This window comes from Leiobunum rupestre, chromosome 5, assembly GCF_980474605.1.
Source record: "Leiobunum rupestre chromosome 5, qqLeiRupe1.1.hap1, whole genome shotgun sequence".
NCBI classification, from domain to species: Eukaryota; Metazoa; Arthropoda; class Arachnida; order Opiliones; family Sclerosomatidae; genus Leiobunum; species Leiobunum rupestre.
This window is the reverse complement of record NC_143388.1, coordinates 26,554,084-26,624,604: the sequence shown is the minus strand read 5'-3', so window position 1 is coordinate 26,624,604 and position 70,521 is coordinate 26,554,084. Positions and strand designations below refer to the sequence as shown.

General features: G+C 36.2%; 8 protein-coding genes and 1 long non-coding RNA gene across 14 annotated transcripts in view; 5 read left to right on the top strand and 4 right to left on the bottom strand.

The window, feature by feature from the left end:
• Positions 1-5,624: 5,624 nt before the first annotated feature.
• Positions 5,625-6,915, top strand: LOC149944010 (uncharacterized). The gene is made up of 3 exons (XR_016481021.1): positions 5,625-5,680; positions 6,331-6,435; positions 6,522-6,915. It is a non-coding gene; the product is annotated as an uncharacterized LOC149944010 (long non-coding RNA).
• A 1,044-nt stretch (positions 6,916-7,959) lies between these two features.
• On the bottom strand, positions 7,960-8,763 carry LOC149944009 (F-box only protein 7-like). The gene has a single exon (XM_090176266.1). The coding sequence runs from the start codon at positions 8,761-8,763 to the stop codon at positions 7,960-7,962; it is 804 nt and encodes a 267-aa protein (XP_090032392.1).
• An 11,279-nt stretch (positions 8,764-20,042) lies between these two features.
• On the top strand, positions 20,043-22,651 carry LOC149944008 (uncharacterized). The gene is made up of 7 exons (XM_090175180.1): positions 20,043-20,388; positions 20,453-20,605; positions 20,670-20,747; positions 20,803-20,982; positions 21,056-22,154; positions 22,244-22,350; positions 22,442-22,651. The coding sequence occupies exons 1-5, from the start codon at positions 20,125-20,127 to the stop codon at positions 21,677-21,679; spliced, it is 1,299 nt and encodes a 432-aa protein (XP_090031306.1). The 5' UTR covers positions 20,043-20,124; the 3' UTR covers positions 21,680-22,154; positions 22,244-22,350; positions 22,442-22,651.
• A 1,434-nt stretch (positions 22,652-24,085) lies between these two features.
• Smug (Single-strand-selective monofunctional uracil-DNA glycosylase) lies at positions 24,086-26,437 on the top strand. Of its 2 annotated transcripts, none has more exons than XM_090174770.1 (3): positions 24,086-24,558; positions 24,622-24,741; positions 26,226-26,437. In XM_090174770.1, exons 1-3 carry the CDS (start codon positions 24,325-24,327, stop codon positions 26,247-26,249), a joined length of 378 nt encoding a protein of 125 aa, XP_090030896.1. In that variant the 5' UTR covers positions 24,086-24,324; the 3' UTR covers positions 26,250-26,437. The 2 variants fall into 2 exon arrangements, with proteins under 2 accessions (XP_090030896.1, XP_090030895.1); XM_090174769.1 differs by lacking the exon at positions 26,226-26,437 and adding an exon at positions 25,331-25,946.
• Vps36 (vacuolar protein sorting 36) lies at positions 25,866-30,370 on the bottom strand. Of its 2 annotated transcripts, none has more exons than XM_090174766.1 (11): positions 30,152-30,370; positions 29,923-29,997; positions 29,780-29,868; positions 29,593-29,704; positions 29,478-29,528; positions 29,299-29,415; positions 29,157-29,234; positions 28,896-29,096; positions 28,686-28,835; positions 27,690-27,766; positions 25,866-26,872 (listed from the first exon to the last, which is right to left on the bottom strand). In XM_090174766.1, exons 1-11 carry the CDS (start codon positions 30,245-30,247, stop codon positions 26,773-26,775), a joined length of 1,146 nt encoding a protein of 381 aa, XP_090030892.1. In that variant the 5' UTR covers positions 30,248-30,370; the 3' UTR covers positions 25,866-26,772. The 2 variants fall into 2 exon arrangements, with proteins under 2 accessions (XP_090030892.1, XP_090030893.1); XM_090174767.1 differs by having other exon boundaries at positions 29,780-29,850.
• Positions 30,247-31,523, top strand: LOC149944005 (BRISC complex subunit abraxas 2-like). Its single transcript, XM_090174768.1, has one exon. The coding sequence runs from the start codon at positions 30,514-30,516 to the stop codon at positions 31,402-31,404; it is 891 nt and encodes a 296-aa protein (XP_090030894.1). The 5' UTR covers positions 30,247-30,513; the 3' UTR covers positions 31,405-31,523.
• Positions 31,524-32,486: 963 nt separating this feature from the next.
• RpL31 (ribosomal protein L31) lies at positions 32,487-33,355 on the bottom strand. Its single transcript, XM_090174715.1, has 5 exons — positions 33,276-33,355; positions 33,002-33,110; positions 32,808-32,933; positions 32,634-32,746; positions 32,487-32,574 (listed from the first exon to the last, which is right to left on the bottom strand). The coding sequence occupies exons 2-5, from the start codon at positions 33,097-33,099 to the stop codon at positions 32,537-32,539; spliced, it is 375 nt and encodes a 124-aa protein (XP_090030841.1). The 5' UTR covers positions 33,100-33,110; positions 33,276-33,355; the 3' UTR covers positions 32,487-32,536.
• Positions 33,356-34,937: 1,582 nt separating this feature from the next.
• On the top strand, positions 34,938-61,759 carry Rcd6 (Reduction in Cnn dots 6). Its single transcript, XM_090175680.1, has 7 exons — positions 34,938-35,305; positions 50,037-50,091; positions 57,415-57,503; positions 58,677-58,772; positions 59,665-59,727; positions 60,532-60,618; positions 60,991-61,759. The coding sequence occupies exons 1-7, from the start codon at positions 35,243-35,245 to the stop codon at positions 61,690-61,692; spliced, it is 1,155 nt and encodes a 384-aa protein (XP_090031806.1). The 5' UTR covers positions 34,938-35,242; the 3' UTR covers positions 61,693-61,759.
• Positions 61,760-69,533: 7,774 nt separating this feature from the next.
• The window catches only part of dia (diaphanous related formin 1), a 10,274-nt gene continuing 9,286 nt past the window's right edge, over positions 69,534-70,521 (bottom strand). For all 4 annotated transcript variants that reach the window (XM_090174356.1, XM_090174357.1, XM_090174359.1 and 1 more), the window contains exon 21: positions 69,534-70,521. This exon is cut by the window's right edge and continues 509 nt beyond it. The gene's annotated coding sequence lies outside the window, so the exon portion shown is untranslated.

The following is a 70,521-nucleotide window of genomic DNA, read 5'->3' as shown; positions in this document are numbered from 1 at the left end:
TATTTGTAAAAAAAAAGTAATTGAAATCACTGTTCGTTTTACTTAAATAGTAAAATATTAAACCAAATACAGTATAGCCTAGAACAAAGTTCCCTGGGTGTCTCAGGCTGCAGGTGGGCCCAGAATTTTATATTACGCCACTGTGGTAAACTCTAACTTACCATTCAAATTAATTCTAATTGTTGTACAAAATGTCTTTATTTTCAACCTTCCTTCGAACAATTTTTTCGATTTGATCAAAATGAGTTAATCGTAACCTACAAAAATATATAGCATATCAACTTATCAATTATCATATATATTTTAATTGGGTACCATGGCAAAATAATAATAATAATAATTAACTAGGCTAATACCCAAGGTACCACTCCAGGACCCAGTCTTCTAGCGACTTTTAACCTTTAGTAACTACTAACTACAATTAAAATCAAAGGACATGCTACATACTTCATAGTTTACAAACACTTATATTTAAAAACTTGAATTTTAATTATGTAAAACGCGAGGGAGCAGATCTTTTGTTACAAATTAAAAATTGCATTTATTTAATTTTAAATCAATAATTATTAATTTAGTTAACTCAAAAATTCTAAACAGAAAAATCCATAAAGTTACTTACTTCAACTTTCCTCCCGGTTTTTAATTTTGTTTTGGACTTGGTTAACGTTTTAGACTCTGTTTACGTTTTAGACTCAATTTTAGTTTTACTTTGCTATTCTAGAAAATTCCATAACAAAAGAGAACACGCGAGTAATCTAGCCAATAGGCGCTAGAATACACAGCTTCTGCCTTTCGCTAAGAAGTTTTAATACAAACTATATGAATAACGGACGTGCAAGCTACTCTTTATATGGTCCTTGGCGCTGCGGCCTAAAGAGAGGTGCCAGAAATAAGGACTAATTCGGAAATTTCACTACGCTCTCCTGGGATGGCCTTGAACTTCAACAAATTAGAAAAACACCCGCGGTTATTCGACCAGTTTGCAAAGTATTTGAAAATACCAAATACTTTTTCCCTATCTTTTCGAATATTCGACTATTTGATCCAAAAATTCGATTATTCGCGAACTTTTCCAAGCGCTATTCGATTCGACGAATCGAATATTCGATTTGGTATTCGATCGAATTATTTGTTGTGACCAAATATTTTGCACACCCCTACAATTAAGTCAAAAACTTGATCACAGACAAGACTGGGTTTATCATTCACTTCTGTTAACCGAAATGTGGTTTTAAAATTCCTTCCGAGGTCATTATCCAGGGCTAACCTAGCAATAACCTTTTGGGTTAATTCTTCACTCGCTTCATTTATTTTCGATAAACTAAAACTAATTTCACGCGCAACTTTCGCGTTTTTTTACACATAATTGTTCTTATTATCAAACGGACTCAAAATATTTATGGACGCGAAATTTTAGGCAGACGACTGTATCCGGTGACGCTACTGTGGGCGGGGTTTAAAAGCTCAGCCTTTTTTTGAACGTGATGGCGCCAGTATCATAGGAGATCTATATTCATGGTTGAATATGAATAAATTCAGGCCTTAACGTATTCTTTATGGAAGAGCCCGAACAATTTGAGCAAGAATTCACTAACTAGAGCCATATAATGTAGCGGCCAATATTGGAAGTGTTGGTGTTCCATACCAAATAACAGAGGTTCTATTTTTAATATAAATATAAATTATATTACCTTTAAGGAAGACTCGAAAATATTTTGTGATTACCTCCACAAGAAACCCCTAACAATTTGTAAGAAAAGCCGAAAATGTCAAAAGCCGTGGGAAGGAGTTGACCACTTTGGAACCCTTTTGGGATGACAGAAGAACTGGTTTAAACTAACCAGCTACACAGAATGCGAAAACGTTTGCTGAAATAGCAGGTGGGTTCTTTAAAAAAAAAATAATAATTCAACGGAATAGACGCTTCAATAAAACATCTGCAAGGAAATCGCCAAGAAGTAATATTTCCGTGAGCCAGGACCTGCAAGCAGACCTCAGCCGACGTGATGCGGGTGCAAAGGGTGCAGCCGCACTCGGCCCCACACTAACGCAGTGCTGCCAATGTTCGAAAGTTGAAATTCCCATGAACCCCCTATTTAGCCTCGCCCCAAGAGAAAGCATACCATACTTTTAAAAAAAATTTATAATTAACTTTTTAAAAATAAATTTTATTGAAATTACAATTTTTAAACATTTTGATAGAAGTATTAGGAGGCGCCTCTTTTAGATTATTTCTAAAATCCTAAGATTCACGAAAATACACAGCTCTAGATAATTTTAGCTTTCTATTGACAGTCAAATTTAAAAAACCCAGGATAAATACCCGCAAACATTAAAATTCCCACAAAATCTACGTTTTTGTTTTCCCTACAGATTCAAAATGGACCCCAAAAATTATCACAATCTGGCAACACTGCGCCAGCGAAGAACTTTAGGGGCCCCGCAAAATCGAATTTTTTTGAAATATTTTCCCGATTCAAAAATGAAACAGTTAAAGGCCCATTTTCTGGAAATTGTATGTGCGCTGTGGGAAAAAACATTCAACCCCCTTTTTCGCTTTCCCCATTTAACCCCTCTATAGAGCTCTTTCACTTAATTCTTTTTTTAAAGTTATGCGACGTAACACTTTTTTTAATGCTTTTGCACCGTTCACAGCGCCATCTCGCGCTGGCTAATTTTTAAAAATAAATAGTTTTTGGCGCCATTTTAGTTATTGGTTTGAAATGGATCCCCTAACTTCCCTAAGCTGTACCCAAAATGTAAAAAGAACGAGAAAGGTTTGGTTGGGCTTAGAATATTTTGAAAGTTTAAAACCGCAATATTTAGATAAGATCATAAGTAACATAATAACAATAATTATGACACTTCCTATTGTTTTAATGCTAATTTTCTAACCGAACCGTTTTTCGGCCCTGATAATCTCTTCAAGCTGTGACTTGAACTGGCGACTTACCGTTTTGGAAGGCTACTTTTTGAAAAAAATTTAAGCCTAATATCTGAGAGCACGTTCTGGAGTCGCGAGGGGCTTTGGCTTTGTTTTGAAGCCCACGTGCGAATCATACGTGATAAGAAAGCATGAGCTCGTGGCGCCGAGATAAACTTTTTTAATTTTTACCACTTTAGCCCAATGAGCTCGTAACTTTTATTTTTAATACGAGATGGCGATGTAATAGGACTGAAAACAAGCTGGTCTAAGATCATTAGAAAATGACGCCGAAGGCCGCTGGCTTATAAGATAATATAACTACGTACCCTGGATTCTAAATCACGGCGTTTCTCGATAGCGCGTTTTCTCGTGAGGCTTTTACCACGGCCAACTTTGATATCTCGCGCTACAGCGGCCATCTCATTCGTTGAGCAAAAGATGTGTATGATGTCAGCGCCCCTAGCGGATTATTATTTTTAGTTTAGTTTTTACATTGAGGACAATATAACAACCGAGCGTGGCGCTGACCTCCTACACATTATAATACAGTTTATAGGGGGAAAATCCTTGCTCGCGGAATTTCGACGAATGTGTTGGCCGCTGTAGCGCGAACACAGGGGCGTACCGAAGAGAGTACGTTTGGGGGGGGGGGGGGAGGTAAGTGAAATTTGCCAAGTAAAAAACAAAGTTTGTCAAGTCGTCTAAGTTTGGATTGTTACGGTAGATTTCAATTTCAATGTTTCATTAAAATTTTAATCGGTGGCGCCATCCGCTGTTATCGGCGGGAACTATATACTATACAATTGAATTAATAGTACTAATGTACTTTGGAAGTTATAGATGGCGCCACCCGTATAATGATAGAGTGCGCCGACTGGATTTTTCAGAATTTGTTTCGCGAAACCACGACTACCGAACGCGCCTATGTCATTCTAGCGGTACTATTCCCAATTCAATATTATATTGAGTGAAGCATTTGCGTACTCTCTTTATATATAAAGTGAGATACACGAAGAAGAAAACAGAGATTGAACGATGCTACAGCAATTTAAAAATCCCATCAAACCCTCTTACTATTTTCTCGTCGTGTATCCCGCTGTAGTAAAAAAAGATACATTTAATCCTGACGAATACTAGTTGTAGTTTAACTGAACTGCTTTGAATAACTGGAATTATTCATACCCAAATATAACATAAACAATTCAAACACTTATTACTGAAATATTAACGTAAGAACAACCGACACTGTATCACACCATATGATCACACGTTATCTTTATTCAAAATTTGGGGGGTCACTGGTCACCGTGTCCAGTTTATTAATTCGAAATAATAACAAAAAAACAGAAGTTGACCAGTTTAATAATTCCAAATAATAGGAGATGACCTATTAATTCAAGGTTTATATCAATTTTGATTTCCCTATTCACTGGATTTCTATGTACAGCGATTCCGCTTACTACCGCCGCGGCCGCACGTCGATGTTTTATGTAGAGTCCCTTCGCTCGCATCCCTCGAACGAGTCGAACTGTCTAACCCCCCTCTGGCCTCAAACCCTCAATCCTCTAGTCTCGCTTTCCCCCGAGTACGATAGGCTATCAACGTTTCTTATTGTTGTTTCTGTATTACCATTATGTACCTGCGCGCCTTTGCTCCTCCCTGATTTAAAAGGGATCTTATGGGTAAATAAAATTCATTCAAATTCATTCATTCATTCATACCTACGTGGCTACGCGGTAAGGGACCGGGGACTCTGGAATTACGGGGCCTATTGAGAAAGAGATAATACGGTAAATTACGAGGGTCTTAGTCTTAGGTGAGATAGTACTATATTGTACTATTCTTGTGGTACTCATAAAATAACGTTAACTATTTTGAATACGTGTAAAGTTAATGTTACCAACATAATCTAACTTCTAAACATGAAGTATAGGTTTTTTAGGCTTATAAATGACATTAGAACATTTTATATGAGACCAGTTTAATAATTCATAAGCTAGGGGGTCACTGGTCATAAGGATCAGTTTAAGAAAAAACCTTATTTCCAAGGCTGCAGACTTGGAATTAGCGGGAGTCTTGGGGCCAATGGCTCTTAATAAAAATCAGTGGGCTCTTAAAATAAATCATTCGAACGGGGGTTGCGGGCCACCATGGCTCTCAATTTATTTATTAAACATTTTACGAAAATTTCTGGAACATGATTTGTACGCCGTTTATGTAAGTGACGTAACCAATTTTTATTTTTGTATTTTCCCTACCTAATTTTAAAATTTCCCCCCCAGTGGCTCTCAATAAAAATAAACTTAAGGGGGGTCTGGGGCCCGCAGGGCTCCCGTAAAAAATATCACTATTTCCAAGTCTGCAAGGCTTAGGCTGCATTTGGGAGCAGAACTCAGCCACGGCCAACTTTGATTTCGCGCTGCCGCGCTATAGCGGCCATAACAATCGCCGTGTTTTTGCAAAATAAGATTTTTCCCGCCAGGGAGAAGTAGCGCTAGAACTCCTCACATATTTTCTCTTTTTATTGCCGCCTTCCAGTGCAATCAGCTGTTATTCTTCAAAGAAAAAGTCGTTTTTTCCCAGGTTTTATATTTTTATTTTATTAACGAAAAAGTAAATTAATATTTTAGTTATATTTAAATTATAATTTAGCTTTGAAATATTTTTAATACTCTATTTATATTCTACGACAATAAAATAAAAAATGTGTATCTCCGGCTCTGCTCCGGCAGATGTGGTCAACACCTTATCACGGTAATGCGTAATTACAGAAGAAAATAGGGGAAGTACGTATCTGTAGCTTTGAGCCATAGAAGTCGTCGTGTGACCCACGAAAATGCCTTTTTACGCATAATAAACCAAACTGAAAAAGTAGTTCCACTTTTGTTTTGATTCAACTCGGCTATAAACGACGAAAGCAAATACGCCTTAGCTCAATTAGCAGAGAATGAGAAGGACATTATGTTACAATTGTTCTATTTAAGAAAAATTGATTTTTTAAACGATGTATTCATCCGCGATTTCCCGCCAAACCGTTTTGGCGCGAAAATTCGTGAAAAGTGACGCCTTTCCAAAGCTGACTAGAAGCGTACTTCCCCCTATTTTCTTCTGGTAATTATGAATAGTATTTTTTATAAAACCAATAATTCAAATATTTTAAATTAGGTAATTATTTACCTACATCTTTAAAATAATGTTGTTGATAATTATTCTTGATATTAAATAGATATATTTTTAGTATAGTTGTAAAGTGAATCTTTGAATAACAAAGTAAATGTTACTGAAGTTTGTATTCTTTTCTAGATATTGGCTTTTTTCATGCTTAGCAGAAATTGTGCGCGTTATGTTATCCATAACCGGAGGGACTATTTTCTGACAGACTATTCCTGCAATTAATTTGGCAGGTTCTGGATCACAACTATAAAATAGTGGACAGAGTTCGTGCTTTGGCAAAATGCATTTCTCAAGTTCATCGTAAACACCTTGAGACCCGCAAATGTTGCACAAAGGTGACTATTCTTGATACAATTAATATGAATGGAAGACTTGGATATTTAAGATTTCCTCTATCTTGGTTTTTAATCAAATCCAATAGTGGAGAGCTGTGACATGGCTGGGAAATGTTTACAACGCAGCAGCCACAAAATTCCTTCTTTTGTAATTCCCTCAAAAGTCAAAACATACCCAGCTAAGTATGCTTCACAGGCTAATTTTAAAGTAGAACATTGAGTTTCAGGAGTGATCAAAAGGGCATCTAAAATATTTTTATAGTCTTCAGGAATTTGATTGTCGGACAATTTAGAAGGTCTTGTATCACACCAAGGAGATGGCTTTTGTAACTCCCGTTTCACCATTAATTTTTCCAACGTATCTATTCAGTGTCATCTTTGATGGGAGCTTGAGGAAACCATTTTTCCTTGAAAATTCGTAACCTTTAATTAACCTGTAATTTTAGGTTTTGACGCCAAATTTTGATTGCAAGTTATTTATGGTGACTTTTATTGAGTTTTTTTATTTCTACAATTTCTTTTTCGATTTCATCTTCAGCCACCTCAGAAATATTTTTTCCTGAAGAACTTGCACTAGCACTTTCAACATGACTGATAAATATTTTTTTAAATAAAGATACAAACCTGAAATATAATCGTCGTCCTTGAAATGTAGACTACATCTTTACCATTTTCACTCATTTGAAAATCTTTTCATTTAATGATTTTTAACCATAATAACCGAAGATTTTCATTGCTTGGGAACTCGTGAAAAGACAAATCTGTTATATTTTTTGTATTTGAGGTACAAGACGGTATGGTTTCATATTTATATACGTTTTATTATTAATAACAATAAATCAAAAATTACCGAGACGTTTCTAAGCCCGATTTTCAAAAATGGCGCCTTGTATCAATTACGCGTCTCTTTATATGAAATTCTCCCCTCTTTGACTAAAAAACATTTCCTTTAATTAGTTTAGTTTATCTGGCAATTTTACCCGAACATAATTCTAAAACGTGTTATTTTCATTTCATTTATGCCAACGTGTTTTTTCCGAAAAAATTATGTTATTACGAGAGAAAACGTTTTTTCCGGATTTAATTCGAGTCCCCCGCCTTTGCCTGTAATAAAATTTACATATTTTGTGAGGAGACGTAGCGCTCTAGCGGGACAATTTTCTTTCGCTTATTTACATGGTTTTTGAAAATTTTGTTATGGCCGCTATAGCGCGGCAGCGCGAAATCAAAGTTGGCCGTGACTCAGCAGACGGCAGCATTCTTATTTTTTTTAAACTTGTTTCGCGAAATACTGAAATCCGACGTTTTGATTGGACCTCTAGATTAATATTCCCAACTCAATGGTTCCGACTCAGACCAATTGTCACTTCCTGAACAATTTTAAACTGTGGATGTATAAATTTCTTTGGTTCTTATTTATTTATACATAAAATAATAATATTTTACATAAAAAATTTTATCATTCAAAATATGTCGATTTTTACTAATAAAAAAGTATTGATGTACACCACAAATATTTATCATTTATATAAAACGATTGAAATCATCCATATATCTAATTCTGGGAATAGCATGGTGACCTCCGCAATAATGGAGTAATGCACTGGCACGTCTGGCTTCTCTGATACGTCTTAATTTTGCAAATTCCTCTTCCACCTTATTTTTAAAAGCTATTTTCCAATCAGTAATTTCCTTTTTCGGTTTTCCATAATGTTTGATATAAAATTTACGCCAGAATAACTGCGAATCCATAACTACGTTAAACGTTTTGTTTACCTTTGCCCACGATGAAATGTCTGTAGGATTAATGTATAACAGAACCTGCTGTAAGGATTCGTATGGAAGTTTTGTTATCCCAAATGACTGAGGAACCTCTAGAATATATTGTGCTTCAGCTAACATTTTCAAAATACATTCATCAAGAATAGTCCTTTTTAATTCCGGAAGATGTTGGTAAACAGTTTGTAAGTTTCCAAAATCAGCATTCTTCTTGATAAAATGAAAGATGTTAATTGATGAACAGTTGATGTAGGCATCGTCAACAAAAATGTGCATCATAAGGTTAGAGTTGAAGACCACAGATTTAACACGGCAAACAATACTGTCACAAGTCGGATGAGTGTATCTGATAACGTAAGGCTCTTCAGCATTAGCTCTATTTTTGATTAATATATAATTAAGTTGACAGTCTATCTTGTCAAACTCGCTTAAACTAAAACCAACTTCACTCGCAAATGAATGGAAAGCCACTATTATTGCTTCCTGAGAGTTTATAATTTCTATTTCTGGTAATGTTATTGAAATATCATCTGATTTTATTCCACTCATAATGAAAAATACTTCAAATAAGAATAAATTTTTCACTGAGGGTTCATTACGTTTAAAAAAAACTATTTAAGCAGACGACAGTCATGGACTGATGGCTCGAGTAGTCTGCTACTCGTTTTTCTTAGGATTGCCAGAAAATAATTTTAATCCCTAAGAGTAAGAGGCTGTAAAAGTATTTGTTTAATACATTGGTCCTCAAGACCACGAACCTCTGACGTATCCAATAGACGGTTAAATAAAAAATCTTAAAGGAAATCGCTAAGAAGTAATATATCCGAGAGCCAGGACCTGCAAGTTACTGCTTGTGGAAATAATGGAAACTTTTTATTTGTAAAAAACTTAATACGTCAAAAAAAAAACCAAACTACCGGGTTAAAATTAAACACTTGTAGCATAAGGGACAGGTTGAAAGTTTCCATTATTTCCACAAGCACTATATAAACAGTAATTTACAGGTCCTGGCTTTCGGAAATATTACTTCCAGGTGATTTCCTTGAAGATGTTTTATTGAAGCAAGGATCCTATATGTTAGAAGGATAGGTTGCCCTCCGGCCAGCCCGTGTTTTCAAAACGCCGGCAGCGCCGCCGATATTAAGAGAGCCTCTAAAAGTGGGACGTCTTCTTTCTATTCCCTCAAGGACAAATTTTGGCGGTGCTTCCTCCGTGTTTTGTCCTTGACGGAATCTAAAGAGGGATTCTCTATCGCGCATGACCCACCGACGGCGCTGCCATTTTTCGTCCCTCGCCTCATATCCTTCTAACATATAGGATCCTTGATTGAAGCGTCTATTGACGAACATCTGCTTGTCTCCTAAAACCCAGCATTGTTCAAGTCAAATGGCAAGTTATTTTAGAATTACTGTATTTTTTAGATATTTGTATTAGACTAAGAAAATGAAATACTATTTTTTATTTGATTTGATTTGATAATCGGCAATATTTTAAATGCGATTTAAGTAATTAAATCGCGTTTGAATAAGACTAGGTTGACTAGGGGATTAAAATAATTCGCTAATATTATCATCCAAAATAATATTTTATTTGTTTTATTTTATTTTATTTATATAATAAAGAAATGGGTCACTAAGCTAGTGTTAGCTCAAGGTTGGTAAAAATACTGTCCCGTACAGTACATCAAAATAGTTACAGGTTATTAATTAAACAACAAAAACTTACAAAATAGAAATAAAAGGGGTGCATACGGTACAACGAGCTAAAAGCGATTAAAAGGGTCATTTGAAACTAGAGTAAAACAGAAGTCACAGATAATAGTATAAATGGTATAGTTGGGGAAAACGTAAAAGGGGAGTAAAATAAAAGTTAAGCTAGTTGGTCAAGTTTAGGACGCACAATCTCGCGAACAGAGCGTCGGAGAGCAGAACGAGTGCCACAAGAGAGAACATCAGCTGGTAGAGAATTCCATAGATCAATTGTTCGGTGGGAGAAATGCCATTGGCGCAGGGATGTTCTAGTTCTAGGTTTAAAGATTTTTGCGTCGTGTCCCCGGGTTCGATGTAGAGAGTCAAATCGGAAGAATGAGTTTGGGTCGACTGATGAGGCACCATGCCACAGACTCCAAAGTTGTACAATATCGTTCACGACATGTCTGAGTTTGGGGGAGTCAAGATGGAGCGCAGCGTCACGGTCATCAGGTGATAAATGTTCTAGACCGCGAGTCAGTTTGGTACATCGATTGTGCGCTTTCCTAAGGCTATCTTGGTCACCAAGTAGAGAGGGCCTCCACACTTCTGAGGCGAAGTTTATATGAGGAAGAACCAGCGATGTATATATAGTGCGAAAAAGTCGTGGGGACCGAAAGAAGAAGTTCCGTCTGGTGAGGCCCGTGAGGGAATTGATCTTTTTTACAACCTTGGAAGTATGATAGCTATAGTTCAGGCTAGGTCCCGAACAGGAGAGTCAGCCTTAGGAAGCGCAGTACCATTTAGTGTAAAGGTGGTAGAGGGATTGTATTTACCGAGATAGAGCACACAACTCTTCTGGATGTTAAATAGAATGTGATGGTCATCAGCCCAGTTGGAAATGGCATTTAGGTCTTCTTGGAGGAGAAGGTCATCTTGGGCGGTATGGGTTACTTTGGAGTCATCCGCAAAGAGAGTGCGCAACAGCACCGGGTAAGGAATTGATAAAAATTGAGAAAAGAATTGGTCCCAGGACACTCCCTTGAGGGACTCCACTCATGGGAGTTAAGGGGTGAGACACGTGCCCTTGGAGAGCCACAGAATGTTGCTTGTTAGTTATGAACTTAGAGATCCACATTAGTGCCTTGTCTGTAATTCCAGCTGCTGATAGTGCATTTATGAGCTCTTGGTGGGGAATGGTGTCGAAAGCTTTACAAATATCTAGGTAAACGACATTGACTGATTTCCCCTCATCGAGCCACGATGTCCAATCATTGGTAGCCAAGAGTAGGTTTGTTGTGCACGAGTGTTTTGGTCTAAATCCATGCTGCGAAGGGTGAAGGTAGTCAGTCACATTCAAGAATTGACGTGACTAGTATTAGCAATGGGTCTGTAGTTAGAAGGGTTGGTACGAATTCCGGCTTTGTGAATAGGTGTAATAGGGGCTTGTTTCCAGGAGCCTGGCACAATTCCCGTGTTATAGCTTAAGTTGATTATTGTGGCGAGCGGGTGGGAAAGATAAGGGGCTAATCGTTTTAACAGGTAGGGGTGTAAGCCATCAGGCCCAGCCGCTTGGTTGTGGTTTAGCAATAGGAGTTGGCGAAGAACGGAACCAGTATCACAACGGAATTCGGAAAGTACTTGTGTTTGCTCGCTGGTAAGCGGAAGTGTCGTTGGTGACGAAGAGGCTAGGTTAGAGGATACTGCGATAAAGTGGTCGTTGAGGATATCAGCTATACGGACGGGATCAGTAGCTGTGGTTCCATCCTGAGTTTTCATTTCAGTCATGGTAAACTTTGTTTTTCGGAGGCTACTGACGTTTCTAAAAAAAGCTTTGGGATTGGAGGCGATTTGTTTAGTGAGGTTGTTTTCAAACTTTATTTTAGCTTTACGTGACGCATTGGTGTCGGCATTACGGGCATTCCTATATTCATCGTGGGCAGACTCAAGCTGGGGGGTTGCGTATTTTCGGGTCTTAGCACGAGTATATTTTTCCAGACAGCAGTTTTGAATTTATGAGATTTGGCGTACCTAGCGTTAACTTGAGGTGGACGGGGTTGTTTCAGGCGGCGGAAGGGAACATAGAGAATGATACCGTGATATAATACGTCTATGAAAGCAGTCCAACTGGTTTCAACATCATTCTGGTCTAGTTCTTCGTTCCAATTGAGGGATGAAAGGTAGCTCGCAAAATTGTCATAATTACCTTTGAAGAAGTCTCGGCAGATGCGTGTAGGTTGAAGGGTTGATTGATTGGGGGAAGCCAATTTAAACGTTATTACATTGTGGTCACTTTTATCTAGTGGTGGATGTTGGAGGACATTGTAAACCAAATGGGGATCAATTGTGAAGACCAAGTCAAGGATACTAGGTCTCTGGAAGAGATGATCTGTGCGGGTAATTTCATGAACGGATGGGATCAGATTTTGGTTGTGGATTTCCTCCAGAAATTGTTTGGTGGCATTATCGGCTGAGGGTAGAGGAATCCCCAAGGGCCAAGAGATATTGCGGTAGTTAAAGTCTCCCAGGAGCAGTATAGCGCAGTTATGAGAGGAGCAGTACTGGGAGATAGCGCAAATGATATCGGTTACGTCGCCATGATTGTCGTAGGAAGGGGAGCGGTAAACGAGACAGAGCAGAACGTCAGTAGTCGGAAGAGTGCACAGCACTGTCAGAAAATCAAGCCCGGAGAACTCAGAGAGGTTATTAGAGACGGATGAGGAGATGCCCTCAACTGGTTGGGCGGACAGGTTGGCTGGAACCACCTTTGGATAGACCATGGCGGTCTCGCCGGAATATGTGGAATTGTGGGAAATTGAGTTCACAGTCCATGACCTCTGGTTTGAGCGCAGTTTCAGTAATTGCCAGAATGTTGGAATTTGTAGATTTAACTACTGCAGCTAATTCCATGCGCTTATAGGTAGTGAGGGTGTTTGCGTTTGTCATTAGGACTGTTATGCCATCCGAATGGTTAGGCGTCGTATTAGTGTAAGAAATGGCACCAAAATATTGAATAGGGACATACGGTTTAACCAACGGGTCAAGTGGATAGGTTGGTTCGTGAGAGTTAGTGGCAATAGAAGAGGAGGTAGTATTATTAGTATTTACAATATTTACAGGTATTGAACGTGGGTCAGGTAGCGTTAGCTCCTGACGGTCTAATGGTTTTTTGTGTTTTGAGCTGCAGGAGAATCCCCAAGGTCCGTACGAGACAACACCTTGCCGTTTCTGATGCAGAGGTCTTTCTCACCATTATCAAGGCGTTTTTTCAATTCAGTTAGCGCAACCCTATGGGCTAAACGCTGGGCTGGTGAGCGGTCGAAAGCGCACGATAATTTAATGGTAGCATCCTTGGCTTTAAGGGCTTTCACACCCTTTAGGAAAGTGTGTTTTAGTTCGAGTGATGGAAATTCAATCTTAATGGGGCGGCAGCGAGGTGCAGTGGTAGCCGCAGCTTGGGACGATCGCAATCGGGAGAACTTAACCAGTGGTACACTGTTCTCGTTAATACCGACATCCAGTAGCAAAGCCAAGATAGCTTGCTTGTCCGCAGCATCATCATTGGGGTTAGCGAAGTTGAACATCATAGCATTAAAAGGTCTACTTTGGCACCCAGGATCATTGGAGATAGGCAATACTGAATCCAGGACTTTTTTGGTTATTGTGAGGTCTAGGTCTTGGTTTGCTTTATCCAGTGCGTCTTGGATGCGTTGGTTAATGTCATTAGATAAAGTAGTCTTTTGGAGCTTGATCCTTAGATCACTCATATTGGTTTCAAGGGTAGTTAATTGCGCTGACATGTCAGTGTTGCGTTGTATCATGTCAGAGTTGAAGGCTGACATTTCAGCGTTATACATTTTCATCGTGGTAGAAGTGTATTAAGTGCACTTCGAATTTTGGCTCGTCGATTATGGAATCGAGTTGCTTATCTATTTTGAAATTTACCAGCATTCAAAAGTTCACGCGAAAAAAAACCAGCAAAGAATATACTATAAATTAAAAAAAATAGTCTTTGTCGGTAAGCAATTGGGCTGACGGATAGATGGCGCTAGGGTACAAAGTGTTAACATGTTTTTTACACTATCACCATATGTAACATAATTACTCATAAGTATGCCACTAGCTCTATTTCTTCACTAACGGTTTGTTTCACAGATATTGCGTCATCCGTACCCTACGTAATATTTGACGTCATATTTGATGTCATATTTGATGTCATATTTGACGTCATCGAATCTCAAATGCCGATAATGCCGTCGTATAATTAGCTCTACGTCTGATAACGCTGGTGGAATATTCCACTTCGACGACTTGTTTCATTTTCGGAAAGCGATCACTTATTGGTCATTTTCCCCAACGTTTATTTTTCTAAATTACTCATAATTTAACTTGATCCGCACAAACCGAGCGAGTTTATAAATTTCAATAAAGCTACATTGGGCCATGATGGGCTGACTAAAATTCCAACACCAAAAATTCCTTATCAATTTCGAGGTTTTCCATTGGCTTAAATAAATATGTTACTTGCCAATAGTGTGACTCCCAAAATTACTAGGATGAATAAAAAGGTTAAAATCTAACGTAGTCCACCTTTTTACTGGTTCGTGGTGAAACAAACCGTTAGTGAAGATTTTTGAATGAAATAAAGGTACAGTGGCATACTTATGATTAATTATGTTACATATGCTATCACGTCTGTCTAGACACAGCCAACTTTGATCTCTCTTCAACGAATGTGTTGTCCGCTGTAGCGCGAACAGCGCGTGATCAAAGTCGGCCGTGGTGCAGTCACGCACAGTCGCATTAATTTTTCTCGCGCTCTTTTTCAAATTCGTTCATATTTATCAATTTATAAAAGTTAGGCTTAGCAAAAATAAATATTATATATTATCTTCTCTGAATCGCTTGCAATTCTACGCCGAAGCCCAAGACCTGGAATTCTTTTTCGTTTTGTTGAAAACGTTAAAATAAGCAATGCCTGGGAACTCAAGCCAAAAGACCGCTAAATGCGGCAAGTTACACAGAGATGATTCGAACGTCTGCCGTGTGTGTGGTTCTGTGGACTGTGCTGCAAATAAGGGTAAAAATCTAGACAACAGTTGGATTCGATGTATTTCGTGTCAATGGTGGTATCATGCTGAATGCGTCCTAATTGAACTCTCGGAAACTAGGAAAATCCCGCGTAAAATTGTCAACTCTTTCAGCTGTCCCTCTTGTAGAAGTGGGCCTACCGAGAAGCCGGTGGCTTCTCTTGAACTTGTGGGGGTGAAGGATACCTCTTTGGAGGTGGAAACTAAGCGTGGTCTCCCAACAGATCTAACTTTTGACAGTCTTATGACAGCCTTAGATTTGGTCGTTGCCCGACAGATCTGCACTCAACAGTCTAAGATCATGGAAAGACTGGATTTATTGGACGAAGCTAATCGTTTATCATCTCAGAATATGCAGAGCTTTGTAGCTAATATGCGGGATGGCATTATTCGAGACCTGGAGGCCAGAGATGTGGCATTTGATAAGCGTTTTAAAGATATTGAAAAAGAACATAACCTATGTAAAGTAGAGGCCGTAGGCCAGAAACAGAACGCTCGACTTCTGGCTAGTAAGCTGGATTCCCTTCAGCTAAAGGTTGAAGAACAAAATAAACTAATTGCTACTCTGCAACACAAGTCAAGTCTGGAGATTGCTGGCCAAAAACTAAATGAGGCCCCAGTAGAAAACTTAGTGGCCTTCGGAGTGGATTTTGACGACATGGACACGCCAGAAGGGGCAGAAAACTGGCTAAGAAAGAATCTGGAACTAGAGGAGACTTTCTCTTTTACCGTCAAAACCAGCACGCGCTTTGGCAGAGGCACAGAAAGAAAGGAGAAACCGGTACTTATTTGTTTGGATAGCCACGAATCTCGACAGGTCATACTACAAGCAGCTCCTAAGTTGAAGACTAATCAAGTCTTAGAATTCAGTAAAGTTCAGCTGGCCCCCGATCGATCCTTGGAGCAGAGGATGTTTTCTCGAATGCTTATGTGGAAAAAGCGGAGGGCTTTACCAAAATCTACTGCTAAGGGTTCCAATGCTAAAAAAACTTGAAGGTGGGCCTGAATTCTGGGAATCAGGCCCTTCCGGTGATGTCACCCACGGACACGGAAAAGACTCTTCCCAGCAACCAATGAGAGTGCAGGAGGATGCCCTAGACGATATATCTTTCAACACGAAGATAAGTCGCGCACAAGTTTTGAACTTTAGGGCAAGGGAAACAATGTGTAAATATGTAAATAGCTCTTTCGGAAATGTTAATATGTCTGTGAATGACCCTGTGGACCGAGATCATAGTGCTGAAGTTCCTGTAGCAAAAAAAATTGTTCAGAGAAAAATTAGGAAGAGAGGGAAAAGGCGCAGCCAGAAAACAAAAACATTCCTTTTCTTCCGTTTTGGCTATCTGAATATACAGGGTGGGGCATCGGAACAAAAGATGCAGGAGCTATCATCTATTATATCAGGAGATAAGCTGACTTTCTTTGCGCTAGCAGAAACACATCTACGGGACGGAGCCAATCCTAACTTACCCAAAGGTGTGCAATGGCTAGGAAATAACCGCCAGGACCGTGAGAAGAAAGGTGGATGGATTGGCGTTATGGCCCCTGTTTCTGTGCCCCTTACGCTACACAAAACTTGCACAGACCACATGTGGTTCTACTTTGAAAATTTGCCAAATATTCTTTTTGCTCTAGTGTATTTTGCTGTGGGAATTTCTACAGCAGCCAAAACGTTGAACAGTCTTATCTATGAATGCCTCAGTAGGGACGTCACAGAAGCAGTCATGAACGGTTACAAAGTCTGTATAATGGGCGATTTCAATGCCCATATTGCGGAGTGTGGGAAGGAAGATTCAAAGGGCCGGCAGGTGAAGCTGTTTGCTGAAAGTTTCGGCCTAATAATGGGTAACTTGGCTCCAATTTGTAGTGGAATGTATACATGGCACAATGAGGCATATCGTACAACAGTAGACTACTTTCTCTATAGCGAAGAATTAGTAAATTTCTTTACGAAAATGGAAATCGATGAGCTTGGTGTAAAGAGTGTTGGTAGCGACCATAACAGTCTATTTTTGGAGGCAATTTGTGAGTCACCACAAGTTGAAGTTACAAAACCCAATTGCCTCGCCCTGGAACCCAACCCAAGGACTTTTTGGGAATTGGATAATGAAGAAAATATGAAACTATTCCAGTTGGCCATGGAAGAGGCTATGGGAACGAGTGATCAGTCGTATGAAAATTTCGTTCAATTAATGCTAAAGTCAATGGAAGGCACGTTAAAAAAGAGACAGCCAGCCCCGCTCATTAAGAATAAGATACTGCCAAAGAAGTGGTGGAACAAGTCAGTTGGGGAAGCAATAAAACTTAGAAAAAGGGCAGCAAAGACCCACAGACTAGCTGTTGCTAGAGGAGCAGATACTAACTCTGTACGAGACCTCTGGTTTGCCTATAAAGCCGCAAAAGCCAACGCGAAATACGTAGTATCACGTGAAATTAGACTGGTGAACTTAAAAATGGAACGGGATATCGAAAAGGCGGCCAAAGACAAAGGAAAGAAGTTCTGGCGTTACGTGAAAAAATTGAGGAAGCAGGGGGTGGTGGTAGAAAAGGCTTTTAAAGGAGTTAGAGCGAAGAATGGGTCCCTCTTGTGGGAAAAGAAGGCGGTGGCTCTGAGAATCACAGAGTATATCAAAGATCTAGAGAATGAACTACTCAGCCCCACAGTCGGTCCCACCACTCCATCCCTCTCAACTAGCTGCTCGGGCACTGAAGCGAAAGATCCCCTTTGTGACGATGAATTCTCAGTTATGGAATTAAATAAGGTGCTTGGTACTTTAAAAACGGGGAAGGCAGCAGGCCCGGACGGAGTCTACTCTGAAAGTCTGAAAGCTCTTGGTCCTAACGCTCGCCTGTCTCTGTGTAGTATATTGAATTCTATTAAGAGAAGTAAAGTGGCACCACTATCCTGGCTTTGTGCACGAGCGACTCTAATCTATAAAGGGAAAGGCAAAAATGCTCTGGAGCTCGACTCCTACCGCCCCATTGCTGTCACCTCAGTAATGTATAAGGTGTATGCAATGTTACTGAAGAATCGCCTTAATAACTTTCTGGAGGAAAATAATTTAATTTGTGAGCCCCAAGGAGGTTTTCGAAAGGACCGACGAATAGGCGATCATTTGTTTGTCATCATGCAATTAATTGAATTGACCATGAAAATGGCTCTACGCCTGGAAATTGCTTTCCTGGATCTGAGGAAAGCTTATGACAGCGTCGATAGGTCTAAACTGTGGGAATGTCTTTCCTCCAAGGCTATTCCTATTACCCTGAGATCAGAAATTGAGAGTCTGTACAAGGAATGTAACTACACATACTATCTGGAGGGGATTGCGACGACTGAATTATCGAGTAGGGTTGGTATACGCCAAGGCTGCCCGTTATCTCCCACCCTGTTCACAGTATACCTTGATGACCTAGCCCAGTCACTACAAGTTTCTGGGTATGGAGCTAAACTTCCTGGGTATCCTCCAAAAAATAAGGACCTCTGTGTGTCTTGCCTTTTTTATGCGGACGACATTGTACTCTTCGCAAATCACCCTGACGACCTGCAGAAGCTACTTGACATTTGTTCGGCCTTTGCCAAGTGTAGGAACTTACTATTTAGCATGGATAAGTCAAATACAATGTCCTTTTCTACACAGCCTGTTGATGAGTGGTCGTACCTTCTCGACGGGAAGCCAATGGAGAAGGTGAACAAGTACAAATACCTGGGCATTACCATTGATAGTAATGGTCCTTTTTTGAGTACCATGGAAAAGATAGTGGCTGGAAAGGGAAACGCGATGTGGTGGGTAGTTCGTAACCTAGCCGAGCAGTCCTACAACAAATACTCGGTCAGCCGTACACTTTGGAAGAGTGTAGCCGTACCAACAATGACGTATGCAAACGAGGTCATTTGTTATTCAGCCATGACTAGGGAGAGGCTGGAGAGATGCCAGAGAGCGGTAGGCAGAACGGCTCTAAATGCAGGCCCATTTGCGGCTAATGCCGCTATAGATGGTGAGATGGGATGGAGTACAATGACAACCAGAGAAGCTCGCAGCAAATTGAAATTTCTGGGACGCCTCAAATTTATGGATGCTAGAAGGATAGCTAAGAAAGTATACACATACATTCGAGACAATGGCTCTAAAACGGACTGGTCTCGAGCAATAGAAAGAGTGGACCGGCAATTATGTCTGAGCTCAAAGAGAGACAAGGCTACCTCTTATAAGGAATGGGTAACATGTGTGGAGAAAGAGGTACAGGAAGCCGCACTGATATCATGGAAGTCCCAACTACGTCAGAAAACAAGCCTCGGCTATTACAAAGCTAAAGAAAAACCGATGAAAGAGGCATGTTATACTGGGTCGTGGGGCAGCGGTTTACTCTTTCAAGCTCGAACGGGTGCCCTACTAACCAGGGAACGTCAAGTGGAATTATTGGGTTCCGAAGCCTTATCCCCGCTTTGTAAGCTATGTGGTCAAGTGAATGAGGATGTTTACCATGTTCTCCTAGAATGCACAGAAACGGAAATTGACCAAGCGTGTAACAGCTGGCGGGCAGAGCATTTTGGGTGCCCCTTGGAAAATATTCTTGGTCTTGCAGGGGATGTTTGGGACTTCGAGGTGATAAAAAAGGTGTTAGAGACTTGGCAGAAGAAGAAAAATTAACTTATTTGACTACCCTAACTTCTCTGTTTCCCGGTCTACATAGTACTTCCCCCTAAAATTTATTACATAACGTTGTATATTACTTTTTCCTGTTTACGTTTTCCTGGTTAATTTTCCATTACCATTACCTTTTATTTTTATTACTAGTGTATTATTGTATAATTAATGCTGAGCTCCCATTGGAGCCGCCCTGTTACAAAAGGGTGTACTTTGTACGAGCGAATAAAAAACCTTTGAACCTTTAACAAAGCGTTATATAGTCTTTGCAAAGAATATATTCTTTGGTCTTTGCCCCAAATATTTTGAACTCATTGAACTTTGCCGATTTGATCATTTGATTTATTTTCCGTTGGTGCATTGTAAGATCTAAGTAGTTTTTCATTGCCGTAAGCTAGATAAAATATTATAATTGTTGTTATAAGTATTATTATAATTAAGTATTATTAATTATAAGTATTATTATTAATAAATAATTTGTAAAAAATGAGAACTAAAATATGTGTTTATAAAAAATGCAACAGTGATTCACGCTATTTAGACAAAGATCACATGCGGGGAGTTTTTTTCTTACCATTCCCTAAAGCGAAAACAAACTTAGAGAAGTGTAAAAAGTGGCTTAAATGGTTGCAAAGAGATGACTATCCAATTGAGCGGGTAAATGCTAATACATATTTATGCTCTAAGCATTTTGTGGGTGGCCAAGGTCCAACTATGCATTTCCCTGATCCTATTCACCAGGGGCCTTCTGTAAGTATCAATTTGTTAATAGTTGATTTTATTGGTCTAAAATTTAATGTTTTCCCAATGCTAGGAATATGTGTCTATACTTAAGCCCGTCAATAAATTGAATTCAACTCAAAAGATTACCATTTGCTTGCCAAACAACAGTAAAACGCTGAATGTTGATAAACAACGACAAATAAGCAGTTGTAACACTGTTGGTTTTATAACTACCAAGAAAGTGGTAATTACAGTGTTGTTTATTTATAAAATAATTCAATTCATTAAGAGAATTAAAATTATTGAAGGTTGATGAGAGTGAAGTTCCGTTGAAACCATGCAGTAACAAACGTTTAGAGGAAATTAATACATCTGCCATTCTTGAGGTATAGTTTAAGAATTATTATTTTTTTTCTTCTTATTTAAATGTTTTTCTTAAAGAACCAATCCATTTTAATTATGGATGACGCAGTCAGTGATGTACCTAGCCCATCTAATGAAACCAGAAACCCAGTTTGCTGGTCTAACAACACTAGTGACCCAGTTTGCCTGTTCAACGAAACTAGCTGTGACATATCCAGTAAAAGTATTTGTGAACAAAATTTTGGGAAAATTTTTGAAGTATGTAATATTTTATAGGATATTCTATTCTACTAGTGATTAGTGCTCACAAATAAATCATCTTTGGATATAGGAATTAAAGGATCTACGATTGGCTTTTCAAAATCTAACTTATCCATTGGGCTGGAGTGTTACATTCTTTTTGGAGCATGTTAAAGTAATGAAGATAAATGAAAGAACTAGCAGTCCAATATGCTCAATAAATATTGGGAAAGATTTTATGGCTCACTATGAAGTTGCGGGGAAAAAATTGTTGTCCGAGGATGTTATCAAAGACTTACCAATAAGAATTAACTCTGTTGATCAGTTGAGGAAAGCTATTCTCTCTCTGTCAATTTGGAAACTTTGCAACGGTAGTCCTGAACCTAAATTTGTCGCTTTATTTGATAATCGTACTCATCAAGCTGGATTTAAAAGTACTTTGTCAGGGGCAATCCACAGTGAAAAGTGTTGCTTATTATTGAAAACTACTAGTAGAAAGAGATGTTTTTACTGCACCAAGCAAAGGTCCAGTTTTAGAGTGGCTATATCAAAAAAAAATAAAAAACCAAACGCGCTAAAACGGTTTCACAATTTGAGCAAGACCGAATTGGTTAATGAATTGAGGGAATCCAAAGTGATAGGAACACAACTCAATGCTAAGCTTAAACGTTTAGAAGCAAAAATTGAGAAGAAAATCTCGCTTGGAATACTATAAAAATGATTTATTACAAATATATGGAGAAAGGTGGTGTGTTGAGGAAATAATACAAACTAACGGCAGACCATAAAAGTATGGAAAACAAAATAGAAGTAAACTAGCTAATCAATTAATTAGCCAAAAGTGTCACTAACTGTACCACGGCCAACTTTGATCACGAGCTATAGCGCGAACAAAAGCATTCATTGAAAATTTTCAGAAATTGCAGTCTCTGGATATTCATCAGGAAATTCCAGCTTTATACAGTCACAGCCAACTTTGATCACGAGCTGTTCGCGCTATAGCTCGTGATCAAAGTTGGCTGTGACTGTATAAAGCTGGAATTTCCTGATGAATATCCAGAGACTGCAATTTCTGAAAATTTTCAATGAATGCTTTTGATCTAATGAATGTTGGACATTTACTAAAATGCATCCATTCCAAAAGTCCAAACCTTCAGCCATTTCAAAGGGTTAATGATTCACTAATTGAGGTATGTCCATTTAAATTTTAAACCATGTCCTACAGTATGTATAATAAAACTAATACACTATTTTCAATGGCTTAAAAATGAATTCTTAGTTTATTTGGCTGAATGGGAACAATCAGTTGAGAATCAAGCCAAATCAAGATCAGCCAAAAATAAATGATGCTCACCCGAGAAATTTCATCTGGATTGAGACAAACAAGTAATTAGAAATCCTTATAATCCTCTAGAAAGGAAATTTTAAATACCTTTTTTAAAGAAATATTTCTCTAACAATTTATAATTTTATGAAGTGATTCCATTTCATCCAGGACCTATTGGAACAATATTTTAACCCTGACTCTAATATTGGTCAAACATATTACAAAATATTCGAGAAGAGAGTTACAATGAAATAAGTTACAAGATTAAACACTGTAGAATGCCAAAGGCTAAGAAGGCTGCTGTAGGTATTTTTATCATAGAAATACCATATGTGAAATAAAATTTTTACGAAAACTGAATATTATGTTATATTAAATGAAATTGTGTTTCATCATTTTTGCATGTATCAAGAAATGGTTGAATAGCACCATGAAAACTTTCTTGTATTTAAGTATATTTTATCTTCTGGACTGTTCTCAAAAACGGCCATCTAGTAAGGAGCCGTAATTGTTATGTTTGGGGAAAATTCAAATGCAAAGATACATTTTCATATTTGTACTTTTTCATATTGTAACAGCTTCAATAAAACAGGCACTTGCTGTTTTAATTTCAGGGGCCCATTTTATTCCTACTATTTGTTCATCTACACCACCAATTTCAATAAGTTCTGCTTGGCTTGATTGAAATTGTTCATCTTAGTTTGAATCAAATTAATGAGTTAATTGAAGTTTAGAATGGATGTAAAACATATTTGTTATGATTTCAAAGGTTTTTGACTTTATTTATTTTGTGGAGAATGAATGGGAGAAAGTATGTGGTTTTATAGAGGGTTTTGAATATATGATTCCAACTATAGAGATAAAAATAAAATAAGAAATAGACTAAAACCAAGCCTTGTTGAAGAACTTGCTTTTTTAAACGGAAATGTAGGGTTGTGGCAATAAAATATTATCATAAGGTAGTTAATAGAGTATTTTATTATTTTTAAATGTTTTTCCTGCGAGTATTTTTCGAATACCGGTATCAGCCAATATCGGCTGAAGAGGAAGAAGGACGGGGCTAGAGGGTCGGTGCACGTAAAGTCCCAGACCAGGGATTACACAGGGGACCAAGCTCATGACATCGGTCGTTTCCCGTCGTCTTTAATCTTGTATAGGAGATCCGTCCACCCAAATTAATTTATCGTTATACCGTTATAATATTAATTTCAATCACTTTTCCTATTCATTTGATTAAGCACATATTGTAGTATCATTGACGTTAATTTATTTATAATTTATTTCAATCACATATCCGATGTAAAATTTTTGTAAATTAAAGGAAAATATAAGACATCTGCAGCGCCATCCGTTTTAGTTTTCACTGTAATTTATGTTTTTCCTCGTATTTTTAGATAACTCTGGCTTTTTTGGTTATTATTATTAGTAAAGTTTTTAGTTGGTTAGATAATTTTTTCCGTAAAGTTATTGAAGTTTAAAAGCAGTTTCTAATGTTTTACGCGGTAGCTATGACCATAGCTTAATTCTGTTTCGTCGGGTATTCCACCGCACCGAAAATATTATTTTTTTCGAGTTTCAGGATTCTGGCAGATTGACGTCGGTATTTATTATTTCCCAGCCTAATCCCTAATCCTAAAATCAGAACACGTGACGGATGTAGTTAGACGCAAGGAGTGTTCAAACCATACTAAGCTTTCTGGGGACAATAGTTCGACTGTAGTAGAACTATTGTCCCCAGAAAGCTTAGTATTGTTTGCACACTCTTTGCGTCCGAATTCGTCCGTTGCGTGTTCTACTGGACCCGTTCCCATAAAGTAAAATTTTTCTATGGATGTGGTTAAACTGCACTGGTTAATGCTCGATGCTCTTGCCCACTGGATAGTCCAAACTTTTTGGCTCACACATGAAATAAAAAGTACAGCCTGCGGCCAATGAAAGTTGTTAATTTAGTTAACTATCAAAATGATAAAAAACTAAGAGTGCAATTACACCAAAATCCCAGCAACTTTAGTAATAAATAAACTTAAACCAAAATGAACATCCCTTCAACTGACTTTGATATTAACTTGCAATTTTTGGAAATAGAAAGCAAACTTTGTGATGAACTTTCGCTTTTAGAGTTTAAAGACCCTGTGTGTTACGTTTACAATCCTTTAACGTACGCCAGGAATACTCATGAGAACTATGTAAACAAATATTGTAATGGGAAGAAAGGGGTGCTATTCCTGGGTATGAATCCTGGCCCATTCGGAATGGTTCAAAATGGTGTAAGATCAAAATTTACCTATGGATACGATATTTCCTTATTTATATCAGCCATGTCAATTTAGGTTCCATTTGGGGAGTGTAATGCTGTGAGAAATTGGTTGAAAATTGATGGTGTTGTTGAAAAACCTGAAAAGGAGCACCCGAATAGACCTGTACAGGGTCTCGCCTGTTCAAGAAGCGAGGTATGCAAGTATAAGTCCTATATTTTAAGACCCATCCTATATTCTACTGTTATTTCTTGACACATCTTATAAAATCTTATGTTTAACTAGTTTATGTTTCCTACTTATGAAATGCATAATTAGTGACTGAAAACTACTGCTATGTCCTTTCGGTTCCTGACTGTTGTCGATAATCGAATGCTGATGCCACTATTGAGAACTAACAAATGAACAAAAATATATTGTTCAATAGTTTAACTTAATTTTTTGAAGCATTATTACATATATTAATCAGAAATTTGCCGTTAAAATCCTTTATTGTGAAAAATTTAGTGCTATATTATCTAATATAATAAAATTGTGTATATTCCTACAAATCGGTTGATCTCAAAATTCATTTTTAGCATGAAAGTTTGTCGCTTTTTTAGGGCCTAAAAACCTTACTAGACCTTATATTGTAAAAGTATTGTTGCACATAAAAGTGTAATTTTGGAATCAGTCAATTGACATACATAATCCTATTTTTCCTATAAGGAATTTTAATTTTTGGCTGGGCTCCCGAATAAGTGTTATCAAATAATATTCTCAGATTACTGTTTTACATTTTTAGGTAAGCGGTAGAAGATTTTGGGGTTTCATTCAAGAGCAATCAAAAGAACCAGAAATTTTCTTTAAAAATATATTTGTTCACAATTATTGCCCATTAGCCTTTCTCGCTAAAAGTGGCAAAAATATAACGCCACCTGATCTCAAAGTTGACATTAGAAACCCATTACTAAGCATTTGTGATGAATATTTATGCAAAATTATTGACCTTTTATGTGTACATACTATTATCGGCATAGGAAAATTTGCAGCACAGAGAACCGAACATGCCTTAAAGGAACGTGGCAAAAATCACATTAAGGTATATTCTATTATGCACCCTAGTCCCGTAAATCCGGCAGCTAATAAAGGATGGGAACAGGCGGTTAAAAATCAATTACTAGAGTTAGACATACTGCGATACTTCACTCATGATAGCTCTGTAACATAATTAAATAAGAGGTCTGTAATGTTACCCCTACATGAAGTATTATTTTCTTATTTTTTTTAATTGGTGCAATGTTGTGATATCAATTGAAGTTAAGAAATTATGCAAGAAAAACTGTAACCAAATAAAGACATTTTTATTATGTCTCTGATAATTTCTATAGTATAAAAGAATAATTTTCTTTACGTACTTAATAAACAGGCAAAAAAAAAAAAAACGTTTTTACAACAACTTTCAACATTCATACTGCTGTTTCTGGGGTAATGTAGACAGTACTCTGGTCATAAGGTTTATAACTTGGTTAGTTTTAAAATATAGTAAGTTCAATATTAAATTAACAAGTTAAAACTATACTACGGCCAACTTTGATCTCGCCCTAAGGGTTTTCCAGCTATAACGAGCGTGGTGCTTAACTCTTATAGTTTTTGATAGCTTCAATGCAAAAAATTATTCTAAAAAAATTCCATTACAGATATCTTTTGCTCGAAGGTTGTAAGGAACTACAAGATTAACATGGAAACTTCAACGAATGGGTTGGCTGCTATAGCGCGAGATCAAAGTTAGCCGTGACTAAACATAATTCAAGAATGTATTTGCATACATATTTAACTGTGAAATGAATATTACCAAATTAAACTGTATTCACAGTTATCTTATTGGCAGTTAAGTGAATTAATACTGAAGAGATAAATTTGAGCAAAATATTTAAGGTAATTTTAAAACTTAATTTTGTTTCCCAAGTTTAATGAAAATTAAATTTTAAGCTAATAAATTCTTAATTTTGCTCTGGTAATTAATTCTTGAAATAGTTATATAGTGAAATTTTTCCATAAAGGTTTTCATTCTAAGCCTAATCTTTCATACACAGTATTACAACATTTGTAAATACTATACAAAACTAATTTGGAGAAATTTGACAAATCTCGCTTTAAGTCTATAAGCTCTTAAACTCTCATACATTATTACCCCACTTAAAATCTATTATACGCTATAATAAGTTAACAAAGCACAAAGCGCATCTAGTTTACTGGTTGTGAAAGGAAGAGGTTTGCATAAAACCTGAGTCCTTCCAAGGAATCATCCCGGCACACAAGTCCTTGTCGTTCAAGTTGCAACAATCTAATTGGAAAAGTTTATTTAATACCGATTGTTTTAATTATAACCACTGGTTTAAAATAAAGTTTTATAGATTATAGATAAGGATGTGGTTGCCTTCACAGAAATATTTGCTTATCTATCATTATTTATTACAATGTCAAGTGAAATCCATTATTGAGCTACAAGTTAAACTTTGGTTGCATTTGTAGACGTTAGTGTAAACGTCATTTTATGAGTGCAAAAACTGTCTAATATCGTCTATATGGGGACCTTTATGATAGAGCGAAAACTATCGCTATGGCCCCTTTGGTTCGCCATTGAAACCTAGATAAGTAGCGGCTACAGCGGACGCTATTAGTGTTTCGTCATCGTTAATCGTAGATTTGACTTTATAAATAATGATAATTTCATTTTAATATAATTTTGCATAGTTTGCTTATATTTTGATAAGTTTATTTAAGAAAAAAATTAAGACTTTTTAATTTGTCTGTAGCAGACGCTAAAACATAGGCGCTACCTCAGAGAAGCTAGCGCCGTTACGCCACTTACTCGTTTTGGTTGGGAATAAGCCATAGTTCAACCTCCTAAAAGATGAATAACCCTGTTTCTTAGGAACAGCTCTAAGTAAAACTTTAGAAATCATTCATAGGCAAAAATATTATGGACTAACTAATGAATGTTCAAAGTTATAAATATTTCCATTAAAAAATTTAAAACATAATTAATTTCTAATAAAAATTTTATGGTGCCTTAACACTTAGCGATTTATTAATTAATAATTGTTTCTCAAACGTTTGGGATAATTTATATCAAAGCGTTAAAAAATAAAATAAAATACCTTTCTTTGGCTAAAACTACAGTTGTACTAATCAGAGCGGATAATTCATCAGCACTTAAAGATCCTCTAGTCTCCATCTAATAGAAAATATTATTATTATTATTTAAAAAAATTAAAGACTAAGTCTAATAGCGTTTTCCATTTGACTGCTCTCAAGTTTTGGGTGTTCCATTTCCCGCTCTCGGTTGCTCCGAGATCGCCCAAAACCGATTTACCGATTTTGACAGATCAACGAATCGAGATCGAGATCGGAGCAAATTTTTGTGTGTTCCTTTTAGATTTTTGGGCCAAAAGGCAGACCAAGACGCGAAAATTCAAATTTCTAGCGGACGAAAAACAACAAAGCGCGGGAATATGCTAATGGGGTGTTCCATTTGCGGTTTTACTCTAGTCGATTGGGGAAAGATCTATGACATCAGAGACAGATTCGGAGCGAATCTAGAGCAATCAAATGGAAAACGCTATAAATACGCCAAAATAACAAAGTTATTAAAGGGAGTATGAACTAAATTAAAAAATCATCTGTGAATGCACTTTACAACTTATTTTGAATGCAACTAGCACCAATCTTGGGCTGCGTTCAGTAACTCTAAAAAAGCTCAGCGCTGAGCTCAACGGTCAGTGATTTTTTACTGGACCAGTTTTTTATTTACTGTTAGTGTTTTGATGTCACGTTGCCTGTTCGTTGAGCAACGAAGTTATCGGCTGTAAGAGCAGGTTTTTCCGTTGCTCAACGGTCATGTGTCGTCGCAGCATGGAGCAAGGCTAGCTGCAGACGCCGTAACAGAAAATTTACAACAAACGTAGTCTTTCAACAAGATCCTACGTCACGTTTAGCAACAATCTCAATAAAAATAATTCGTTGAGCGTTATTGAACGCAGCCATTCTTAGCTTCTGTTAAAACTGATAGTAGAAATGTTAAATTCGTTGATCCACCATAAATATTCTCCCTTTAATGTTACACTACTTTTTTAACTATTCAAAAGCAGTATTACCAATTCAGTGACTTCAATAGCAGCAGCTTTTCCGTCATGTTTTGATAACTGGACAATTTTAACACCACTTTCAAATACATGAAGCCTCAACGGCAATGCTAGTTGTTCAAACATGAGACAACCATTTAGCAGATCTTCAGGAGAAATTAACTGAAAAATCAAAATGTTAACTTTTGTACTGGTAGATTTTTTTCTCAGATAGACACTTACATCAAGCCCTCTGGCCCGATTAACGCGGCAATAACAATCAGTTAACGATAGCGCTCCTCCAGCCTCTTCAACTGGTTGTAATAAAACCTGAGCAATTTGTTTGGCAAGTTCTTTGTAAAATGAGTTGGATGAACCATGACCTTCCCTAGTAACTGGGTCACTTATACCCAAACTTAATAGTTGAGACTTGAAAACTAACGTCTATCAATAAACATTAATCTTTTAGTTTCCATACATAAAGAAGGTATTAGTGAAACGTACTTCATCATCTGATATCTCTCCCTGTTTATCTCTTATTTTTTGTGATATGCTCTTGGCCATAGATACCATTGGTTTGGCCTTTGTGCAATAAATGGTTTGAATTTTTTTTTAAATATTACTACATTTCTTACTAATTACTTACTAATTCCATAAGTTTACTAAGATCCTCAAAAGCTACTGAAATATGTTTATCAGCCTGTTGATTTTTTGCTTGAATTTGCCTTTCTATTCCCAAAATTCCTGGGCGAAATTTTGGAATCTAAAAAACAAATTAGACTTAATATTATTTCCATAAGTGTTTCTAATTTTATAATTTTGTACCCCAATTTCCCATTCCTTTTTAGCTATAGCTTCATTGAGTTTCTTTAAAAACTATTTAAAAAAAATTCTATTAATATACACATTTTAAAATTCATTTTAAAAGATAAATTTTTACTTCGTTTAAGCCACCTTTGCGAAAAGATAGTTTTACATGATGATTTGTGCTATAAAAAACCTCTGGTTCCACTTTCTCACCAGTCACATTAAGGTGAACCATTATCTTTGCACTATTATTTTAATGCAACCATGAAATAACTCACATTGGTTCAAAACAGAGATATCATTAAAAATTATTTTTGTACCTTTTGCTAAAGCTTCCAGGCTGTTCTTCCAGTGAAGATATCATTTGAAGTTGTAGCGCTAACTCATTTACCTTCTCCGAAAAATATTCCTAATATACTAGAATAATTAATTTAAAGGAATAACAAATTAGAAATGGACTTACATTAGAGTACTGGCTTTGTTCTCGCCATAGAATCCTAAAATTAGTTAGAACCAAGATTCCTTTTTCAAAATTTGTCTAGTAAAAAAAGTTTTAGCATTATCATTGCGCACTGTTGCGAAGTTGTGAACACCAATTTTTGACAACTACTAAGCCTTGGCATATAGAAAATATTATCGTATTTTAAGCAGGTAATGATTCATTTAGATAAAAAAGATTGTTAGAGACGTACTTTTTCTTCTCCATCGTATATTGCCACATTTTTCTGCGATATAATTTCTTTTTCTTTTGGCAAAAGATTTCCAGTACCCCGACGAAAACGGTTCATGTCGTCCTTCTAAAATCAGCACTGCGCGGCCATTTCAAATTTTGAATCAGAACATCGGGGAACTTTGACCTTGTAGTTCAGCGTTGGGAGACATTCCATCATTTACGTCCACGACTGTAATTATTCCTCTTAAAAAACTATTTTAAATTTTAATGTACCGATAAACTTCGTAAACACAACCGAACTACACATTGTACAAGTGCTGGTGCAATAATTTTGTTTTACATCTGGCAACTCTGCTATAATTCATAAAGTTAAGTACTAAAATGGCTACACAAGAACGAGATCCAATTGTTGTTACTAGTGGCTCCTTAATTGCTTCAATTTTGCATCGGCAAGTGTGTTCATTGAGTGATGAAGATGGATTTTTCATTGGGAAAGTTGAAAATTCAATTGTTGACACGATAAGTGATTCTCATATAGGTGAACGAGAAGAAAATGTGTTCGTGAATATTTATGACTTTGTTCCTAGCCCTTCGTTGTTTTACTTCTATAATTATATAGGAGATATTGATGAAATACGTTTGACAGAACTTTTAAAAGAAAGAGGCTCTGAAATTGTAGGATGGTACAAACTCAGACGGGAAAGTACATTGCAAAGTTCGGTGAGAGAAAAACAAATCCATAAAAATCTCTCCAAGATTGCTGGGCATAAAAATTTTATCTTTGGCTTATTTACATCAACTACTGTGTGTAATCCTTATACTCATGATTACCAGCATGCATTTTTCAAACAAAATGGAAACACATTTGACATTTTAAAATGGAAAACTGCAAATTTACACAGTGTGGAGAATTCCTCTTATTGTTATCACAATTCAACAGCATTGAACCGACAAGGTGCAACGTTTAAGCAAGTTATTCAGTCTTGCGAGCAACGTTCTGCTGGGCAGTCCCAGTTAATGACTGGTATGAATTTGGCAAATTCTTTTATGGAGAGGTTTAAAGAATTGGCTGAACAACTGATTGAGAAACAAGAGAAAAGCCAACAACTTGATATACAAATTAAAAAACTTGAAGAATTATTGAAGACAAGTAATGACCAAGTTTTAGAGCCTGAAAATGTTTGTCCAGTTCAAGTGCCTGTAAATGAAGTTGAAATGTCCGCAAATATAATTGATGAAGAGCCGCCTGAAAAACTCAAAGATATTGCTTAAGTTGAAGTATCAGTGAAAGAGTAAAATGTTCCTTGTTTCGCTTTAATTTGTATTTTCTTTGTATGATTTAATTATGAAAGTTTTTTGTTGTGTATTGGTTTCAATATAATTGATTAATGTTTAAGCTTAATGCAAAACTGTTCCATTATACAAACAGTTAAAGCTGGATGAATAACCGAATAATTCGGTCGAATATCGAGACGAATAATTGCCTCTATATAGCCCTAGCTCTTACTGAAATAGGAGCAAAAAAAAAATGGTTAAGTCAAAACCAGTGGTGTAGTCGGGCCAGGGCGTCGCCCCAGTGCTTTTTTCAAAGACAGGGCGCTGTCCCGCTTTGGTTTTTCTATTTTGCCTAGGCGCGCCCTGCCTCTTTTTTTCAACTTTCCAGTGCGCGCCTTGCTTCTATTTCGTAAATCATTTTTCTCGAATAAAGAGTGTGTGAGTTAAATAAAAATTTTGCCCCCAGGAAAATACCACAACAATTTCAAATAACTACTTAGCTACGACCAGCTTCAATTATGCGCGAAATCGAAGTTGGCTGTACCCAGGTAGCACCCCCCCCCCCTTTTGTTTTAGGACTACAACACTGGTCAAAACCGGTTGTGGGGGGGGGGGGGGGAATATTAAGGTAGAGCTCCCACTTAAGAGCGTACGTTATTGGTCAGTTTGCCCTCCGCAGAAATCAAATTTTTTTCAGTTTCAAATTTCCCGATTTTTCTAAGGCCAAAAATGTTATTTTATTAGAAGTTTAATGGTAAAAAGGTTATTGCAATGTTGAAAAAATTTACCAAACTTCGAAGGAAATAAATGATAATCATAGAATTTGTCATCAGTTAAATTGCCTTCAAAAAGTGCCAAAAGAAAATTGAATTCCCAGACGTTTTACAAATTCTTAAAATTCCCTGAAATGTGGCAACCCAAAAATATTTGGGCCTCTATATTCAGCAAGATAGTATTTGGATTAAGCGTAACTATTCAGTATTTGGTTTGAAAACTAATTTTTGGATATGCGATATTCATCTCAATAGGCTAAAAGTGCTATTCACCCAGCCTTACAAACAGTGCAACAAAAAACACAATTAATGGGAAAGAATGTTTATATTCTTTTAATATTATACAAAGTTGGAATTTATGTATCAGATGCATCAACATTTTCCGTTTGAAGTCCTAAAGAAGTGATAAAATTTTATGTATAAACGTTATCAACATAATAAGTTTTTCCATACCTTTAAATGTTGGAACAGCTACGTGCGTTACTAGGGTGTACAATTTATGAGGAGAATCTTCATCTTCATTCCTCCTCCTCGCTAGACGTACCCTGACTCTGTACGGAACATTCCTAGAAAAATATTTCGTTAGATATATCATTTTTTTTTTACCGAATTTTTTTTTTAACTAACCTAACGCCTTTAGACCAAATAAATTTATTTAATCTGGTATCAACTCGGACATCTATGGTACCCATTTGTTTCTCAGCAAACTTCTTGATTTCTTTGATGGCTCTTGGTGCCCTTTTCTTGAAGCCTCTGGAATAAAAAATTTATGGGTTATAGGAGGAAGGCAATATTAATAAAAGGTTTTTTTTTGTACTTACATTCCATGAAGACGCTTATGTAGATGAATGGTGTATTCCCTAGTTACGACTTCGCTCAGGGCTGATTTTCCCTTCTTTTCTCCTTTTCGCTTCACCATCTTGGCTTAGGCTTAAGAATAAAACTATTTTAACAAACATTCGTTGACATAAAAATAACGAAATAAGCCTATATTACTAATTTAAAGTATAAACCAAAAATTATTTAGCCGAAGAATATTAAATAAATACAAATTTTAAATAGATTTAAGAGGATTAAAATTGGCATACACACTACCTCACAGCTCGCGTTGATGGGCTTTTCTATAACCGGAAATACGAAAGAAAATCTTCATTTAATACGGAACTGACGTAACTTCTTGGAAAAAGAAATTATCGCCTTTTAGCGACATCTATGAGATATCCAATACATTCCGCGGGCAATTTGAATAGCACTTGGAAAGGACACAGTAGTTTTTATTAAAAATTAATTAAATGCCTAACGAAACTAAAGTCCCTCTTTGAAGGTTGAAAATGTCTTTTCCATTCAAATAAGGAGTTAGAATAAGGTTAGAAATATTTTATACCGTTTGAATAATATAAATTTTATTATTATTATTTTTGTTATTTTTAGCAAATTAAAAAGTCATAACAACGTTTTTTCTTAAATAAACTTATCAAAATATAAGCAAACGATGCAATAATAATATTAAATTGCCAGTATCATTATTTATAAAGTCAAATTTACGAATAACGATGAGGAAAAACTATTAGTGTCTGCTTTAGCCACTACCGTTACAATGGTGAACCAAAGGGGGCGTAGCGATAGTTTTCGGTCACGAAACAAAATAGTAATCCCTATGTGTTTAAAACATTAAACATCAAAGCATTATCACTAAACCAAAATAAATACTAAACATGAATTAATTCTAAAATACTTAATTTATAAATTAAAATAATTAATTAAAATTAAGTAAAACTGTTTTAAATGAAGCTTCGGTAATAATCATACAGAAACTTCAACCCCACCCTCCAATCATCGACAAATAACTTGTTTGTCGATGCTCCAATACTTTGTAGCTTTCGATTTTTCGTGGGCACTCTTTCGCCATCTATGATTACGTTTTGTGATTAAAAAGCAGACTTTCATTTTCTTATATACCAGAATTCATTCTTGATACAGTTTATATAAACGCTACAGAACGATGGTCCTTGGATTATTTATCCAAGGATGACCCAATGTACTTCAATGTGTTAAAACTATCCGTAAACGGGGGAGGGACACAGAGTTGCCAGAATATGTTTTTAGATCTCGCACAAACCAACTAGAAAACCAGCCAAAAATTCCCGCACAAGCCAAAATCGTATTAACCCCAAAATGGTCCAAATTCCCACCCAACATAAATTACCGATTTCTGCTATGGAACGGGAATTGGCGCTTTATTTTAAAATAATTTTGGATAGATAGGTAATGGAACCATTTCCAAAGAAAACACCGCAGGTGTCGGGTCATGGAAATACCCCCAAATATCGGCAAAATAAATCCCAGGAGAGGGATTATTGGGGCCCTGCCTCTGTGACGGGTCTGTCCTTAGCGGGGATCTAGCGTGGAATAGCATCCACGCTATGGGTTCCCGTAATGAAGGATGGGGCTCGAATTTTTGAAACTAGCCCAAGAAACTGCCACCCGCCCAAAGGTTTTTTTTTCTCCGCAAAGCAGACCAATTTTGGCGGAAAACCGCCCATCTGGCAACTCTGGGGAGGGTCTACAAACAAAAGGGGGAAGACAACTAAAACAGGTATAAAATATGACGAAAAGCCAGGAAGTAGAGAGAAACTTCACGCATGCGCCGATCTTTGTTCTTCAACGCAGAACGCAAAAAAATGTTCCACCTCACGTCGTGGCAACAACTCCTACCTGTAGAAATAACGAAAAGTTACGACTCACGAGTTAATTTAGTTTCACTTCGTAGAATGAAGTCGGAGGTACGGGTGGATATCGCTCCGCTTTCCAGAACTGAAATTCTCCATCAGTTCGATCCGTATCGAAGCGAAGTCCACCTACGAGAAAAGTTAGCGCTGTCAGAGTTTGCCATCGCCGAAGAATTGAGGAGTTCGATATTTATTAGTGCCGGTGATTTCTCCAAATAAAACAGCGAATGATCAGGCCACCAGAATGCGAAGGCACGTACAGTTCAAGGTGACATCTCAATAACAGATCGCCTTCGGGGTTGAAGAATTTGACTTCTCGGGGAGAAACGGTCGATGGGGTCCTCCAAATGTTGCACCATTTTCGCGGGTGGGGTCGTCAGTGGAGTTTACGCTACCGTAAGTACATTACTCTTATCTTGTTGAGTGTCACTTACACGTTTGTTTAGTTATAATGTTGTCACGTCAGATTGAAAACCACTAAACGTTTTAAGAAAATACCCGACGAAAATGTTCAAATTTTGATCCAATCGTAATCGAAACATATCCAGTTTAAATCTCATTCTCTTTCGATAAAATGATTTTGATCAAATTGGATTTAAATTAGGGGTGCACCGATATATCGTCCTATTTTTATAATATCGGTATCGGACAATATCAGCTTAAGCGAAGTCGATATTGGCCGATACCGGTATTAGAGAAATATTTTCAGAAAAACATTTAAAAATAGGAAAATGATCGATTAACTAACTAATGAATATATTTGATTTGATTGGTCGCGCCGCGTACGCCAGACTTCAGAAGCTAGATCATTCCTTTTTAAGACAGGGGGTTACGAGTGTAAACAATTAAAATCAACGATATTTGATTTGTGATAGAAAATATGTATCACGTAAAATGAAAAGAAACATATTCGGATATGCTCTTGCAAACTTTTTATCGTTAAAAATTGGAATAAAATGGTATGACAGTGTTCTGAACCGTCTTTTACAATGATTTTATCATATACACTACTTTTATGATAGATAACTTTGTTAATATCGGCCACGAATAGCCGATATATCGGCTGTACCCATATCGATGCAACCCTAAATAAATTTGAATTTTATGCTTTGTAATTGGTACAAATATAACACATTTTAATTTGTAAATGTCGATCCAAGTAGAATTTGGATCTGTACAATTTTGGATATAACACGATCTCAGATAAATTAAACTTCTATGTATTTAAAGACTTCATGAATTAAACTTTGAATATTTTTGCTAATTAAACTACAAATCAAACTATTTTCAAACTAATAAATTTTAATTCGGAATGAAAAATGAATACAATTCTGAAAGAGGGTAGCGGTGAAAATCCAATGTGTACCGACACACTGGCGTAGACAAGGGAGATTTTTTGAGTTCCCTTGTTTTCATTGTAGTTAAGCCACTGTCAAACCATTTCTCATCCTGTCTAGTTAGACAGAAATTAATATGTCGTATTTCCTGGATTTTAGAGTATTTCCATACTGTATACCATTAGAAATTGAACAAAGTGCAATTATTACATCACACCATAAGCAAGAACGTTTATATGTATAAGAACGTTGAACGATCAAATTGGCGCCTGGTGCCTTGATGCAATCGGTTACAGAATAACTCCGCCCAAAAAACCGCGTGCGGCGCGCGCTAAAGGTTAAAACCGTTTATAGTTCAAAGCGCGCTGCACGCGGATTTTAGGGCGGAGTTATTCTGAAACCGATTAAATCATGGGCCAAGCGATGCCTTTTGTTCAACGTTCTTATACATATATAAGTTCTTTGCTTAAGTAACGTAATAAATATAAGGATGACACTAGCTATTCTTCGAAAGGTATTTTTGTAATTTCACCGATGACCACGAAAATAATTATGTCGCTAAGTAATGAGATCTCGATCAAACTAATCTAGCAGTAATTCTGCCAAGCAAGTGACGAAATTACAATTCTGAAACTTCAATTTCCCTTATTGCTTTATGATAGCTTATCATTAACAGTAATCGTCCAATTTTATCTTACTTATGATCATACTTTCATCCGTTATCTTACTTATGAACTTACTTTCATTTGTTATCTTACTTATGAACGTACTTTCATTTGTTATCTTACTTATGATCATACTTTCAACTGTTATCTTACTTATGATCATACTTTCATTTATTATCTTACTTATGATCATACTTTCATCTGTTATCTTACTTATGATCATACTGTCATGTGTTATCGTAATTATGATCATACTTTCACCTGTTATCTTACTTATGATCATACTTTCATTTATTATCTTACTTATGATCATACTTTCATTATTATCTTACTTATGATCATACTTTCATCTGTTATCTTAATTATGATCATACTTTCATCTGTTATCATACTTATGATCCTACCTAAATTTACTATTTTACTTACAATCATACCTAAATTTACTACGTTACTATGCTAATAAAACCAGAATTATCTTTTTATACTGAAATCTTTATAAGCCACTAAATTTTCGATTAAAAAAAGCCAGGTTTGATAAGTATAGCCTGAAAAGTGTATACACCGGGTTTGGAAGAATTTCAAATTTGAAAGCAGTATATCTGACAAAGAATCTGCTGTAGACAAATGTTACTTTATGTTTTTCTTCAACAAACAAAGCGTATTCAAAACACACGTGAGAAAATTCGAGAACAAGTAAAATTTCTTTTTCCTCAAAACTCAAACCCCCGGATATACGTTGTCATAATTCGGCTAAAGCTTAAAGGCGACGCGACAATTAGCGAACAAGTTTAATGAATGAACCGGGTAGAGAAGAACTAATTGACAAAAAAAAACCGGGGGCTACCGAATACGCTAGCAATTGGATTATTTATGACGCGAGAAAAGATAGGTTTCTTTTGACGGTTGAGTAAATTTTTCCAAGCGGTGCGTTATTCGCTTTATACATACTTTCGGTCAAAGACACTTCTCTCTCTGTTTTCACGCTATTTCTACGCTCGAAATATGCCGGCATCATTTCTATAGATAAAACGAAGCGCCAAGGAAGGGGGGAGGTATGCGTGGAACGGAATCGACATTATTTGCGTCCATTATACGCGGAAACCCTGGAAATAGTTCCACTCGCGAGTCAGTTAAAGGATGCTGCTTTCATAATCGACTGCAGATCCGTTCAGGCGGGGGCGAAATATTTTATAAACAACCCTTATGTTCAAATATTACTTACCAAAATGGGTCTAATGGGAATATAGACTTACCAAAATAGGTCTAATAGGAGTATAGACTTAACAAATATGTCTAATTCTAATCTCGACTTACAAAAATATGTCTAATTCTAATCTCGACTTACAAAAATATGTCTAATTATAATATCCACTCAAAAAAATGTGTCTAATGAGAATATAGACTTACCAAAATATGTCTAATGGGAATATAGACTGACCAAAATGTGTCTAATGGGAATATAGACTTACCAAAATATGTCTAATTATAATCTCCACTTAAAAAATGTGTCTAATGGGAATCCCGACTTACCAAAATATGTCTAATGGGAATATAGACTTACCAAAGTGTGCCTAATGAGAATATAGACTTACCAAAATATGTCTAATTATAATATCAACTTACCAAAATGTGTCTAATGGGAATCTCGACTTACCAAAATATGTCTAATGAGAATATAGACTTACCAAAATATGTCTAATGAGAATATAGACTGACCAAAATATGTATAATGGGAATATACACTTACAAAAATGTGTCTAATGGGAATATACACTTACAAAAATATGTCTAATTATAATATCGACGTCTAATGGGAAAACTGACTTACCAAATATGTCCAATATTAATTATCGGATCTCAACAACTGACTTAGTTCTTAATCATCGAAAACCAATTAACAAAGTTTTGACCACTTTGCTAACTGCCCTTGAAGATAAATATAAAAATATTTTCAGCCAATGGCGCTTTACGCGGAATTTATGCAAATATGTTAAATTAGGGAGCAAATCCCAAAATTTAGGGTGGTTTAAGAACCTAGAAGATATATTGGAACTTTTAGGTATTCCAGGGACAAGCTGAGAGCCAAATTTCTCCAACCTTAAGGAACGTTTTAAAACCTTTCTTTTCAATTGGGATTAAACCCTTATTATAGGGACCTGATATTTTTGTCCGATCATCTGCCTCGGATGCCAGCGAAGGGGCGCATTGAAAATAATATCAACCTATCCATTAATGTCGTGTCTCTCATACACCGTGCTGTTTGATCGTATTTTTAAGTGGAAAAACTCAAGAGGCCACGATGAAATTATAACGAGATTTAATCGGTCGGATAAAAATGGAAGGCCTCGCGTACGGAAAAGTAAACGTGTCTAAGGCCTCGGGTCGACACCGATGTTTCAAAAAAAAAAAACGTTTCCCCCCAAAAAAAATATCAATTAAAATCATAATACGCTCTAGAATACTAAATCAAGTTTACGTCATTAATCAACTGTATCATAAAAGGATGTAAAGAAATACTGATAAAGGATTAGTGTAGTTGCGGAACTCGCGGTGAAAGAATATTACCATTCCGAACGGTGTTTTGGGGAATATCGAGAATGTGTAAGGCCGAACAGGGGTCCGTAACCAGTTTGCGGCGGGTCGCCCCTGGCTAGCTTTTTATTTTCCCGAATTTCAACATTTTTAAGCCCATGTTTAAGCTGACTGTGGGTTAGGTCAAAGAAACCATCATCTCAATCATGTTTCGGCGCTCTTTCTTGGAAAGGAAGTCCGATTAGATAAGAAAGTGGATCTCCAAATATTTTCCATTTTTGAAATCTATTTTTAAAATCAAATAAGCTAATTAAAGTTCCCACCGAATTTTGGTTAAGTATACTTGACTATAGCAGGACCCCCCAGAGGTCCTATAATTCCTATAAAATCCTATATTTTTAAAAATGTCCTATAACCTCCTATATTTTCAAAAATGTCCTATAACATCCTATATTTTCAAAAATGTCCTATAACATCCTATATTTTCAAAAATGTCCCATCACATCCTATATTTTTAAAAATTTCCTATAACATCCTATATTTTTTAAAATGTCCCATAACATCCTATATTTTTTTAAATGTCCTATAACATCCTATATTTTTAAAAATGTTTTATAAAATCCTGTATTTTTAAAAATGTCCTATAAAATCCTATATTTTCAAAAATGTCCTATAACATCCTATATTTAAAAAATGTCCCATCACATCCTATATTTTTAAAAATTTCCTATAACATCCTATATTTTTTTAAATGTCCTATAAAATCCTATATTTTTAAAAATGTCCCATAACATCCTATATTTTTTAAAATGTCCTATAACATCCTATATTTTTAAAAATGTCCTATAACATCCTATATTTTTTTTAAATGTCCCATAACTTCCTATATTTTTAAAATGTCCTATAACATCCTATATTTTTAAAAATGTTTTATAAAATCCTGTATTTTTAAAAATGTCCTATAAAATCCTTTATTTTCAAAAATGTCCTATAACATCCTATATTTTTAAAAATGTCCCATAACATCCTATATTTAAAACAATTTGCTATAACATCCTAGATTTTTTAAAATGTCCTATAAAATCATATATTTTCAAAAATGTCCTATTACATCCTATATTTTTACCAAAATCCCCAAAAAGTACTATAACATCCTAAATTTTTAGCAAAATCCCCAAAAAGTACTATAACATCCTAAATTGTTTAGCAAAATTCCCGAAAAGTACTATAAAATCCTAAATTTTTAGCAAAATTCCCGAAAAGTATTATAAAATCCTATAATTTGGATTTTTGCTCATTTCAAATCCCGCCACTCACAAGTCATTTAAATTGTCAGATTTATGCATAGGATAAATTCCTATACAAAGTCATTCTAGTCTCTACTTTTGTTATTGTTAACATTGTTAGCTACTAGTATATTTTTGCGATAAAATGGTTAAACAGTTTCTATTTTAAGTGAAATTCAAAGATTTATTACACAAACTATAGATTTTGTATTTAAATGCATAAAGTTAGTAAATGAAATAGCCTATATAGTCCTATAAAATTCTATAATTTAAAAAAACAGTCTTATAAATTCCTATATTTTTAGAAATATAATCCTATTTCTCCTATAAAAAAATTTAAAATTTGAGTCAAATGATGTTTATAAACAGCTTTTAATAAACTAAAACTTTAGACGAAACTTATAAGTATCGAAATTATAAACTTTAAAGTACTTAAGTTAATTTTTTAGACTCATTTTATAATAATAAAATATTTGGTTCACTAAACGTTACTCCAATTTTCTTTGTTGATTCGTAACATAACGTATGAATGATCTCAAAATTTCATATGAAAATAAATAAATATTTTAAACAAAAATATATTTTTATCTTAAAAAAAATATATATATATCAAAGCGTACAGGTTGTATCCGGGAGTTTTTAAAATTTAAATAGTAAATATTTACCGATTCGAATGACTAATCGGAGATCCTTTATGCGCCTCTAAATTTCCCTATTTAGCGTTCGTTCTAAAGAAACCCATCTTTTATCTTGGGGGTCATTGGGTAATGCTTCGTTAGTTACGGACCCTATACTACCGGCGATCAGAAGTGGGACAAATAATCGAGCTAGCACGTTGGCTCATCGACGCAAAAACGGAGGTAAAACATTGCCATTTGACGCGCTTGGTTTGACGGCAAACGCCCAGTTCGACACCAGAATATTTTCAAGGATATGTTCACCAGTACTAAATACTGTCCTGTTTCTTTCCTAAACAAGGACAAGGCGAACCCTGAGAACTTGGCGAGAATAATATGGGAAAGGGTTTGGATACTGTTTGAATTTAATTACTATCCTCCGCCCTGTAATTACACTTACGTAGGACTTTTTTTTAACCCATCCCGACTTGATGGCCTAAACGATTATGTCATTTTAATTTAATTTTGTATCTCTTGTAACCCGTTTTACAAGGGTTTGGGGACTGAGTTGTTCGAATATCAATACACTTTTCCAAAAATGGACAGGTATCATTAAAATTAATGCTTATCATAATAAAGTTGTTAACAGAAGTACATAATATATATCTTTGAAATAAGTAGCGCATACCGGTTAGGTTAATTCCTTTTTATTCAAAAATAGCGAAAAGTTGTTAATTTTCCAGAAAAATAAAAAATTTAAACATAATTTACTTTTTAAGGGTTTTTTTTTAAAACTTTTTATCGATATAAAATGTCTAATAACAGTAAACATACTAACAAACATTAATATTGTTACATTGTTAATCAGTTTAAACTAGTCTAGAGGTTTAGTTTTACTTTTAGATTCAAAACAATGAGGCGAAAATGCCGCTTTATTTAAATTTTCAAACTATATATTAGACTAATTAATCATGGAATGAAAACTTTTTTTTATTTTTTTCGGAAAAATACGGAAAATTTTCCGGAAAAAAAGGCTCGCTCATTTTCCGGAACTTACAACACAAGCGAAAAATATATAATTAAATTCTAAAACTACTGGAAAATATGCAAAAGGAAAACATTAATACGCAGTGTAATTTTAAATTGGTACCGTAATTACTCTATTCACAACCAAAAGCTGCAATAGCGCCACCAAGCGGAATCTATATGAACTATTTGAGGGGAAATACGAACAGAAGCCAGGTAGTCAAAGCGGTTATCAGCTGATTTTCCGAAGAAGATTTTCGCGTCTTGAAAGAAAAGTCTCAAAGGCTTAACAATTCCCGAATTTACTTCTTTAATTTTTTAAAGTTACGCGAGGGTTGAGATTACGTTATTAACAAATGGACGTTTAAATGAAGAGGAACTTACAGATGTAGGAAAATCAATAGGCCTTTAAATTATGTGCTGGAAATAGTAACTTACAAGTGTACTTTTGGCTTATTGGAGGATAATTGATACGCCCTTTAATTGATTATTACGTAACGAATGGCCAAATTTATATTATAAATATAATATTAATATAAAATATTAATAAATATATTAATATTGATTAACAACTATATGTTCATATTGCGGAATGGTTTGTAATCGTTTATTTAGAAATGAGAAGAACACACTACCAAATTTTAATTTTATTATAAAGGCCTTTTGGCGATTTAAGGAAAAAGGTGTAACCGAAAAAAATATAACTACATAGTTGGAAAAATAAACTTACAATGTTAAAAAGCAATCAATCAATAGATTCAGGAATCCATACCTCTACTTGGAATGCTTATCCTGGCGTATCGCGTATGGTAAGATCACTCTGACGGCTTTGGCCCCGCCTACGAGAGAAAAATCCCCTCTGCGCGCGCTCCCCTCTCACGTTGTTGTTTGTTAAGTTAACATAGTGACGTCAAAAAAATCGTCAGCCACATCGAGACGAAAATCTGCCGCGATAAGCATTCCAAGTAGAGATATGTATTCCTGAGTGCCTTGCTTCCATTGGATTGGGAATAGTACCGCTAGAATGACATAGGCGCGTTCGGGATTCGTGGTTTCGCGAAAAAATTTCTGAAATTTCGAGTTAGTACTATTAATTCAATTGTATAGTATATAGTTCTCGATGCTAACAGCGGATGGCGCCACCGACAAATGATAGTGTTCTCAATTTTGAAAAATTTGTATCGCGGAAGGCAGATTGAAATTTTCATTCTAGCGGTACTATTCCCAATTCAATGCTTGCTCCGTCTTAAAATATAACGCATCTTCGAATGGAGCCGCCATTTTGTTTCACCCACATTCCTAAATTTGACGCAACGGTAGCACCACCTATCGAAACAGTTGCCAATAAGGATTTAACGTAAAAAAGTATCTTTAGGTAAAATAGACCTTTCTTAATGCTGTGCCAGTACTCGAATATCATCGATTACTTGGCATTTTTTGAGGTCGAGTACTCGAACTCAACCTCAAATAAGTAATTGGAGAATACTCGTCGATTACCGAGTACCAAAAAATTGCATATTCGGGTACCCGATTACTCGAATAAGCTGCTCTCTAAACTCGTCGAGTATTTGTTTTTTCAATCCTCGTTGTTTCAAAGTTCAAAGAGGGGTTTTTACAACTTTTTGGGGGGCAATAAAGTAATAAACGGTAACTATAGATCGATTTACAATTTTTAACGGGCAAAGACGACTTTAAAGGGGTAAAATTCATGCGAGGTAACGTGGTGATGGCGTTATTTGTTAGTAGATGGCGCTCTGATAGCAACATGACGTCATAATTTGATTTTCAACGATTGGTCGAAAGTTTTCAGTTTTTAGTGGAGAACGGTTTTGTTGAGATTTAAAATACAAAATTCTCTTCTCTGATTAGATAGTTTAAAATTGTATTATTGTGCCATCTATGGCGGAGAGTGTCAACTACTGTTAAAATTAATTGTTAATTTAAATTACAAAAATTATATATTTTAGTAAGAATTTAAAGTACTATAATTTAGTAATTAATTAATAACTTTTTAAAAAAGTTTATTTTTCATAAACTTTATAGTGTCGCCATCTACCTCAAACATTATTAAATAGGAAGGTACCTCGGGGGGATTTCGCCCCTTTTTGCATATTTCCCTGTAGGCAATATGTGAAAGCGTCTATAAAGTTGTGGAAACTGTGGTTCATCTAAATACAAGGAATATTTCTCCACTGTGCAATGAAAGTTTAAAGTTTGCAGAAAATGACGAAATGTCATTGTTTTACAATTGGATTCGTGGAGAATTTCACGAGGAAATTCACGGTTTTAATAATTTAATATTCAAATGCAATTATTGCGTAAAAAGCGATTGTAATAATGCAATTATTGTTGTTTCTACGTATGTCAACCGTAGTTAGAAATCAAAGCGTCAAGCCCAAAACCACGCCTTTTTTTACAATCCAAGTGAATCAGTGTTTTGCGAGCCGGCAAACTAAAGAAACAAAATTCGATTGTTCGCGAGGAGAAAGTGTTCCATTGTTGAAATTCCGCGGGAAACAAGTTTTCATTATGCAATCGGACCAACAGCGAACTTGCCCTTGAATGGCAAAGCGCTTTCAATTATCGTACACGATTCGACCAAATACGCCACCCGGATCAACGAATGAAGTATCCGAGAAATCGATTTGCCACGAAATTTGTCACGACTAATTTTAAAAGGTGGAAATTTTTCCTCTTGTTTAAAGCGTAAACTACAAGTGTTTTTTTCACACCATTTGTTTACCGCTGTGAAAAATACGAAATTCGTCAGGATTGTACAATATTTACAGATGCAAACTTCACCCACTTTTCCTGGTTTCCCTTGACTATTTTTAGAGATTTTCACTCACCTTTTTTAAGACCAATATTAGACCATTTTTAACTTTCTATTTTTTATCAGAAGTTAGGCAGGGTTCTTACAGACCTGGAAATATCAGGGAACTATAATGTAGACAGAAAAATAAGGGTAATTTATGATGGTTCAGAAAGTTTGCCGTAAATATTTGATTTTAAACTAATTTAGTTTAAATGTTAATCATGAAATGAGTAACTGTTTACCTCTTAGTTTTAATCGAGGTTATCTTGCACTTGGAAAAATCAGGGAAATCGGTTTGCCAATAGTTTTATATGTTTTTCCGCTATAGGAATCTACAGTTTTAACTTTGGTCGACCACATTTGGTATACTATCTCATGGTACCCTGACTGTGGTTTTCGACGGTTACGGTCGGCAAAACAACTTCAATTAATTGAATTAATTAAAGAATTAGGGATATCCGCTATATACAAGATACTGCACTTTGATCTTAGCCAAAATACCGAGTTTCTTAGTTCTTTAGGCATTCACACGAACAAAGCTTAAATTATTGCTTTTTTTTTAAAAACCTTCTTCTATAGACACTAGGCCGTATAACAAAAGGTAAATTATTATGTAATCAACGTATAATTGGTTAAAATTGTCATTAACCGGTTGGTGATATTGCGTACGGTGCCATGCCTGGAGACAGGTATGGCAGCGTTCTATTTCCGTGTCGAATGTGACAGAGTTTTATCACTGTTGCTTGGTATTTCTTGATTATTTGTACAAGAAATGTTAAATTATAATTTAAGTATATAAATAAATTTAGATATTTTATAACCATCGTAAGATTTGTTAAAATGTAATTCAAATATTTATAATTAGGTATATAAAAAAATAATTTTTATCTTCTGTGTTAGTACAAAGAATATAAAGCCCCAGGAATGGAAGGTGTAGGTAGCTCCGTCTAGTGGAACTCTTGCGCCTCTCGTTTTCAAAGATAGACCGGGTTGCGAAACCGTTTCCGGTTACTCTGATTTGCTTTGCCGGAAGTTTCTAACGCAACCAAAAAACGCGGCCAATAATATCAATCCTTCCATTCCTGGGGCTTTATATTCTTTGGTTAGTATAAAGGTAGTTCTTTAGGTTAGGTTTCAATTTTAAAAAAAATTATTGGAACGTTTACAAATGATTAAGATATAGGCTATCTGGTACAATAGGCCCTTTCCCTCTTTATATAGGGAACAGATTGGTAGACATATAGCTAAAAATAAGCCTTTAAAATGCTCAAATATAGAAATAAAACTAAATTATATAGCTCCATAAAATCCACGCGATGCTCTATTTTGGTAGAACAATTTTCGCACACTGACTTTTCCCCCAAATTCTTCAAATCATTTCATTTTTCAAGGACTTCCTTTTCATTTTTACGATGATTACAACGTTATTATTTTTCGTGCGGGCAATTTTTGGGTCTTATCTTCCTATTGTTTATTAGACTGCGTCCATCCATGTTTGGAAAAACTATATTTTTCTCGACGCTAACAGAAACAATACGGTTTAGTGGGTAGAAGAGTTATGAGTCACTGTGTCATCCTGCCAACAACAATCGACAAAATATTACGAGTAATCGCCTTTCTCTACAACAATTGGGCTGAACCCCATTTCAAAATGAAAACGAAAGTTTACACCCTCGTGGAGAAAAAGATTTCCTAGGACATCATTTCCTTATTAAGCTTTTTATCTCAGTCGTAAAACCTGCCAGTAACTGATTAACATCTGCTCACTTAATTTACGATTGAGTCATTAGATTATACTACGAATTGATTAGCTTTTAATGCAAATATGAACAATTGTAATTAACATTTATGATTTTATTTCTACAAACATTTGGGATCCTTAGATAGGTTAAGAATTCCAAAGTTATCAACAGGATTGTATTGTACACGTTAAAGATACGTCTATACACTCTTACAAATTTTAAATTAAATTTAAAGGGGAACGGTCAAGCTTTAACCAATTAGATAGCCCTATAGCCCATTAAAAACAAAAATTTATGGCGAAAACCGCATCAAAAATATTGAGTGGTTAATTTTTAATAAAGTAAAGAAATTTCGAGAAATCGAAAAGCGCGCGTCCGCCGCGACACCTGGTGAGAAGTCGGTGAGAAAGAAAAACAACGTAAAAGCGCTCGCTGCTGAAGACGCAAAAAAATTGTTTTGTACGCGCGGCGCGTTCCAGTTAAAAGAGACTTAAGCCTAAATTGCGCGATTTTAAAAGTTAAGATAGTTCGCAAATCGCTCGTACGGGGTTAGGGGCGCTGGCCGCAGCCTCTAAGATGGCGGCGAAAATTCAAACCCAAACACCTGGCGTTATTTTTCGTTTAAAGTTTTTGGGCCAAAAAAAGGTACGTGTTAGTATATTGAACGTCTTGTTAATCTTTTGATACGGAAATAAGGCCATATTTGGAAAAGCTTGGCCGTTCCCCTTTAACATTTTCTCAAAAACCGTTATATTTTATTTTTCAATCTGAAAACACATTTTCGAGCAGTTTTACCTTAAAACAACTGTTGGCTCTATCATTGCCACCTGTATAATGAAAAGGTCCCTGTTATTAGAGATGGCCATGAATCTATCTGATTCTTCGAGAAAAAGCTAATTTAGTGGTGAGCGTGGTGCCATCTATTAGTAACAAAGGTAGCTAAAATTATATATAGCGGAATGATTACGTGATCAAAGAGCCATTGTATAGTATTCTATTTAGACCACTTATACTCTATTTACATAGTGTACTTTAACCTAAATTATATATCCCATGTAAGAAATATTGTTTAAAATACTCTATTTAAATAGTGTACTTTAACCTAAATTATATATCCCATGTAAAAAATATTGTTTAAAATTACTGTAATTTATGTTATTGACCAATTTACAAACGATTCAATTAACGCGCGGGGTACCTATAAGTACCCGCCTTTGGGGTCAAAATGTAGCTTAGCTATCTTGTTTTGATTACGACGATAGCGACACCTGTTGAAAAAGAGCTACTTCACGTCGAGCCGGAAATTGCTTTAAAATCTCAGAATAACTTTGTCCAATCGAAAACGACCTATTTAAACAAGTTCCACAAATTGTCTCTCAAGCTTTCTCTTCAAATTAAAGCCATTGTTTCAAAATTCCGATTTTTTTGGGCTACCGGACAAACGACATTCCTCAATATTTTGCGACGTTGTACAACTTTTTCATGGACTTATTCTAGTCTGTCAACCCGGCTTTGTACTTTTTCTTTCTTTTAAAAAAATAATAAAGAAATTATCTTACTTCACATTCAAATTATGGGCTAGAACCCTGTATGAAAAAATAAGTTTTAGTTGAATCTATAATAGTTATTGAGTGGAGTGTATATCATATAGATCTGTTCAATTTTAATGGTGACATATGTATGCAAAAGCATATGCTACACTTTGATCTTAGCCAATCGACGAAGAAGTTTTTTAAATTTCGACAACTTTATTTACGACGTGTTGGAGCTAAAAAGTACTACACTTTGATCTTAACCAATCGACGAAGAAGATAATTAAATTTATAATTTTGTTGGAGCTGAAACATACTACACTATCGACGAAGAAGTTTATTAAATTTCAAAAAACTATTTTTAAGAAGTCATATTTTCTTAATGGCAAAAAATACACCACGTTTACGAATAAACTATTAACTTCTGTTATTATTAAATTTACAAAACAAAAAATTATTTTGTAAAAAAATAATATTTTAGAGTTACTTATCTTCACTTTAAAAAAAAAAGTATGTTTGCAGAATTACACCAAAATTGATACTCATTAAATGAAATTAAAATTAAAAAATTATGTGCATATAAGCACCTAAATTTTTTTGTTTTTTACATAATAAATGACTCTTCGTAAAGGTATATTCCCATTCGATCGAAATCCCATTCGACCGAATTCAATATGTTTCCGAAATATAGCCCAAAAAGCGGATTCGGTTCATTGGGACCTTTTGTTTTGTTTTTTACTTCTGCCCCGAGATATAACAGGGTACGCAAAAAACGTTATACCTAAACAAAATTGCTACAGGTGTACTAACGGTAAGGTTAGGTTAGGTTAGGTTAGGTTAGTCTCTCACTTCCCTAGGGTGGCGCGCTTTTATAAATATATTTATGCTTTGAACTTTTTATTTATATCAAGAATACAATAATAACTAGATTTATTTACCGTTTTGTTTAAGCGAAACAAATAATCATTATTAATGTACAAAAACCCTCCTTTGTGAGCTATTTTCTCCATTTTAGCTAACTGGCTCCAATAAGACTATCAACACTTATTTATATAAGAAGTAAACCTATTTAAAAAACGTCTCATAAAAACGATGTACTATAAAAATAATATAAACGTCCAAAATGGTCTGTAAACCGCACAATTGGGCTATTTTCGTTCGATTGGGACTCAATGTTAAATCGTTTTCGAACGAATGGGATTTCAGTCGAATGGGACCAAAGCCTTTGTAAATTTAGTTAGGAAAAAAATTATAATAAATATAAAAAATATTTTTTTTAAGCTATTAACTTCTGTTATTATTAAATTTACAAACAAAAAATTATATGTAAAAAATATTTTAGAGTTGCTTATCTGCACTTTTTTTCAAAAAGTATGTTTGCAGAATTACACCAAAAACTTAATAAATAAAATTGAAATAAAACATTTATGTGCATATAAGCACATATTTTTTGTTTTGTACATAATAAATGAGTTTTTGTAAATTTAGTTATCGAGTTAGAACAAAATATAAGAAATATAAAAAATATATTTTTTAAATTATAATTTTAATTAATTAATTATTTTTGTTTTTCAGGCAGCCTATTTGGCGGCATGCTGTATGGAAATAGGATGGCTAGTCGAATATGATGGTAAGTTGAAAACACAATGTCAAAATTGTAATTAAAATCACAATAGGGTTAGAAAGAATCGTTATACGTGTGACTACTTGTTTCAAAATTCAGGGTACGGGTAGTAAAAAAAAAGATTGAATAACAATTATTTTCAAACAAGTTTTTTTTGGAAAAAAAAAGGAAAAACTTGAATGAAATGTTCTAGTAACAGAAACGCTTTATGATAACGTAACTATTGGGGCGTATCTTTATACACTGGGCATCTGAATTTCAATTATTATTTTTGTGACTATTTAGAGATAAATATTTTCACGTAATTTTGAATTCGCTCACGTTCGTTTTAAACCCAATACAACCGTTCCTTTTTTTTGGCGAAAATAGGATACAATTTCCCATTAGTAACTTTATATTACGCAGGAAAGCGTTACCTCGACAAATACTTCGCTTATGAGTTTAAATATTAACCTTTGATCTCACGTAAATGGGGGGAGGGGATAATGTACGTTTAGCTTTCGTTGGCGAATAATTTTCCAAGAAATATATAATTTTATACGAAAATATTTAGGTTATGAAATTGAATATACGGTAAAGTTTAATTTTTCAAGGCATAAATTCAATTTTTTAAAGGGATTTTCCACTTCGTCATGTTTGCCTTAAAGGGAATATGCACTAAATCGAAAAATCGTCTTATAACACGCGCTACGACTTGTTAATAAACGTAACTAGCGCCAATCACCCCTAAACCTGGTGGCAGAAATGTTAAATTCTTTGATCTTCCATACTCTGTTTAAGCAAAACGCGTAGGGATCCCCAAGTGTTGAGTGGCGCCATCGTACGCCGAGAGAGCTTAACTAGAATCCTTCATTCAATAATATCAGAAGTGTATGATAAAACCCCTTCAAGGAAAGTATTTAGATTAACATACTTTTAACTACCAAAATTAAACCATTAACTTCGAGGGAATGTACTGTCCAATAAGGATGTCTGATTCAAATCAAGTTATTTAAAAAAATCATAGATTTAAATCAATTTATTTATGAAAATGTACTAAAGTAGGTTCTTTAGAAATTTCAATTCAGAGAAAATGCAATTAAATTTTATTATTAATTAATAATTCAATTTAATAAAGATTAATTTAAAATATAGTTTGCGTTATCACTGCACTCAAATTATTTATCAATTTGTCAAGAAAACCTAAAAAATTCAATAAAATCAATTAAAATCCGATTTAAATCAAATAAATCGATTTTTTTTATTTAAAAAAATACAAAAAATCAACAACCCAATATTCTTTGTTGTTGAAGACAATTTTCCGTCTTCTGCTAGTCAATAGTGTAATTTTAATCGTGCGATTGGTAGACGCACTATTTTCCGTCCGTTTTTAGGTTTGCTTACAGCTTGTCAAAAGGATGATACAAGGAAAACTTCCCCTCCAAGACGATTATTATAAACGTCTGATAATATTTAAAAGGGGTTATAGTGTTAGGCTATTAAATTTGTGGTCCCTGTTAACTATTTTATAATTTTGAACCCAAAAATAAACAAGTCAATCAAAAATATTTTAACACTACTTTCACTATTTTTGCAACATAAATATCAAGGTAATGTTTAAACAAATTTGTTTCCCCTTTAGAAATTGCGGGTACTACCTTTAAAAGTGGTATATGTTCTAAATCGAAAAATCTTCTGCTAACACGTACGTAACTAGCACCAGTCACCCCTAGTGAAAGAAATGTGAAATTACGAATTTATAATATGAAACTTCATATTATCTTTAACGCCACTATACTGCAGCTTGCCTGTGAATGAAGTAGGGAAAATAAATTTGGTTCTCCGGCAGCACTGCGAGATTGATGCCTACCCTATTATAAAGGCCTGTGCACATTTTAAAAACGCGACTAGATGTTTCTTTGCTTCTGATTCACGAGAGGTGACTCTTTGATCTGGACCTATTAAAATGAGTTCATGAAGTTCGATATGAAATTATTCAAGGTGGAAGTTTACTTAATAAAACACATGTACTCACATTTAGTTTCCTTAAATTCTGGGAATTAAACTTCTTAAAAAGAGCTAAAATATAGACAATTAAATGCCAAATTGGTTATAATGCCAGAATTTGCAACACCATATTATTTCGTAGGTCTTGCCTCTAGAAAATGTCTAGGAAACGGAGTCCAGAAACGAGAGACCCTAGTGGCCATAGTGGTAGATCAGGGTTGCCACAGTTCCTGGAAAAGCCAGGGAATCTGAATATGGGTATAAAAATCATGGAATTTTAAAAATTAGTCTAAAAAATCAGGGAAATGTCAGGGAATTTAATTTCGTTTGCAAATAGGAAACTTTTTCTATAATAAAGGTTAAAAAATACAAAATAAGTCAGGGAAAATCGCCGGAGATGAGCAGTGAAAACCTGGAAAATTGATAGTGAAAAGCTGTGGCAACCCTGTAAATTAACTACCACCAGTCCAGAGCCCCTAGGCTTAAGCTTTATTAGGGTCATTGCTGTTCGTTCCCTAGTTTTGTCTCGGACCCCTACCTTTAGGCAAAGTTCCGGGTCCCTAGGGGTATACCTACTCAGTCTGTACTCCTAGTGGATACCACACAGCAAAATATTAGTTTCTACTCCACATTTTGGCAGGAAAACGGAAACAGGCCCTTTTCGTATATTATTACAAACCAAATAATAATAATAGTAATATTGGTTTAATTTAATAAATAAATATATTTTAATTTCCCCAAACGTTGTTGGTCTTTTTTACCTCTCCGACCGTGTTCATTGTTATCTTTAGACCAACGGTGGTTCTCGTTTTGTTGCAAAAAATATAATTCTGACAACACTGCTACCTTTTTTTTTGGGCGGCAATGTTTTTGTTTTGCCTGGCAGCCCTGTTTCTCCACACCGAAAATGGCGGACGTTTAATAATATGGCGCTGAAATATTTTCCTAAACCTATCGGCGGCTTTTACGACCGTTATTTGTAATTATCCGCCATTGTAGATCATTGCAACGTACCCTAATAATCAAGGAAGTGAGCCATATACAAATTATGATAAATGCAGCTGCTGTCTTTTGCAACTTACGTTTATAAATCGAGGACTATAAAATTCGGTGATGCGGAACGCATCCACTAAATGTACCGCTACTAGCATCGTCTAATTACAATGAATACGCCGACTGTATATAATTAAGGATGAGGATGGGAATATATTATACGCGGGCATGACTCGTCTTGTGCCAACTGCCAAGAAGACTCTATTTAAAATCATCAGTCACTATGAACGGAAAACAGATTTTCCGGACAACCCCCCGCCAATCCCGTTTCCCAACAGAGCGAGTGAGAAAAATAAAAACAACCCAGACATGTTTGTAAAAACACCCGCTTGACGAATTACCGACCTTAAACCCTAGCTGAAACACCTACCGGTCGCTACCGATAGAACCGAAGTTCGCGATCATCGGTGGCAAAAGTTACTCCCCCCTTTTGAAAACTTTGGGGAAAAAATCAAAATATTTTTGAAGGGAAAAAATAAAATTACGCAGAAAAGCTCAAAAAAAATATTCGGTTTTGGCGGCGCGCCCAATAGTAAATGACTCGGCGGCGGTGATTGGCGCTAGAGAAAATATCGGCGACGGCGGCGTTAATCGGCGGCGGTGATTTGGCGCTAGAGAAAATATCGGCGACGGCGCCGTTGGATCGGCGGCGCTAGGCTCTAGTCTCGATATGTTGTAAGGGACCAAGAATTTATTTACACTTAACGAGAATAACCATTCTATGGCGTCGGAAAACGTCAGTTTTTGAGCTTGTTTGAATTTCGTCTGCTAGTAATTTAAATTTTCGCGTCTTGGTCTGCCATTTTGCAAAAAAATCTAAAAGGAACAAGCAAAAAATTGTTTCGATCTCGATCCGTTGATCTGTCGAAATCGGAAGATCGGTTTTGGGCGATCTCGGAGCACCCGAGAGTGGGAAATGGCACCACCTTAGGCCTAAGTCATCCAGCGACTTTTAAAGCCATTAATTCAGGTGGCCGGGTTACAAGGCGTAGGAGGGTGTTGGCAAGCCCTTCATGCCACGCGAGCCAACAACTCCCTACACTAACTATTACCGTTAACCTCAACAAGGTTTAGCATCTTAATTCTTTGATCTAAAATAATTTTGAATAGTTAATGCAAGCTAGGAGCAACAAACACAACACCCCACACAAGAAGAACGCAACCCGTCAAAAGTCGTGGAATTTCTTGTGTGTACATTTTTCATTGGCTAGACGCTTTAGCGCCTGCTGCCGTCGGAAGGGGAAAATTCGGAAATTGTCTTCCCTCCCGCCCGTAAAACGTTCAGCGTAAAGGCTCGTGACGCTCGTCCAATGAAATTCGTACACAACCCTTCGTTAGTGTGTTAAAGGCTAGCTGCGTTCTCCTTGTGTTTGTTGCTCCTAGATGGAAGGATCCTTGGTTAATGGATGCTTCAATAAATCATCCTCCCATCAAATCGCCAAGAAGCGATGTTTCCGAGAGCCACGACCTGCAAGTTACTGTTTATATCGTGCTTGTGGAAATAATGGAAACTTTTCGCCTGTTCGGTATGCAACAAGTGTTTCCTTTTAGCCAGGTAGCTTTTTTTTGACATATTAAGTAAGGCTTAGCAAAAACACGACGTTCTGTTTACAGTGGAAAAGTTTCCATTATTTTAACAAGTAACTTGCAGCATGGATTATGCTTGCAGGTCGTCGCTTTCGGATATATTACTTCTATGCGATTTCCTTGTAGATATTTTATTTGAGCCCCGATTAAACTTACTAAAGCCAACCGAGATACGAGATACCGGGCCGAGGGGTCGGACATTTGCCTGTTTGTGTACGGGATTTTGGATTTTTAAAAAATCCAGGATTTTTTATTGTGGATTTGTCATACAAAGTCTATGGGAGCAAAATTCTTGGATTTTGGATTTGTGGATTTTTTTACAAATTTTGTACGGCATTTGGCCAAATGACCGACCCCTCGTACCGGGCAGATTTGAGTTTGTTTAGGGGAGAGGAGCTTACGGTTTTAGCGTGAGGGGGATTGGAATAGTCAATAAACATATTCTTGGTGCGGCACAAAGGTTCATTTTAATGGACGAATATCATGACTTCCGTCTAAATTTGCATAATGCGGAATGTATGTATACAGAAACTACAGGGTTAGAGTTTTAACCCCCACCCGGAAAGGTTTCGTGCGAGCCCTGAAATTAGCCTACATCGACAATTCATAAATACAATGACTTATTCAAGCTTCTGATAAATACAATTTTGGTAAATTCCTAGTACCACAAAAGGTTTTCGTAATGCAATGAGAAGCTCAATATTATTATTCGTTTTTACACGTTCTTTAACGGTACATGTAAATGTCTTGTCGACATAAATTACAGTAACCTTTGACCATATTTGTTATACTGGAAATATAATATAGGTTAAAGTTCAGTTATTATAGTATAATTTGTATAATTACTCTACAAATGTTTATGGTGCCTTTGTTATGTTGGATATTCTATATTTTATTATGAATACAGGGCGGACGTAGCCTAGAAGAGTTGTTTTTCGCTTATAGTTTCTAGAAACGTTTTGTCAGTTTATTTTTAAAAAGCTGAGACTTATTTAGAGAAAACTCCCCTTTCTTTCCAGCTAGGAGTAACAAACACAAGGAGAACGCAGCTAGCCTTTAAACACGCTAACGAAGGGTTGTGTACGAATTTCATTGGACGAGCGTCACGAGCCTTTACGCTGAACGTTTTACGGGCGGGGGGGGGGGGGGAGACAATTTCATAATTTTTCCCTTCCGACGGCACTGCCGTGCAAAGCACAAAAGCATTAACGACCAAATTTTCGATTTACAGATTTTGGTTTTATTTCTCCTTATTTTATGCGTTAAATTCAATTTTGAACAATTTTTCGAATTTAAAATTTTTGGTCTAAAGCTTGTTTTCCACTAGCGCGCGTAATAATGTTATTTTCTTTACGCGCGTAAAAACGTTTGAACGTTTCTAAGCTGAGAAACGCGTCGTTACGCGCGCCAGTGGAAAACCAGCTTTAGAGATATGACTTGTTGCATTATTTTCAAACCAAAAACGCATTAATATGTTTATTTTCTTTAAATGTCAAATCATAACGCATTTTCTTCGCGTTTTAAGACATGGTTTTAATGATTTTTCTGAAATATCGTTAGGCCTGTAAATTGTTTAGTGCCAAAATATACCTAATTTGAGTTGAAAAATCCAAGTCTACTATATAATCTTGAAAGAAGTAAGTTGGGGTATCTTAAGGCTAAGAAAATTTGAATTTCGCGGGTTTTCTCCATATTTTGGTTTTGGTCGTTAATGCTTTTGTGCTTTGCATGGCAGGGCAGCAGGCGCTAAAGCGTCTAGCCAATGAAAAACGTACACAAGAAAATCCACGACTTTTGACGGGTTGCGTTCTCCTTGTGTGGGGTGTTGTGTTTGTTGCTCCTAGTTTCCAGAGATTGTCACTCTCTAGCTCACGCTCAGAAACCCTTCCAATCGCAAAAAAATATCAAGAAACGCGCCCAGTACTGCCATCTGTGAATAATATTCTAACCTCTAATAGCAAAATAGGAAAACATCTAAAAGTCTGGGTTCTTGAACTTCTTGAAACAAATAATAACAGAATGCGCCAGAAGCTTTAAGACAAAACATCCATATATATATAAATCCTGTATTAGTAAATCATCGAGAAAATCGGGAGCGAAACAATTTACGGGTCAAATAATATCAAGGTCATTATCTTGTGGCATAAAGCACGTATCATATCAATGAAACATTTCGAAAAACAGTAATAATACGCATATGCTTCGGAGGAAATATATAGATCAACGAACGGATCAAATCCGGTGTCGGGGTGTAAATTTCATTATAGATTCAAAACAAGAAATGGTCCGTAACGGCAGTTAATTCTAAAATAGCAATTTAAGAGATGACTGAACTTGCTCCAAATAAGCCTCCCACAAATTAATAAAAACCATTATCCAAATATAATTAGGTATATAAAGGAGGTGCTAGGCTATGATTGGAATAATTAATTAGAATTAATAAACCGTTATTGTTCCAGTTAAGACTCTACGAAAAAAACGTCAATTTATTTCCATTGTTTCGAGAATGGAGTGTTTGGAGATTTATTTTTAGGTGACGATTTGACATTATTGGACTAACGAATCTTATATTTAACACACCCAATAGCATTGATAAATTTACACCCAAATAAGACAAAAGAAGTATTGAAATGAAAAAGGGACATAAGCCCGGCATTTATTTTGATTAATGTTTTACAAATGAACCGTTTTTGTTATTTTTAGGTATACTACCACCGCCAAGTTTTATCCTAGCGGGAGCTTATTTTTTCACTTTGGTGGTATCAGCGGTTTTGCTAGTTGGAATCGCCAGAGTAATTTAATTAATTATTTACATTTGAAAATGTTCTTGTTCAAAATGCTTTTTTTTTTCAAAATGCAAAATACTTTCTACATAATTCAAAATGCAAAATACTTTCTACATAATTAAAATTCAAAATACTTTCTACATAATTCAAAATGCAAAATACTTTCTACATAATTCAAAATGCAAAATACAAAACGCATTTTAAAAATTGGTTTTTCAAAATGCAAAATGTTTTTACAAATGCACTCTGTTTACTTTTAATTATTAATCATTAATAACTAATTATTCTTATTAATTAGTAATTAATAAGTATGTAGAGATTTCAAAACATCCTCGTAGCCAGCGTGGAAAATAAAGTGGTGGCACTGTACGAATGTTCGTCTGCTTCTGAGTAAGTGAGTGACTGAGTATCGCCATCTATGATTACTTTGCAGTAAATAGTAGACGAACTTTCTCTACAAGAACTGCTATCAAAGATAATTTAAACTCGTACCCTAGATTCAAAATCACTCTCTCGCGCGTTGCCGATAGCGTTTACCCACTTCCCGCCGGAACTCAGAAAAAATTCGCTCCATGGTTTGCGCCTTACCACAACCGATGGAGCCCGATTTTTCTGAGGTCACGTGCCGGAAAAGGGTAAACGCTTCGTAACAAAATCGTCAATGGGAAAGCTCCCAGTATTCGAATCTAGGGTACGAGTTTAAATTATCTTTGCTGCGATGATGGTACTAGAGTAAAAACATTTTGAAAAACCCACCAAATGCCAAATGTAAAATGCCAAATAGTTTCCTAGAAACTCAAACTCAAAATGCAAAATGTTAAATGCAAAATACTTTTTAAAAATGCATTTTGAACAACCCTTTACATTTTAAAGATTTTTTCACAGGGGTAACGCCATGAGATTGCAATTTTTATACATTCGAAGTCTAACTAGATGGCGCCAACAGTGTGAAACGTAAATTTTTAAAATAAAATAACGCTAAAATAATGTCCTATAGTTTTTACATATAACTACGCTTAAAATAGTATTAGGTGTTGTTTTTGTAATTCCCTTTCGGAAAAAAATAAATAAATAAAATAAAATCATTTAAAATCCAATCTCTAATGGCATCGCCCCGTATGTTTGTTTCCCTTTTAAGCAATAGGTAAAAATGGTCTAATAGTATATTTAATTTCACAGAAAAAGACTAGATTTTTGCTCGTATGGTTATTTTTCATGGGGATCATATTCTTGCCAGAATGCGGTCTGGTGCTCTACATGACGCTGAGGTTCTGGGTAAGTAAATACTATTCCATTACTGCCCTCTAATCGGACATGATAGACCGGACTACCGTTGGTTAATCTTGATTTAAAGTGGTATGGCAAAAACTAAATGGCAGAAACAGATCAAACTTCACAGAGACGCTGAACCTTGTACCTTTTGCGTTATACGACAGCGCCACGGGCGGACTTTCTTTGAACTAAATCACGCCACATTTTCCCCCTTTCGCCAGTGTCAAGGTGCAGTTTGAGTACATTCTGCCACTTAGTTTTCCCCACGCCACTTTTGTTGAAAAAAGTAACGGTTAGTTCAGGATGGCTATTCTGTAAAAATCGAAAATTAAAAAAAAATCTCGATCCATCAAAAATGGCAATGCGCGTGTGAAGAAGGGGCGGATATCGAAATATCAAACTATCGATTTTGTAAGTTCAACTTCGATTAGGACAGTATGTTACTCTTTATCCGGAATTTCAGTCAAATCATAAACTAAATGCTTAATCTGTTATTTTTTGGTGCCCAAGGGTTAAATTGACACCATCGACCGTATGTCGAAGAATTTCATTAATATCACTTACGTTTGAAATTTCAATAGCAACCGCTTCTAGACACGCGCATTGTCATGATTGTTTTGTAATTTTTGATTTGTACAGTAGAGCCTCCCAGGTAATCATGCCTAACACGCTCGTTTCGGTCGCTAATAAAGTTGAAGACGCGTTTTTCGTCACGGAGTTGGAAGTGACGTAATTTACGTCATATAACGTTAATAAGGTATCATTAAAAAAGCTTTTATGGCATACTTATGTGTCATTGTGTTTCATGATTCTACCTAGGAGCAACAAACACCGCACCCCACACAGATTCTACTAATCAAAATGCCAGATTTAATTTTACAATTTCTCCCAATAGACTTTATCTCACATCAATGGCATTACGGAGCTAACCTTTTATATCTGCCGAGCAGTTATAAATGTAAGATCAATTAAATTGGCACATATCACCAAAAGTATAATATATTTATTTACGAAAGAAGTACACCTCTTGTCTATAATAATGAAATATGTACGTTCGCAGGTTCGAGACAATAGTCAAATGATTATACAGGATAGCTATCCTTTCCAAAAACGCTGCCCCTTCCATAAAAACTTTTTGGGGTTAACGGTAGACAAAAGTAGTTAATGTAGGGAGTTGTTGGCTCGCGTGGAATGAAGGGTTCGCCACCACCCTCCTACGCATTGTAACCCGGCCACCTGATTTAAAGACATTAATAGTCGCTTGATGACTTACGATTAAGGTGGTGCTGATTTTATTATTACTTATGAAAAAATGTTGCAAAAGCAGAATTACGTCACTTTCGGTAAAACTTACGCCACAGACGTATTAAAACCCAATTTCGGTTAATCTCCCCTGATCTCCTTAACCACAACCAAATGGAGCTTTACGTTGAGCAGACGACAATTTTTAGTAAAGAGAAAAGTACGAGATAACAGTCCTGGACAATCATTTATTTGTCTATGCTCCGACCACGGCCAACTTTGATCTCGCGCTATATTCAAGTTGGCCGTGCTCCGACTAACAGTATAAAATCAAGGATACGAAATCCTTGATAAAATGTATAAATTAAACTGCGTAATAGTCGTAGTTAATCAGAATATAACGTATTTGGTTCAACAAATCAGCGGAGTCTGCGAATGTACATTAACAGTATAGATAGATGGATAAGTCTCTCGTATTTTTGATATAATAATAAACCATAACCATTACATTATGCAAAAGGTTTTAGCGTTCGTTTGCATACAATCTCTGCTACGGCGCTGGAGACAAGAAAAGGCCGTAATGAGAAGACTCGAATTCCTCAACATTGTAAGTAATAACCATTGAATTGGGAATAGTACCGCTGGAATTACATAGGCGCGTTCGGGGGTCGTGGACTCGTGGTTTCGCGAAACAAATTCTGAAATTCCGAGTCGACGCACTCAGCCGTCATCTCTATCATTATACGGTGGCGCCATCTATCACTTTCAAGGTTGAATATTGGAAAAAGTCATTTTCATAGGATGTAGTTTCCGCCGCTAACAGCGGATGGCGCCACCGACAAATGATAGGGTTCTCAATTTCGTAAAATTTGTTTCGCGGATAGCAGATTGAAACTGTAATTCTAGCGGTACTATTCCCAATTCAATGGTAATAGAAATCGCGTGATGTTGTTGGTGCTAACTAGTGATTTCGTTACAGGGTCCAGTGTTTCGTGACACAAACGGGCACGGCCACCGCAAATCGGATGGAGAGTACATGAACGGCCACGGATCGACCATGGCCTACACTAACCCTTTGCCGATCGAACCCGATTTATACGGGCCGTCGAAAAACGCGTCCGCCCGAAGCCCGTCCTCGAACATTCGGGGTCCGACGGGCGCCCAAGTGCCAGTTATACCGTACGCCAACGGCAACACTCCCACCAGTCCCCGGGAACTATTCAACGCACGAGCTGCCTTTTGGAGCGCGGCTAGTCGGAGTGAGTTCGACGCCGCGTCCTTTACGGACTATATAATCAACCGCCCTAGGCCTTTGTCGGAATTAGGCATCGTGGCCGGCAACTCGCGATCTCATTCGGATCTGCCCACCACCGTGTTCAGCCTCGAGGGCGGGTGGGACAGGGGCGATTCGGAGCCATCCGAGCTGGGGTACGCGACGCAAAGTCTGGAAAGACCGCGATTCCGACACCAACAGCAACCACATTTATACAGTAATATCAGTCGCCGTTCGAAGTCTTTGGAAGACGTGCACAGGACTATGATGTCGCAAATACCCGGTGACGTTTATTTAGAAAGGATTCACGAGCAGCCGTTCCAGTACCTCCATCGGCCTGGGGTTATTACGTACAGGGAAGAATCGGACTTAAGTGACACTCACAGTATCAGAGATATCGCTTTGTAAATATGTATATATATTTCCTATGTGTTATTATTATTAACAATAATAATAATATAAAATGTTTTTAAAAGAGAAGTTATTAAATTATAATTTTTATTGTACTTGTGTGGTTCTATGGGACGAAGCCATGGGGCCTAGAAATACTTGATAATTAGAATACATCTAGGGACCATTGTAGCACCAAAGATAATATTAGGAAACTATAGAGGTATACACTAGGAATGTCTAGGGTTCCATTGGGACGGTGATACGAAAGCGCGTCGAGAAAAAGGCGGGGCTTAACTACGTCAAGTGTTAGACGTAACACGACATTTCAAATTCATTGGCTCGAGGTTTGACGCGAAAAGAATGCATCGTCATGGTAACAAATAGGCGATCTTCCCGCGCAAAAAAGGCTTAAAACAATGGATTTAAAAACCTCAATTTGTTATCGTACTTAATATTTTAAAGTAATTATAATGTTCTTCGCGAAAGAAGCGTAGTGATACCTAATTTCAGATATTTTTATGGTTATAAAAGAGATAATCAGGTAAGCTAATAATATAATAACCATGACTAGGCTTAATGACGAGTTTTCGTCGAATTAGGGTAGCGAGGCGCGAGAGTTTTTCTCGTGAGTTTTCCCGCTTTAAGACCAGTGGCGTGGCTATCATGGGGTTGGGCGGTGGGTGTGCCGGGGACCCATAGCTCAGGGGGCCCTAAGCCTAGGCTATACACTCTTTTACGAAGTCGGCCATTTCATTACAGGCCTAATTTAAAATAGTACAGGCAAGGGCGCCTGCACGTGCTCATCGGCTCGAGACGTCGCGTGCACTCGACCGCGTGAAGCGGCCTTGCATGCACTTTGAAAACAGACCTGTAATAACATGGCAGCACTCACAAATAAGGATATAAAAGAGTGTATACTGTGGAGAAATTCGGTAAATGCACGTATTTACGAACGAGGGCCCTTTGCTCTTCAGCTACGCCACTGTTTAAGACACGCCCGTTTCTACGAGCTTCATCACGGCCGTAAAAATCTTCCTTAGACATTCGAAGTGTATACCTATACCAGGACTATCTCGAGAACCGTAATTAAGTGTTAGAAAGTTGGTTCCAAATAGAAAAGTGTTCCCCGTCACGTTTTATGCCTACATAACGTAAACATGATCGGATTCGACCAATAGTAAGTCGAGAAAACTTTTACCAAAATCACAAAGGTCGTAAAAGGGAAAATTGCAAGACAGCGCTAATAACTCCAAAACAAGTTCTGCTACATAATCGAAATTTGCTAGACAATCGCATCATGGTAGGAGATTTAAATATTCAGAAAATTGAATGACCTTGAACCATGTCTTCAAGGTCATACTAAAATTATCTCGAGAACCATTAGATTTAGAGCAAACAATCCAATTAGAAAGTTGTTCTTCGTCACATTTTATGTAATAATAACTTGAAATACTTTTGGAAATTATAATTTCTAATCGGAATTTTTCTTCTTTGGCCCCCTGCACGAGTAACATACAGTTTCTGAGATATTCGCCCTGGATCGTTTTTTAGTGGACACCCTGTATAGTGTCCTGATATTATGTGGTTTTTTTCCGCCTGTTCTGGGTTTTTTGAGAAGGTTAAAAAGTGTAGCCATATGACGTCATTTTACTTCAATTCTGTCTTGACGAAATAAACGATTTGGAGTAAGCAGGGAGTAGTTAAAGGTTAAAGGTTATTTATAAAAAGCTTGCCCGTCATGTTTTCGTGAAACGAAATTTAAGCAGACGACATAGCTAGATTACTCCCTCTCACGGCCAACTTTGATGTCTCGCGTATCTCTCGCGCTACAGCGGCCATCTCATTCGTTGACGTTTCTGTGTTAACCTATGAGCAAAAGATGTGTATGACGTCAGCGCCCCTAGCGGATTATTATTTTTAGAATAGCTTTTACATTGAAGACAATATAACAACCGAGCGTGGCGCTGACCTCCTACACATTTTAGTACAGTTTATAGGGGGAAAATCCTTGCTCGCGGAATTTCGACGAATGTGTTGGCCGTAGTAGCGCGAACAGAGCGTGATCAAAGTTGGCCGTGTCCCTCTACACTTCCTTTCGAGGAGGAGTAAAAAGTGTAACCTTAGAGCTCTGGAACAAGCAAACAAAATTCGGGAAAAGGTAAATCTTACCCCGAGAACAGGCGAATAAAACGTCTTAGGGTAAAAAGTTTACACTTTTTGTCCCCGGACAAGCGAAAAAAAACCCACCTAATATTGATTCGTAATCACTGTCTTGCGCGTAGTCAATAGGTGGTTTCTTTTCGCCTGTTCTCGGACTAGAAGTGTACTCTTTTTACCCTTAGAGTGTTATTCGCCTGTTCCGGGGATGAGAGTTACTCTGCCCCATAATGTATTCGCTTGTTCCGGAGTATTTTAGGGCTCCACTATTTACTCCTCCCGAAAAGGAGGTGTAAAGAGAGTAAATCGGATTTTGTCGTCTGCTAGCCAGAATTTAGCTGCTAAAAAGGGCAGCCATTTTGGAAAAACGTTTTTACTCAGATTCAAACTATTCGCCACCATAGAATCGGAGAAAAATTACGTCATAGGGTTACTCTTCTTACCCTACTCCGAAATCCCGGAACAAGCGAAAAGAAAACACCTAATAGTGTTAACTTCGAAAAAATGAACTCCACAGTTACCATGATAACCAACCAAAGATAACGTACTACAGGAACAGATAGTGAAGTGGGTAGTCGCTTCATTACAAAACCGTCAATCGGTAAGCTCTGTTTTTTCGAATCTAGGGTTCGAGGTTTATATGATACTAGCTTAAATACCCGGTTTCGCCCGGGGTCTTTTTGATTTGTACCAAACCTTCAGAAAACTTCGTATTTTTATTTCCTTCTGACGATTCTTCCTAATAACTTTTGGGAGTGCTAACTTTGAGTTTGTTCTTTAATTAGCCGACTGAAGAGCTAACTAAGATTTAAAAACCCAGCAAAACCCGCTAACTTTCAATACGCGAAATAATACCGAAAAATAATACGGTAAAAAAATAATTGTTGGCCGGGGACTAATTAGCGGCTGCGGGAGGGCGAAAACGTAGGGGACAACCGGAACGGGTTCAAGAGAGAGCGAGAGACCGAGAGCGAGGGGGGAGAAAACTTAGGGGACGGTCGTCGATCGGTCCACGGAAGCCACAAACACACAAACACCCAAACATTGAGGATTATATATAAGATTTGGCATATCAAGTTACTAATGAGCGTTAACGTTATGGCAATAAAAACAGCTTTAAACCAGTGACTTCAACCGCTCCATGTGTTATCCGGTTCCTAAAACGTCGTAACTTCCATATTCGTTTTCTGAAACGAGGTTCAGAGGTTCTGCGGGAAAGATAATTCTGAAACGAAGGGAAGATGTTATATGGCGAAAGGTTCTGAAACGAAGGAAAGACGTTAATTTATAAGGCAAAACGTTCTGCCTGTAGATTTTCCTGGACTTATTACACGAAATTTTTTGTATTTATTAACCTATACCAAAATTAAATTTCCTTACATTTTCCTGCTTTTCGGGATAATTTTTAAAATTCATTGACCTTTAAGACCCATATTCAATGATTTTATCCAGAAATTGTAGGTACTGACAGTGGTAACCCTGTTCTGAAACGAGGGCAAGAGGTTCTATGTATAAAATTTTTCGGAAAAGAGGGCCAGATGTTCTATGGATAAAGGTTCTGAAACTGGGAGGAGAGGTTCTATGGTTAAAGGTCTGAAACTGGGAGATGTTCTACCGATAAATTTTTGAAACGGGGTAAAAGATTTGAAACGAGGGGGAGACGTTCTACCGGTAAAAGGTCTGAAACGGGAAGGCGACGTTCTACGGGTAAATTTTTGAAACGGGGAGATGTTTTACGGGTAAAAGGTCTGAAACGGGGAGACGTTTTACCGAGGGGTCCGTCACTTTAAGGAATCATGTACAGGCCCTGATTCCTTGATTCCGTATCGCAGGAATCTAGGCGGGAATCATAAATTTTTCAGAATCAAAAAATCGTGTTCGAATCATGGAATCATAAGGGAATTAACTTCGAATCCTGGAATCACCTCTAGAATCCGGAATCATCCCCGAATTGTGTAATCATACCTGGAATCTGGAATCATACCCAAATCATGGAATCATACCGAATCATGCTGGAATCATACCCAAATCATGGAATCATACCGAATCATGCTGGAATCATACCCAAATCATGGAATCATACCGAATCATGCTGGAATCATACCCAAATCATGGAATCATACCGAATCATGCTGGAATCATACCCAAATCATGGAATCATACCGAATCATGCTGGAATCATACCGAATCATGCTGGAATCATACCCAAATCATACTGGAATCATACCTGGAATCTGGAATCATACCAAAATCATGGAATCATACCGAATCATGCTGGAATCATACCCAAATCATGGAATCATACCGAATCATGCTGGAATCATACCCGAATCATGGAATCATACCGAATCATGCTGGAATCATACCCAAATCATACTGGAATCATACCTGGAATCTGGAATCATACCAAAATCATGGAATCATACCGAATCAGCGTGGAATCACGGAATCTTCATGGAATCAACAAGAATCAACTCTAAGAATCCTTGATTCCGAATCTTGTACACATTTTCCTGTGACGGACCCCTCGCGTTCTACCGGTAAAAGGTCTGAAACGGGGAGATGTTCTACGGGTAGAAGATTTGAAACGAGGGGTAGAAGTTTCACGGGTAAAAGATTTGAAACGAGGGGTAGAAGTTCAGGGGCGTAGGAACTAGGGATTGCAATCCAGCAGGGTTTTAAATCCAGCTGGATTTTTGCTGGACCGACATCAATCCCGCTGGATCCAACGCGGATCCAGCAATTTATATATTTTTCAAAAAAACAAAAGAATTTGATCAAAAATGCCCAAGAAGTTAGAAACCCAAAATATACCTCTCCTCGGAAGTTTTCCATGGAGAAATAACCGGAGTTTTTTGAAAGGAGATGCTAGCGTCACCTGGCTGTCGTACTGTACTAAATAGCGTGACAAATTTAAACTTCCGCTGTTATTCCTCCATGGTATATCGATGATATTATTTATTTGCAATTAGTAGACGTGGCAGTCATTGGCTCAGCTGTAAAAGATCGGTGTTCCTGAAAAGCCACCTTTTTGGATTTTTGTCCAGGCCACTGGAAAATACTGGAAAATAGTGGCTAATAATGGCTAATTAAGAAAATACCCTTTTGAAAAGAGAATAAGTTGAAAATCTAATTATTAGTTATCAATAATACACTTTTGGACCAACCCAAATTCTGGCAACTATGTATAGATATTTGTATTTTATAGCCCAAAATGCAAAAACTTCAATGTTGAAATCTTAATAAAATAAAAAATATATTGGCCACTTTTTTCCACTAAATACATTTTTGGCCAGGCTGGTATTTACCACTATTTGCCACTAGGGAATGCAATTGCTGGATCCAGCGCATTTTTCGGTCTGCTGGATCCAGCGATGCGGATTCGCAAGTAATTGACTTTTAAATAATTGGCAAATGAATCGCGATTCGCGCGCCGCGAATGGCACAAATGTGAACGTTGCCGCTTTGCTAGGTGCGCTACGGCCCTGCGTGAGACAAGACCATCAATACCATTTGTTTCTTGAGATTGTACTTACAGAAAAGTTTAAAAAAAGGCCTCTTGTATTAATGTATGTGGTTTAATATTTTTTAAAAAGTAGTTAGTTGCCAGTATTTACAATACAGTCTGGTTTATTTGTAATTGTCTGCATTATTCTTCCAAGATGTCAACAAGAATCCCCTTAACTAGTTGGTGTAGATAGATACCCCCAACCCACGTGCGTTTTCAAATTATACAAACGTGATTGATTTATCCTTTAAAAGACTTCAAGACTAATATTTTATAACTCCTACGTCTAATAAGCCTTTCCCATAACAGAGTTCCCGAGGAGGGGTTTTACAATTTTGTGGTGTGTCTGTTGGCAAAGTGTATTTACCGGGTTGGCAGTTTCATGAACTTTGCTAAAGGTTCACCAGGGCAAAGCAGGTGTAACGGCTAAACTCCTCGTTACATCTGATATATTTTTTAAAGTTCACGCACACCGTAACGACGGTTTTGACTAACTTGTTAGTGTAAACCAGCTTTTGAACGTTTGTATTCGAATTCGTGCTTTTGTAATGTTTTGTGTACTGTGTGTTTGTGTTCAGACATGGGTGAATGTTGTGTATGTTCTGTAAGTATGGGGCTTCTTCTCTCCAACTCCTAATTTCTTTTTAATTTTGGGACGGCGAGTGCTTAGGGTTACGGTAAATTATGTTGCAACGATACTTATACAAACAACTTTGGGAAAAGTCCGTCTTCCATTACGTTTTTATGAACTAATTAACGTCATTTATTCTATAATATTTATTATATATTAATTTAATCAGCAAGATCTTTATTATTTATATTAAATTAAAATTAATTGATATAATTAAAAGTACAGTTGCGAACAAGAAACGAGAAGGAGCTTTATTTTTAACAAGTGGATCTTAGGGTTCCGGGGTGGTAAATACCAGGTGGATAATAATGTGGCAAATAGTGGTAAATACCAGCCTGGCCAAAAATGTATTTAGTGGAAAAAAGTGGCCAATATATTTTTTATTTTATTAAGATTTCAACATTGAAGTTTTTGCATTTTGGGCTATAAAATACAAATATCTATACATAGTTGCCAGAATTTGGGTTGGTCCAAAAGTGTATTATTGATAACTAATAATTAGATTTTCAACTTATTCTCTTTTCAAAAGGGTATTTTCTTAATTAGCCATTATTAGCCACTATTTGCCAGTATTTTCCACTGGCCTGGACAAAAATCCAAAAAGGTGGCTTTTCAGGAACACCGATCTTTTACAGCTGAGCCAATGACTGCCACGTCTACTAATTGCAAATAAATAATATCATCGATATACCATGGAGGAATAACAGCGGAAGTTTAAATTTGTCACGCTATTTAGTACAGTACGACAGCCAGGTGACGCTAGCATCTCCTTTCAAAAAACTCCGGTTATTTCTCCATGGAAAACTTCCGAGGAGAGGTATATTTTGGGTTTCTAACTTCTTGGGCATTTTTGATCAAATTCTTTTGTTTTTTTGAAAAATATATAAATTGCTGGATCCGCGTTGGATCCAGCGGGATTGATGTCGGTCCAGCAACAATTCAGCTGGATTGAAAACCCTGCTGGATTGCAATCCCTAGTCTGGAGAATGGTTTAGAATTTTTAATGGAGTAGCTTCTCCGAATGCTCGTGTACATTTTACTACTATGTAAATTGGCGGGAAAAGACTGAAATTTAAACACCGTTGAGGTTCTATAAGTTTTTATGCTTTTAAAATGATAATTTGAACCTTTTGAAGTTTTCAACTGACCAAAAAGAGGGGGCAATAACATTAGTTGCCCCTCCCAGAAAAATTCTAGGGAGGGGCATTGTCCCCCCTGGTTCCTACGCCCCTGGAGAAGTTCCACGGGTAAAAGATTTGAAATGAGGGGAAGAAGTTCCACGGGTAAAAGATTTGAAACGAGGGGGAGAAGTTCCACGGGTAAAAGATTTGAAACGAGGGGGAGAAGTTCCACGGGTAAAAGTTTTGAAACGAGGGGGAGAAGTTCCATGGGTAAAAGTTTTGAAACGAGGGGGAGAAGTTCTACGGGTAAAAGTTTTGAAACGAGGGGAGAAGTTCTATGGGTAAAAGTTTTGAAACGAGGGAGATTGTGTTAGCGCAAACTTATAAATAACGGCGCATGAAGTTAATTGGCATTAAAAAAATTGTTTGTCACATCAGATAAAAATATCATCTCAACCAGTTTTATTTAAAAGTTTTTTCGAACCGAAATTTATACAGATTCACCGAAAAATAATTAAAAAGTATTTTAACAGATTTCATAAAAACTTGATTTATGCCCGATTCATAAAATACACCAATCGACTAGGAACTCGCGGGCAAACCCGCCATTTTAAAATTTTAGTATACAAAGAATTAATAGTTCAAGAATGATTCAATGAAAAATTAAAACGCTCTAAGTAGCCAAAATAAACAAGCGGAAATTTCAATTTTTTTGTAAAAGTAAAATTGTAGTGATGGAAATTTGCCAAGTTTTAGATAAAGTGCTTGAATATGTTATCACTAAGAAATTAATGAATTGAAAATAAAGAAACTATTTCTAATAATTATGACTGGCCCAATTTTCATGAACTTAATTTTTACTAAAATATATTTTAGTATCCATCAAAAATTTTGGAATGTCGTACACTCCATATTATCAGCACATGATCTTCATACAAAATAAATAACTCTTGGCAGCAAAGCAGTTATGGCTGTAATTATGATATTCGCATGTTTTTTTATGTAAATTGTTATATTTATCTGACCAATTTTCAATTTAGATAGCAAGAAATCAAACTGAAGTATATTTCTAGTTTTCGTCAAAGTATCAGTAATTAGCTCGTAGTATAACGCAGATGATCCTGCTAACATTCTACATTGGCGTTAAATTAGTTTGTTTATTGATATAAAATATAAATTGTTACACTTAAATTCTTTAATGAAAGACGTTTAAAATGTTTATTCACATAAAAAGTATATAAAGCTAAAAATGTTCGTTTAAAAAATGACACTGTAGAATTAAAATTATTCTCATACCAGTTATTGTTTAAACACAAATTCGCCAAAAATTAAATGAGATTTATTTTTCGAATATATTACGTTTCCATAACTGCTTTTAAATCTTATATATAAATTTTTTAATTGGAATATTTGCCTTGCAAAGCGCG

Coding starts and splice junctions, on each gene's coding strand:
- RpL31 (XM_090174715.1), bottom strand. CDS start 33,099: ATGGTGAAGCGAAAAGGAGAAAAGAAGGGAAAATCAGCCCTGAGCGAA. Junction 32,747..32,807: donor ATTTGGTCTAAAGGCGTTAG/GTTAGTTAAAAA, acceptor ATATTTTTCTAG/GAATGTTCCGTACAGAGTCA. Junction 32,575..32,633: donor AGCTGTTCCAACATTTAAAG/GTATGGAAAAAC, acceptor TCACTTCTTTAG/GACTTCAAACGGAAAATGTT.
- LOC149944009 (XM_090176266.1), bottom strand. CDS start 8,763: ATGAGTGGAATAAAATCAGATGATATTTCAATAACATTACCAGAAATA.
- Vps36 (XM_090174766.1), bottom strand. CDS start 30,247: ATGAACCGTTTTCGTCGGGGTACTGGAAATCTTTTGCCAAAAGAAAAA. Junction 29,998..30,151: donor TATACGATGGAGAAGAAAAA/GTACGTCTCTAA, acceptor TTTTTTTACTAG/ACAAATTTTGAAAAAGGAAT. Junction 29,869..29,922: donor AACAAAGCCAGTACTCTAAT/GTAAGTCCATTT, acceptor CTAGTATATTAG/GAATATTTTTCGGAGAAGGT.
- LOC149944005 (XM_090174768.1), top strand. CDS start 30,514: ATGGCTACACAAGAACGAGATCCAATTGTTGTTACTAGTGGCTCCTTA.
- LOC149944008 (XM_090175180.1), top strand. CDS start 20,125: ATGAGAACTAAAATATGTGTTTATAAAAAATGCAACAGTGATTCACGC. Junction 20,606..20,669: donor TTATAACTACCAAGAAAGTG/GTAATTACAGTG, acceptor AAATTATTGAAG/GTTGATGAGAGTGAAGTTCC. Junction 20,748..20,802: donor ATACATCTGCCATTCTTGAG/GTATAGTTTAAG, acceptor TTTTTCTTAAAG/AACCAATCCATTTTAATTAT.
- Rcd6 (XM_090175680.1), top strand. CDS start 35,243: ATGGGGTCCTCCAAATGTTGCACCATTTTCGCGGGTGGGGTCGTCAGT. Junction 57,504..58,676: donor TGCTAGTTGGAATCGCCAGA/GTAATTTAATTA, acceptor TTAATTTCACAG/AAAAAGACTAGATTTTTGCT. Junction 58,773..59,664: donor ACATGACGCTGAGGTTCTGG/GTAAGTAAATAC, acceptor TTCTCCCAATAG/ACTTTATCTCACATCAATGG.
- Smug (XM_090174769.1), top strand. CDS start 24,325: ATGAACATCCCTTCAACTGACTTTGATATTAACTTGCAATTTTTGGAA. Junction 24,559..24,621: donor TCGGAATGGTTCAAAATGGT/GTAAGATCAAAA, acceptor ATGTCAATTTAG/GTTCCATTTGGGGAGTGTAA. Junction 24,742..25,330: donor TCGCCTGTTCAAGAAGCGAG/GTATGCAAGTAT, acceptor TTACATTTTTAG/GTAAGCGGTAGAAGATTTTG.